The sequence below is a fragment of the Cricetulus griseus genome (assembly GCF_003668045.3).
Source record: "Cricetulus griseus strain 17A/GY chromosome 1 unlocalized genomic scaffold, alternate assembly CriGri-PICRH-1.0 chr1_1, whole genome shotgun sequence".
Lineage (NCBI taxonomy): Eukaryota > Metazoa > Chordata > Mammalia > Rodentia > Cricetidae > Cricetulus > Cricetulus griseus.
The window spans coordinates 128,521,578-128,593,666 of NW_023276807.1; the positions used below are offsets into that span (position 1 = coordinate 128,521,578).

Below are 72,089 nucleotides of genomic sequence, written 5' to 3' on the forward strand. Positions count from 1 at the left end.
TTCCCCACATTTAAATACACTTTGTGATACCTGCTTATATTCTGAGGCATATACTTCCTTGGCAAATACTAAAAGTAATTTTTAAAATTAAGCAAGAATGACCGTTTGAAATCTTTTTTCTAACTCTGTTCTGAAATATTCTCCATTTCATTTAAAAGTGGTAGCCCAGTGCCTCTGAGTCATCCTGTGATGTTTACCTTTTACAGCTATCTCCTGTAGTTCATTTTATGTGTTTAATTAAGGACTCTTACTCTTTTCTCATAGGTCATTACATATCAAATTTTCAGTAACAGTTTCTATTCAATCATTTCATAGAATACTCATTCATGTAAAAAGGAAGTTAAGTTAAATACATGGCAAATAAAAAAACACATAGATAGATACTGAATTTGGGTACTAATAAGGGGAATAGAATATCATGCTCCTAGCTGTCCATGCAATATGTCTTGTTCAGCCATACAATGATTCCATATTATAACTGATAACATAAAATTTTACTTCCTGCAGTTCAGTTTAATGAGACAGTCAATATTATTTATTATTATTTGTGAAATTTTGTAATACCATATGTTCACAATGTTGCATTACTTCTTTTAGGCAGACATATTCTAAAATGAAAGGTCTTGGAAAATTTTATTCACTTATATTTTTATTTTGATCTATTCCTTGAGTAAAAAAAGAAGGCTTATATTGGCTGGATAAAAGGCTCAGTGGGTAAAAGTTCATACTGCCAAGCTTCATGACATGGGAAACTTCCTACTGGCACACACTGAAGAAGAGAAACTTTTCTCAAAAGTTGCCCAGTGACATCCACATACTTCTCAATACTATCCTCATTCCGTATACTCAAAAGAACTCAAAATAACAATAAGTAAGATGCTAATATTTTTAAAAATAAAATCATACATTGTTAATTTGAATATCCTCTCTCTGTGTATTTTAGTTATTTTCTATTGGAGTTTGTCAATGTTGTTGAATTTCATAAAGAACCCCAGTTCTTTGTTTCTTTAATTCTTTGTTGTGTTCTCTTTATTTTACTGATTACAACCTGCAGTTTGATTATCAGGTGCTGTTTACATCTTTTCCTCTTTAGTATATTCCTCTATCCTGCATTCCCTATAGCTACATATGCAATGCATCTTCAGGACAACTGTTGTTTTTCATTACTTTCCTCATTGAAATAAACCACAAACCACAGATTTTTACAAAATAGACACACAGCCAACACAGTATCAGTGGATGATATGCATGAAATAAATGCATGCATATGTGGATGAGGATCCACATAACTGTAAAGTAGTTCGGCAGCTGGTTCACTGTGTCCTTGATATGTATAGAGTGCTTCAATTGAAATGAAAGTTTCTTATCTATTTCTTCTTCCCTAATATATTTGGTTTGAGAAAACAGAAATCAATTGCAAATAAAAGTTTGCTTGACAAGGTATGAAGAGCACAATTATCTGTGAGTATAAAGATAAGTATTTATGGATTGTTATGGATTATGATTATTTATTGAAGTGGTGATTGTAGATTCTCCTCCAATATCCATGATTTGATTAGCATTCGGTGGTCAGCTAGATTATCAGTACCAAGCAAGGTTTCTCTCTTGTTGAGGGGATAATAAATCTAATTAGAGTGTGGTTGGTTATTGTCAAGATATTATTGTCAGTACTAAATATTTTGGGTTATTGTGCCAGCTAGCCATTGATATGGTTCATATGCATTATAGCTGTGTAAGACTGTCGGTTTCATTCTTCATTTAAAAGCTTTGATGGTGCCTTTTGATACTTTGAAACCTAGTCCTCTGGGTGGTACAATTCAAATCAATTCAGCACAGAGTTTCTATTTCTAATAATAAAGCAGAGCTGTGGAGACCAGTCCTAATGGTTATATCTACAAAATTTTCCCTTGCCTATGGCTAGGAAGACACTGTGGAAGAGGAGCAAGAAAGGTTTTAAGATACAGCGCATCAGAAGTTTGATGTGTGTTTTAATTAATACTAATGACAGAAAATACACCCTTACATTCTCACCAACATGACTTCATAAACATGAGCTGAACAAGAATGACACCAATGATATACCAAAGTGGACACAGAAAATCAAATGGGGCCCCAATAATACACAAGAACTACAGGCATATGAGGAATGCCTGGGATAGAAGAGATTACTATTCTACTATTACTATTCTACTATTCTACAGTCTACTACCAAGTGTTCACTGCTATAAACAGATATACGTGTAATATTTATGGATGGAGCAGGTTATATTTAAGAATATATATGTATATACAAAGACATAGAAATAGACATGTGTTTGTAATATAAGGTAAGATAAAAATGAGTCCCTGATTTTGTATTGGAGTGAGGAGGGGTATATAGGCAGGTTTGGAATGAAGAAATATAATTGAAATTTCAAAAATTAAAAGCAAGAACACAAGAAGCAAAAGCAAAATAATATATTTTTATAATTTTCACATTCTTAGGGTTTGTTAAATAATCTTAGCCAAAGAAGTATCTTTAGTGTGAATTACTATTTATAGAATAAAAGAATATTTTTCAAGATTTTTTATGTTTTCTAAAATCATGACAACTGCTCCTGAAAAATTTCCCATAATTGCTGAAATGGTGAAAATTGTCATGTTTTTGAATTGATTAATCAGTAGTAACTTCTAAGTATCTTTTTTATATTAATCACCTCTGAAAAATATAATACAATATCCCTAGCACTTGTGTCAGCAAATCTCCAATTGTCAGTACAAATGACTTTCAAAATCAAAAACAAAATTTTTGAGAAGTGAAATAATATTCATTCTCTTGTGACCTTCATGTCATCCTCATTTACTTTCTTTCATACAGCTAGCCAGCCTATTAGCACCCTTTTACCAGTATTTTTAAAACTTGATTCAGAGTTCACAATCTCTAGTTTTCTAATCCAAATTGAGCCACCACAATTACAAGCAATGGCCTCAGAATCATATATTCTTGTACATCTCCTACTTCTGAATGTGCAAGAATTTTCTTTTCCAGAAACCATATGACACCTTTAAGAAAACTGTGATATTGATGTAACAGTAGCTTTCTTTTGCTTACAGGGCTTAGCTTCAAATTCATAATATAATCCTTAGTTTAGAAAAGCCCATGGAATCTTTCCACCCATATTATCTTTTCATGTCATATGTGATCACTTAAAATTTCATACCAATAACACAGGTCTAATTGCTATTGATAAAATCTTATACAATGTTTCAGATGATACCAAAGCATTTGTCCATTTTGTTTGAATTGTATAAAACACTAGGTAATTAAATATATTTGAACTGGAGACATGATTCAGTGGCTAATAGCACTGATACATATAAAAATACCTGTAAGGCCAAATCTTGGAGAATCAATGAACTCTTCTGGCCTCCATAGAAAAATTTAAACTAGATCTTCCCATAATGGAAAACTTGATCTGTCTGTCTGTCTGTCTGTCTGTCTGTCTGTCTGTCTGTCTGTCTCTCTCTCTCTCTCTCTCTCTCTCTCTCTCTCTCTCAATCTCTCTGTCTCTCTGTCTCTCTGTCTCTCTGTCTCTCTCTCTCTCTCTCTCTCTCTCTCTCTCTCTCTCTGTGTGTGTGTGTGTGTGTGTGTGTGTGTGTGTGTGTGTGTATGTATGTATGTAATACCTGGGTGCCATAGTGAGGAATACTATTTACCTCCTTTGAGATGTGAGCTCTCATTGGCCTATAGCTCAACAATAGGAAACACTAGCTAGCCATAGAACCCAAGGGTTTCCCTGTTTCTTCTTTGTCAACCTCCATGGTACAATATTTTTGGCATTTTAACTTGTGCTGTATGGAATGAACACAGTTCCTTTTTCCTGAGAAGCAAAAACTGTGCCAACTGAGTTATGTCTCTTGTCTTGTATCTATATTTAAATCGCATAATAAAAGAGAGGCAATTCTTGAGACATTATACAAAATGTCATTTTACTGTTTACACATTTTTTCTTGTTCAGCAGCATTCAAATACTGCCAATTGCCTAATATTTCCTGCTTACATTGAAGTGATTCTAGTTCAAAAGCTTTTATATAATTACAAGGATGGAATATTTACACAAAATTACTTAGATGTAATAGTTACTTTCTATTCTATCTTTTATTCACTGTAGCAAAATATGCTTATGATGTTGCATGAATTCATGCAAATAAAATATATGAAATGCATACAACTAATCCTAATGGTCAATGAAATAAATAGATTTCTTTTATAAAGTGATGGAGGAAAAGATAAAATTGCCTTAAACATTCTCTAATGTGCCAGGGACAGTGTTCAGTGGGTAAAAGCTTTGGATGGAAGCAAATGGACTTGAGTTCATGGCAAACACATATGTAAACAGTCATATGCAGTATACACACTTGTGACATCACACTTGAGGTAGGAGAAGGAAGATTGTGTTTTTTACTGGCCAGCAAGCTAGTTGAAACATTAACTTTCTGATTCAGTTGAGAGATCCTTCTGGAAAGATGAAGTAGAGATGAGACTGACAGGGAATTCTGATGTTAACTTGCACATTTGCCCAATTGAGTAAGTACAGCTTTACACACACACACACACACACACACACACACACACACACACACACACACACACACACACGAACAGATTCCATAGTTTTAAAGGGGAATAAATTGCTGGTTGAGATTGAGAAGTTTTTTTGCCATACTTTATAAGAGTAAAAGCAATTTATAATGATATATTTTTGTGATTTGAGATTCAATGTTACTTTCTATTATTAGATTTTAGAGTACACACATTCACAATTGAGAATTAAATTTTTATAATATCATGTTACAATAAACATGCTCCAAAGTTATTGCATTGGAAGGCAACACATCTATCCAATGCTCTCCTTTTTAAATATATCATATTATACTAAAAAATTGTTAGCCATTAGAAAAGTTAAGAATAAATTAGAATGAGATTTAATTTAATTTAATTTAATCTCTTTCCAGTCAGAGTAGTAGTAAGAAACAAAAGGAGGAAAATTTCTGGATGGTGAGTGAAGAACAGAGAATCCTTTATCCACTCTTAGTGGATGCTGTGGTTTGAAAGAAAAAAAGCCCCAAAAGGGAATGTCACTATTGGGATGTGTGACCTCGATGGAGTAGGTGTGATCTTGTTAGAGGAAGTGTGTCACTGTCTAGGTAGGCTTTGAGGTCTCATATATGCCCAAGCCACATTCAGTGAGTAAAATCACTTCCTGTTGCCTCCAAGTTAATATGTTGGACACTTAGATTTTCCTCCAGCACCTTGTCTACCTGCATGCCACTGTGTAACACCATGAAAATAATTGACTAAGCCTCTGTTAATGTAAGCCATCTGAATTGTGTGTTATCCTTTATAAGAGATGCTGTGGTCATGGTGTCTCTTCACAGGAATAGAAACACTAACTAACACATGTACAGTGGGCATGTATAATGGTACAGTTACCATTAACAGTGTTATGAAATTAATCAAAAAATTAGAACTACCCTGTGGCACACATGTGGGCATATATTCAAAGAAAGTTAAATACAAGCAAAGAGACACTTACATATTCATGTTCATTGCTGCTCATAATAATTAACAAATGGAATCAGCTTAGATGTCTATCAACAGATAAATGAATAAGGAAAAGATGATGTCATACATAATAACATTTAATTATTTATAGAAAATGTTAAATCTGTAAATTTAAAGGAAAAGGGATGGATGTAGGTATAAGTTAGGTGACCCAAACTTAGAAACTTATTCCATGATCTTTCTCATTTGGAGACCAGAGTTTCAAAATTACATCTTATGTAGTTATTGGGAGTGAATATTTATAAGTGTCATGAAATTACATTTGGGAATGAAGAGGGGAGAAAGTGATTTTAAGCAGAGCTGATGAGAGTAGTAAGATACACATGACATTAAAGTTGCAAGGAGAGCAGAAGACTATTGGATGTGAAAGGGTACAAGTGTGGAGAGGATGGGGAGAAGATGTGGCAGAGGTTCTACATAAATAATGTCAGAAAAAAACCACAGTGAGGTCCAGGATCCTTTATGCTGATTGAAACAAATAATGTGCTTCCATTATAAATACTTACTTTAAGGGATGCAGGTAAGAGGGAGGGCGGAGTGAGGGAAAGATTGATTTTAATATTCAAGGTAACAAAGTTACAGTGTACATAATATCTTAGGCAGAATTTACTGTTGTTATAATCCAGAATATGAGTATAGAACTTTTGGTAAGTGTAGCATAAAAACCAGTTTTATTCAAATTTTCACAGCTTCAGCATTTGCTCTCAGGTTCTTTATGACAGAAAATTTAGTTCTCATATTCCACAGTTTCCAACAACTTCCCTCACTTTTCAATGTTACAATCTTTCTTCATTACAAGCTTGCTAATTACTGTGTGATATGTTGTGGAATGCTAGTTAATCAAGTCGAGTAATACTACCTAGCTATTTATAAATACACATGAATCAAGAAAAATATATCTGTTTTGTTGTAAAATCTCTGAACTTGATTTTCAGTTATACCTTTAAATGCAATGCTAAAAATTAAAAATAACATGTAAAAGAAATCTCACCAAATAAGACAGTGAAAATATATTGTTCTATGTATTGTTTTTCAATCTATAGTATGTTGTGAATGTTCACTTTTTATGTGAATAACTGATTTAGAAAACCATATTTTCCTAATTCCTAAAAGTATTTTAATTTACTAAGTACATATGCTTCTGAATGACTGTAGGGGAAGCTGTAGCCACGCCTTCTTAGGCTACAGGAGTATGTGAGCAGGCTTGTGAGGGCGTGGTCAGAGTGAGTAGGGGGACTGTGTTTCATTTTCGGTTTCTCTTTGCTTCTTGCTGTACAGACTACCACCGGCTGGCTGGTTCGCTCAATAAGTAAGGCTTTTCCCTATTAAATACCCTTATATTTCTACCTGACTCCGTATTGCTAATTTCCTACTATAAATGACTGTCTTTCCTAGAATTTGCTTTTGTTTAAAATTGAGGAATATTATGACTTGAAGAAGCTGTTTCCTATTCTGTTAAAAAAATGAACTAGAAAACTAGGCTAGAGAAAATATGCATGAATTATTTTATAACAAATGAAAATTAAACGATTATTATCACCAAATGATTTCAAAATAATTATATCTTTACATTGTCTAATATTAATTAAAATCACCTTTACCATGTCTGATAGCAGTTTGTTTGGTTCGGTAACTGTGTTGATTAGAATTTGTATTTATTTATCTATCTATCTATCCATACATTTATTTATTTTTATTTATTATTTTGTTTTTTTCAAAGCAGTGTTACTCTGTGGCTTTGGATGCTGTCCTGGAACTTGCTCTTGAAGACCAGTCTGGTCTTGAACTCACAGAGATCTGCCTGTCTCAGCCTCCCAAGTTCTGGGATTAAAGGCTTGTGCCACTTATTTATGTATTTTAACTTGACCAAAGATGAATTCATTTGGGAAGAAATAAAACATTTTTAAAAAATCCTCTGTCAGACAGGGCTGTAGGGAATGACAGCTTTTTTTTTTTTTTTTTTTTTTTTTTTTTTTTTTTTTTTTTTTTTTTTTTTTATTGCTGCTAGTTATAAGGTGCTGGTGGTACTGGTTATACTGGGTGTGCTTTCTTATTTTTATTATTTGTCTGTTTGATTTCCTGTGTCATGTCTAATAACAGAGAGGAATAAAGCACATGCTACTGAGTGGTTTAGAGGGTTACAAAGATCTAGAAAGAGGTAGGGGAGGGACAATCATCATAGGAGCATATAGTATGAAAACAATTTTTTCAGTACAAAAATGTATAAGAAATGAAGAACAGAAATGAAAGCCCTTCAGAGATTCAGGGCATGTTGTAAGACCCTTAAATGAAAATCCAAATTTCTGCAACAAATTTGTTCCAAACAAGCAAACAAAAGATAAGTTCAGTAAGCAATGAACATTGTGGAGTGAATAATAAGCAGCTCCTTGCTTCCTGGTTCTACTCAAGATTCTGTTTCCAGATTCCTGCCTTGTTTTCCAGCAATGATGTACTTTGATGGGAATCTGAAGGCCAAATCAACACTTTCCTCCTAAAACTGTTTGCTGAGCCAGTTTATCACAGTAAAAGAAAGCAAACTATAACAAGAGTACTTAATTGATAATATTAACAAATAAATGGATGGAACTAGAAGAAACCACCCTGGGTAAGGTAACCCAGACACAGAAAGAAAAAATGTGATATGTACTCAACTCATAAGTGGATATCAAATATAGAGCAAAGGATAACCAGCCTATAATCCAAAACCCCAGAGACTCTAGGAAGTAAGGAGGACTCTAAGAGAGATATAGATGAACACCCTCCCACACACAAAGGGAAAGGAACAAGATATCCTGAGTAAATTGGGAGCATGGGGGAGGGGCAGGTAGGTAGGAGAAAGAGGAGGGGACATGGGGATGAGGGAGGAGAATATGAGGGTTCAGGAAGGTTGAGTTTGGGAAAGAACTGAGAAGGAAAGCAAGGAAAAAGATTCCTTAATAGAGGGAGCCATTATGGGCTTAATGAGAAATCTGACACTATGGAAATGTCCAGGGATCCACAAGGATGATCAAAGCTAACAATCTAAGCAATTAAATTCCTTCCCCCTATAATGAGATTGATGACTATCTTAAATGACATCATGAAGCCCTCATCCAGTAGCTGATGGAAGCACAAACACAGAATTCACAGCTAAGGACTGGGCTGAACTCCTGAAATGCAGTTGTAGAGAGGGAGGAGTGATGAACATAGGAGTCAAGACCATGCTGGGGAAACCCAGAGAAAAAGCTGACATGAATAAGTGGGAACTAATGGACACCAGTCTGACACCTGGGGATCTAGCATAAGATCAAACCAGGCCTCCTGAATATGGGTGTCAGTTGAGGTACCTGAGCACTCAAGGAGGCCTCTGGCAGTGGAACCCATATTTATCCCTATTGCACAAATGGACTTTGGGAGCTCATTTTCTGTGGAAGATTACTCTGGCAGCCTAGATACATGGGGGAAGGCCTAGGTCCTGCCTCAAATCATGTGACACACTTCGATGACCCCCTCATAGGGGACCTCACCCTCGATGAGGAATGTATAGGTGGTGGGATGGGGAGTTGGTGGGGGGAATGGGAGGACAGGAGAGAGTGGGTCAGGGGATTGGTATGTAAAATAAGGTTGTTTTTAATTTAAATATTTTGTTTTAAAAAATGGAAATAAATTTCGAACATTATAGCCAATAATAAAACATTTTCATATTCATATTATATGTACAAACATTCATAGATAATGCTTAATAATAAATAAAATATATTCATTAAAATTATTAAATAAGCCAGGTGGTGGTGGTGCTTGCATTTAATCCCAGCACTCAGGAGGCAGAGGCAGAGGTAGGCAGATCTCTATCACTTCAAGGCCAACCTAGTCTACAAGAGCTAGTTCCAGTACAGCCTACAAAGCCAAAGAGAAACCTTGTCTCTAGAATAAAAACAAAAAATTAAGAAGGGGAAGCATCAGACAAAAATATCAGAAAGAAACAACCAGAGATGATTTTATAATGTCAAATGAAACCTAGTAGCCAAATTTTATAATATATGTGCATATATATATATGATGTATCTATTAGAAACAATGTAGAAGAATTTAGAAAATTGAACACATATTAGAGTGTATAATTAATAATTATACATTAGGTCATGGATGGGGAATTATTTTAAATATAGTCAATGTTTCAGTTATATTTTATATCATATCACTACAAAATACTGATATAAATGAAGAATAATGATGAATCATGTGCACACCCCAGATTTTTTAATATATATCCCCATCTTTATATTAACATTATTCATTTGGGAAAATATTGTTTTTCATGGATTTTTTTAAACAAATGTCATAGTTCATAAAATATGGACTACTCTTTTAGAGAAAGAACTTATCTTTTCTTAAAAGACAGAACTGGTAAAAATGACTAAAGGCTTTGATTTGACACACCATATCGGCCATGACTGACAGCCTGCTTCAGGCCCCTGAGACAAATCTTGAGAAGAAGGGTAGTGTCTAAAAGCAGAGTTCAAGGAAAAGGTCTGGAACAGAGGAAAAGTAATACCTCAGAGAGTAACAAAAGCTGCCAAGGTCAAATTAAAATCAATCAATCAGTTTATAGGCAACTTGTGTGGCAAATACAAGGCCATAATCCTGTGATTCTGTTCCACACAGTCAAGTTGAGACATTTCTATAAATTCTACCCAGAAGATTGCAATCACTTACCAAAATAAGACACAAGTTGTCAATCTAGCTCATATCTGGAATGCTTTCTCTCTTCCTACTTCTTGCAGTATTTGTAGAATCACAAAGTAGGAACTGCACAAATATATAATTGACTTTAACAAAGGATTTCCTTGTCATTTCTCAGCCATGTGTACATTGAACATCCTCAGTGTTTGAGTGTGTATAGAGAATCATTTTAATATCTCTATGACAATGAAAATAAACAACTTGAGGTATTGCTAAGGGGGCTTCATTGGAAAGATTAAATAAACACATTAAAGGGTTCTAGAAAAGTGTTATGACAACTTTATTATATTCTATATCTCTTTGGCATGTTAGGTAAAGAAAAATGATCATTCTCTAGGACTCATACTGTTGGTTAAAATATACAGTTTAGAGCCAGGATCATACACCACTTATTTCTCCATATGTACCTAATCTCTTGTAATAATCTACATATACCAAGAAAAACTTTGGAGTTCACAAAAGAATATCCATGAATCTGTATATACTATTGATGGGAACACTGATGATAAAATACCTTATCCTTGTACATTATAGATATTTGATGAATTAAACAAATACAATTATTTAAGTAATTGCCTTGCATTTAGAATGATTATTCAATTTATTCCATCATATTTTAGGTAATCACATGAGCCCAAATGGAAAATAACTATAATAATTCATCCACCATCATTGTTTATGATATCTTTAGTAATTAAAATTTTCAGGTTTTTTAACAGTATATTATCAGCTTTTTCTCCAGATTTCTTTGTTTCTACATGTGCAGTGTGCCTGAATCCAATTCTAATAATCAGAATAAGGTAGTGCTCTAAGAATACTAAAAAGGTAACTAAGTAGGTCACCCTGACACAAAAGTAATATTGTTTCAAGATTTTCAGGCTCAACCTAATTATCTTACACCACAAAAGGTATAGACAAATGTGGGAAAGAATACTCTTTGACCTTTCTAATGGTTTCTTTCTTTAAATCATCATGTCCTGTTCAGGAAATACATAACTATATATGTTATACAGTTTTGTGTAACTGTATCAGGTATATACTTTTAAAATTAGAATTCATAAGAGCAATGCTATTTTCAAATATTTATTGCTATTATTTTATTCTTATGCACATGGGTATTTTGGCTTCATGTATAGTTGTGCCACATGCATGTCATGTACCAACTTAGGCAAAAGAAAGTATATCAGATCCATTGGAATTTCTTTTACAGACGCTGTGAGCTGCCATGTGAATACTAGGAATCAAAACAGGGTCCTCTAGGAAGAGTAGCCAGTCCTCTTCCCCATTAAGAATCTCTCTGCCTGACAATTCTATTCTAATGGTCATTTAATATTTTACATTTGGGGCTTATGGAGATAAAGTAGAAAGAAAAAGTAGAGATTTAAGTAATGCAAAAGAAATATGGGAAGGAAGAACAGTAATTAATTAGAACTTGAACACTTAAATTACAAAAGTGATATATGAGAAAATATTTGAATTCATACTAAACTGATAGTTATCATTATATATTTCACTCAGGATGGTTTCTTCTAGTTCCATCCATTTGCCTGTGAATTTCAATATTCCATTTTTTGTTGTTGTTGTTTGTTTGTTTTTTCTGCTGAGTAGTACTCGATTGTCTAACTGTACCACAATTTCTCTATCTATTTTTCAGTTAAGGGGCATCTAGGTTGCTTCCAGGTTATGGCTATTACAAATAATGCTGCTATGGACATAGTTGAACATATGTCCTTACTGTATGAATGTGCATTCTTTGGGTATATGCCCAAGAGAGGAATTGCTGGATCTTGAGGGGGACAAATTTCCATTTTCCTGAGAAACCACCACACTGATTTCCAAAGTAATCTTACAAGTTTGAACTCCCACCAGCAATGGAGGAGTTTTCCTTTTTCTCCACATCCTCTCCAGCAACAGGCTATCATTGGAGCTTTTGATTTTAGCCATTCTGTCCAGTGTAAGATGGTATCTCAGAGTTATTTTCAGTTGCATTTCCCGGATGGCTAAGGATTTGGAATATTTCTTAAGGGTCTTTCAGCCATTTTAGATTCCTCTGTTGAGAATTCTCTATTTAGTTCTGCACACCAACTTTTAATTTTATTGTTTGGTGTTTTGTTGGCTAGCTTCTTAAGTTCCTTGTATATTTTGGATATCAGCTCTCTGTCCGATATGGGGTTGTTGAAGAACTTTTCCCATTCTGTGGGCTGTCATTTTGTCTTACTTAGTGTGTCTTTTGCCTTACAGAAGATTCTGAGTTTCAGGAGGTCACATTTATTAACTGTGTTACATTCAGGAAGTGGTCTCCTGTACCAATTTGTTCAAGGGTTATCTCCCACTTTCTCTTCTAGGAGGTTCAGTGTGGCTGGATTTATGTTGACTCTTTGATCCATTTAGACTTAAGTTTTGTGTATGGTGGTAGATATGGATCTAGATGCAATAGTCTGTATGTATGAATCCAGTTGTGCCAGCAACATTTGTTGAAGATGGTTTTTTTTTCCATTTTATAAATTTAGGTTCTTTGTCAAAAATCAGGTGTTCATAGGTGTGTGGGTTAATATCAGGGTTTTTAATTCGTTCCATTAGTCAACCTGTCTACTTTTGTGCCAATACCAAGCTGTTTGCATAACTGTGGCTTTATAACAGAGCTTGAAGTCAGGGATGGTGATGCTTCCAGAAATTCTTTTATTGTATATGGTTGTTTTGGATTTCAATTAGGAGGCCCTAGGCACTCTATGGTGCCCTTGGTAGTGGATCAGTATTTATCCCTGGTGTAAGAAGAGACTTTGAGAGCCCATCCCACATGGATGGATGGATGCTCTCTCAGCCTGGACATATTGGGGAGGGCCTATGCCTGCCCATGATGATATGACAGACTTTGTGGAACCTCCATGGAGGGCCTCACCCTCCCTGGGGAGCAAAGGGGGTATGAGGTGTGGGGCTGGTGGGGAGTTGGGGGGAGGGGAGGGAAAGTGAGAAATGAAGCAAGCTTGTTTCCAACTTGAATTAATAAAAACAATTTCTTGGTAAAAAAAGAAAACAAAAAAAAAAAAAAAAGATACTTGCTGTGGAGCAATAAACAAGTTCCTGCTTGACTAGTAAAAAGAAAATATACATTTCTTTACGCAATACAGTGTATTATAGCTTAATAATTCCTAGTTTATTCTGCTTTTTTGAATAGTTGGAAATTTTAGTGCATGTTTAGTATTACTTATAATGCTTCATGTGTTAATGGTAAAACTTACTCTAAATATATTGCCTTATTCTACTCTGCCTGCGACATGGGGTGGAGGACATCTAAACAGTTTTTAATCACAGAAGCAAGCATGATGGACGATATTGTTTTTGTTTTACCTAACTTTATGTACTTAAAGACAAAAGAGCATTAAGTAATACTTTCAAAATTATCTTTTATTTTTAAGTTTATAATGTACTTACATCAATTTTCCATTTCTTTTGTACCTTCTCATCATATACTACTCCTTGATTTCTTTAAAATTTATGAACCCTTACTGATTTAGTATTTGTTCCATTCACATTTGTGTCTGTACATATATGCCTGTTCTTAAGTATAACCTGTTCAGTCTTTATTATTGATGACCTTTTTGCATTAGATTAGCAAGGGTTTTGGTCTTCCAGTAGAAAGATGATTTCTCTTAATTTCAACATCTCCCCACCATTTTAACTAGTCCATTTGCATTGTTCATTTTCTACATTCAAACAACCTGTCTTCTATTCCCTTGCCTTTTAAATTTCTAAGAAATCACTCTCCTGGATCATCCTTTGTCTGCTAATTTATATGGTTACTCAAATTTAACAGCAACTATCCAAAGTTTCAAATGCAACATCTGCATATGAAAAGGAATATGTACTTTTGTGTCATTGTTACACCATGTAAACAGTGAATTTTAAGGTGTTTTCTTAATTCTTATCAACATTTTTATGTATATTGTCAAATTATGCTTGTTACAACTAATTTTTAATATTGTTTCTTACTATATTCAAATAACAATAGAAATAGAGGTTCAAAATATATAATACAACTATAAATGCATAAATTTTATATGTTTATAACTTTTCACACATATAAATTGAGGAATTAATTTTAAATATTGTGAGTCCAGAAATCAACAGACTATATTTCACATAAAATAATAAAGCTTACTTAAAATCTATGGTTAAGTAAAATATAATCATTAATATAAAAACAAAAAAATATATAGAAGAAAATATAATCATGGTCATAGATTGACAACTTAAAAGATAATGATAAATAATTTTCAAAGTCTGAAATCATTATTATTATATACAATATGAGTTACTCACAAATATTGCTTAATTTGGCTGATTGTTCCACTTAATCTTCAAGAATGATCTTCCATGTGATCTACTGCATTTTTAAAGCTTTCCCATTAACTTTTTAATTGGCTTGAGTTTTTAAATTCTACTTCCCACTCAGGTTGAATTCTCATTGTTTCTATGTCCTTATTAAATATGATTTTCAAATTCTTATCTGCCCGTATCATTTCATTAAGCCTTATGTTTTTGATTTGTTTTTTCCCCTTTAACTTAATTTTCATTGAGTTCATCAAAATTTGGGAGGAGTTTTTTTTTTTCCGTCTATTGCTATGAAACCAATAGCAAATGCAATAGCCTAGAGGATGGTGGGCAGCTGAAATATTCTAAAAGTAAATATTAGTGTGCCATTATTGGGGAGTAAAAATGATCTACTTACTCTACTAAAATGCCATCCATTTCATTAATATTTATGAAAATTTAAAATGAACCACAAAGCACTCCACTGTGGTACTCTTCCCCTCCTTTTGGGCAGCTAAGTCCATGCTCTCCTTGTAGTGCTTGAGTTGATTCTTTTGACTTAAGTTATTTGTGTTTCTGAGTGGAATTCTTTCCTTCAGGAAGATAAGAACTGAAAAATACATATTATAAATACTTGCATTTTAGCAAAAGCAGACCTGACCTTTTTCTAGTGGTATCAGTCAGTAAGGAGGTGATTGTTTCCCATCAAATTTTATCAGTCTTCTGATATTTCCATACATCACTATATTTAGAGACCAAACCTTTAAGAAGTAGAAGACAACTACAGTCATATGAGTCAAGCTTAATTACACATATTAAGTAATATTATAGGAGCTTAGGATATGGAGACCAAATAATGACAGTATGATCACATCAGAAGACAGCCATCTACAAGGAAAGGAATGCAGAATAAACGAAACCCCGCTCATCAACTGCTTGTTCTCATGGATTGACAATAAATTTCTATTGTTGAAGCCAATGTCCCAGTGGTATGGAAGCACTAAATGAGCATGTATATTTATACATACATGTTTCAGTATGTACATATTGAAACCAGAAATCCTCCAGTGTGTAGTGCTATTTGGATTCATAGATCTGCCCTGGTGTATTAAATTTACAACCTGATGCATTCTACAGGATTACATCAAGATTCAAGAGTAAAGGAAAAGACTAAAAGATTGTTAAATACCTGTACCTGAACTTGATTTTGAAAATACTTTTTATACTTGAATATCAAAGATAAAACTAATAAAAAGTTAAAGATAGATCAGGAACAAGTTACCAGGATGAGAAAACTAGTAGAATAATTTGAATAGATCTTAGAAAGATGAATAATATTGTTGCCTGTGGAGATAAACAAGAAAATGAGAAACTCCATGACAAATATTCAGCACAGACCTTCCCAGAAATTTTTCTTCACACTTTCTCAAATCTGAGCAATGCTACTAATATTATTTCAGAAAGTCTCTTTTTGTGTCCCTTGCAATAGCTTTACTGCACTGCTGTAGTTCAATGAGCTGCTATTTTCTCATATTCTTTTGAATACCAGGAATGAAAAATGACAAATGTTTGGTTTGTGTAGGAGTGACTAGGGAACAATAACTCACTAAATAGAAAATTAACCAACATTTTTATTATAATTAAGAGAATTATATAGAAAGTCTTTGAGCAAATTAAAGTGTCCAAACTATATTTTAAACAGTGATTTTATGTAAAAACCATACTATGACAAGATTTCATATTTCATCATGAAAAAAATTTAAATTTGTTAGTGTTTCAAGAGCCCTTAATAAGCTAAAAACTCTAAAGTTAATTTCTAGAATAAAGCTAGGCAAGATATTTTCTATATTTTACCACAAAGGTGTTTTGTATCTAAACATCACTCTTCTATTAACATTTTTGTAGGTTCACATTACCTAACTTTATTTATTCATAAAATAAGGAATAGTTTCCACCTACTCACTTCACAGGATATTGAAAATTTAATGAAATCATATATATATATATATATATATATATATATCTGCAGAAGATTCTAAATAGTGCCATAAAATGAGTGTTTTATCTCAATAGGTGTCTCCATTTTTTTTCTGAATGACTTCTAACATAGAAATAGAAGAGATGATGGATAGATAAGTAGATAGTCAGGCAGACAAGGGAAATTAGTGGAAAGGGGAGGAAATAGAATAAATTATAATAGAAATAAATAGCTCCTAATTTTAGTGGAATTACTGTTTCAAAATTCTGAACATATATACCTTCAAGTATTTGCAAACTTTCAATATTGAGGCTTCCTACTTGCTCCTTGTCATTAGTAAATTGACTTAAAATTCAGGTTAATATTCACAAATCAAATAGTTCACTGTTCTCCTCTGCCATTTCATGACCAGGTTCTCATAATAACAAATTCCACCCAAACCTACAATTTTCAATATATATTATCAAAATTCTCTGTCTTAATTTTTCAACTTAATGATGTTTAAATTTTTGCATTACAGAATTTTTCCTCAGGTTATAAATGTGCAATTGCAAAATAACGTATTATAACTGAGTCATTTTCAAGCTTGTGTTCAGGGAATCCTAGAGTAGCAACAAAAAGCATAGATGGCAAATTATGTGAAAACTTCAAAAATGGAACAGAGTAACTACAAAAGTTCTTCAGATGTGCTGGGAGATTACCTAAGCTAACCACCTTCTAACCCAAATGCAGGTCCAGAAAAATGCTTCCACCACCATGATAAACCTTGGAAACTCAGAAGAAGTGTTAGCGAGATCCAAGTCTTAGCAAATCTCTTCAAAATGATCCTTATCCTCCAAGCAAGCCTGGTGACAACAGAGGAGATTTGCATATGTAGAATGAAGCTGAAAGCATGTGATATTTTACAACAATCTTACATTTTAAAATGACTAGAGATTACAGGTAGATGTCCCTCATTAATTTAATTGGCCTGAATTATCATCTACACAATATATATATATATATATATATATATATATATACATGTATATATATATATATATATCAGCAATCTTCCGGGTGACATATCAGACTGCATGATCAGTTGTATGTGACAGATCCCTCTAGAGGAAAAAAGCATTGTCTTAAAAGGGTGTTAAAGTGTACCATTCAGATGAGGTCAACTGTGTACCATGGCTGTCCTTCATAGAATGCCTGCACTCTAAGGTCTTAAAACAACTATATTTTAAGGAATATTGTCATAAGGTGTGTGACTTTTGCTCATGCTGTATTTATTTAACTCATTGAAGCTGTGTAACTGTGCCTGTCTAAAATACCTGGTGGTTCTAATAAGGAACAGAACAGCCAATAGTGAGATAGGAGCAAGGATAGGCAGGACTGGCAATTATAGTATAAGTAGAATGAGAAAAGAGGAAATAGAGTACAAAGAAAGGAGGACATCAGGGGCCAGCCACACAGACATCCAGTGACATGACAAACCATGGAGTAAGAGTAAGACATATAGAAAAAAATATATAAAAAAAAAGCCCAGAGGGAAAAGATAGAAAGGGTAATTCAAGTTGAGAAAAGCTGGGAAGACACAACCTAAGCTAAGGCTGGACATTCATAAATAAGAATAAGCCTCCCTGTCTGATTCATTTAGGAGCTGGGTGGCATGCCAGCAAAAAAGCAACAAATAATAATACAAAATTTCTACAAAGTAGCATAGCAATGTGACACTCCTATTTCCATAGGGTCTGAGGAAGCTTGAAAAAAAGACGGTGGGGTGGGGATATTATTCCCTTAAGACTTTCAGCTGGATTGTTTCTGTCCAGTAAGTGAGCTCTTGAGCACCTAGTTCATTATGCAGAAACAAAAATGAAGTTAAAATGTCTGCATAGTGCAAGCTTTGGCACTCTAGCAGTCTAGGAAGGTTGTATGCAGTTCCTGGTGAGAGGAAACTCTAAGGAGGACTCAAGCTTTAGCTTTCGCTCTCAAGAACCAAGAATCAGGCATCTCCAGCTGCTGTGATGTCTATCTAGGTGTAGCTTATCAGTCTAAAGTTTGCTCTTCAGGTCAGAAAAGGCTAAAAGAGACATAGTAAAAGAGGTTCAGACTGGAAAACCTCTAAATAGCTTCCAGTGTGTTTTACAATGTGCATAGGCTAAGTAAAGACAGAGAATGGGTATAGGGAGTCATAGAAAGAAATGGATTAAAAGCAATAAAGTCGTTGAAGATACATTAAGAGAAAATTTGTTTTAAAAGTCAGGTAAAGATGGGAAATACACAGCGACTATGGATCCTATATAGTATTGTATTGATTTTGAATTTTTTTGATTGCTGAAAAGCAAAGGACATCTGCTAAGACACCTGGAATGGAAAGCACTATTAAAATAAACCAACCTACATATTTTATGAATGCTTTAACTTTAAAAAGTAAAAAAAAAATGTATCTGTCAAAATGAAGTAAAAAAGCGTTAGGAGAAGCAATCTTACTTTGCTTTCCACAGGGAATAAGAGGCTGTGGATTCACTCCAGGATGATATGGATCTGTGGTCTGATCAAGAAATACTGCCTGAACTTTGACAAGTGACATCTATCAACAAAGATAATACTTGGCCTTCACCCACATTCAGTGTGACACACTGTAGAGAAAACTGTGCCCACATTCCCAAGAGAAAAAGGGAGTATATGGGTAGTATTTGATTATTTTGTGAGTCATGAATGTTTGTTTTAATTTAAGGGAATATAGGAATATAGGATAAAATAATGACTATTAATGTCAGATATTTTGCCTTGGAGTGGATTTTAGTAGGTGGATCCAAATTCAAAGTTAATTTTGTTACACTATATGTACAACTGTACTGTTGTTTTAAGGACTTTGGAATGTTGAGACAAATTTAAGGTAAGAGTTGTTACAACACACGGTATTTATGTTTCTACTCTTATTTAAATGATTTTCTTGTATATTGATAACAATTTAATGTTATTTTTGTTACAACATATTGTATATGTATTTCTTCTCTTGTTTAAGTATTGTATCCAGGCAGTTCATTTAAAAATGTAAGGTAAAATTCTAGTTTTTGAAAGCTATTATTAAAAACTATATAGGACAATAAAGAAACACCTGGAAGCACCAGTTTACTTTAGGGATTATGGGCTTTGAAGAAACTCTTTAGGAGTGTGCTTTTATTGCAGCATGATCAGCAGATGGGCAAAGAAACTATTCTTTCCTTTGACTCTTTAGAATGTGTTGTGCAGACTGGACATGCAGGGCCCACAGAAAAATGACTACTGAACTTTGCCAAAACAAGGTGGGATGGTCCTTCAGGGATCCTGATTCAGAGGAGAAATTGACAGACATTCTGCAAATAGAGGAAAGTGACTGACTAAATGCCAATATTGGCAGGCCAGTAAAATTTCCTCCTTCATTTTTTATTATTTTTTATTTAAATTCTTTAATTACTACTCATATTTACATGTCCATCCCCCATTCCCTCTCCCTCCCATCCTCCCATATTCCCCAGACCCCCCAACCCACCCCCCAATTCCTCCCCAGGGATAGTGAGGCCCTCCACCAGGGACCTTCAAAGTTCGCCAACTGCTATGGGCCTGTAGGCTGAAGAAGAATGCCCCAATGTTGCAGAGGAACTTTGGGTGACTGGCCAGGCAGTCAGATGTCTCTGTCATTTCTAAAGTTCTTGGAAGTTGTTTTTAATACATTTTTGTTTACTTAAATAATATTATATCCTTCTGGTGCCTTTGTTGGAGTTGAAGACTAGATAGTTAATGTTGCATTTTTCCTTTGATATGATAGAAAGAAAGTAGGTATTCAACTTTGGATTCACTAAAATAGAATAGATAATGCAATATTTTTCAGGAATATGCTAACTACAGATGGACAGAATATTGTAAATTAATTCTTGATAAATGTTTTGTTGTATATAGTATTATTATGTTAAAACTAAAACCTTTTCATTTAGTCAAAAATGGGGAAATATTGGAAAATATTATTTTAAGGTGTGAAACTTTTGTTTATGCTGGATATGTTTAAATTTATGAAGTTGAGATTCCTGTACAAAATACTTCATGGTCCTAATGAAGAGTTGAATGCTCAATAGCAAAAGTAAGAGCAAGGATAGCCATGTTGGCAGGTAGAAATAAATAGAAGGAAAAAAGAGGACAGGAGGATGCATGAGAAAACAAAGAGAAGAGAATATCATGGGTCAGCCAACCAACCATCTAGCTACACCTAAATCCAAAGAGTAAAGTAAGATTTACAGATGTAAGAGAACTGGAAAACCTGAGGCAAAATTAGGCAGGTTATTTTAAGAAAAGCTGGAAACAACCTAAGCTAAGGCTGGATATTCATAACTAAGAATAAGCCTCCATGTGAGATTCATTTGGGAGCTGTGTGGCAGCCCACCCACCCCCCCCAAAGGCAAAATGAATAAAAAAATATCTCTATATAGTGGCATACCAATGTATTTCCATAGGGTCTGAGAAAGCTTGAAAAATAAAGAGGGGTGGATATGACTCCTTTAAGAGTTTCAGCTGCACTGTTTCTTCCAGTCAATGAGGTCTTGACCACCTAGTTCATTATGCAGGAACTAAAATTGAACCAAGTCATTTTTTGTGTGCCCTAGTTTCTATGGACAATATTCATAATATTGTCCATATTATGGGCAGTATGAAATCTCCACAATATATCATATATTGAATGCAAATTAGTAAAGTGCTTAAGAGTAATGAAAACACTAAGAAAGTTTAATTGATGAGAAAAAATTAAGATGATCAGCATTAAAATATTTACTGACTTCAAAATTTATTCTCTTAATTATTGACATCATTCATGTGTTATATTTAATGTATTCAATAATTTGTAATCTTTGTGTATACAAATGAGTGAGCATGATTGTCTGTTTTGCTATTTGTTAATCCTTTAGTTTGAAAGATCAGTTATTGTTGGAAAACATTTGTGAGTTTATCTAAGAATATTTTTAAGTATTCCACAAATAGGAAAATATGATATAGTCTGATTATCCTTCCAATATCTCCCAGACAGTGCACCTCTCTTCATTCCCAAACCCACATCCTTTCTTGAACTCTTTTATTATAAAAAAATGACATATAAAAAAACAAAAAATATGATCCATAAAAGCAAACAAAGATGACTAGTACAAAACAAGCCAATAAACATATAAAAGGAGCCAAAGAAAACCCACAAGAAACTCATATGGGCATAGTAATACAGACAGAAATTCAATAAAAACACAAAACTGGAAACAGAAATATATAAGAAAAGACCTGTTAATTAATAACAAAAATATACAAAATGCCCAGATAGAACATTGTGACACATACCAAAAAAAAGGAAGAAGAAAAGGAAATAAAACACTTCGAAAATACTATAGAGCAGATTTTAGATTGGCCATGAGGACTGAACTGTAGTTGCTTGTATACCCACTGAAACTCCATTAAAGATAGGTAATTTTTCATCTGTTAGTGGTTACTGATTGGAGATTACTTCTGTATTGGGGATATAGATTTGTGTTCATGTTCACTCTCAGCACAGAGTGTGCTGCCACAGTCTCTGTGAGTTCATATTGCATGAGTTTTTGTGTGTTGAAAGACATTGTTTCCTTGGTATCCATTATTGAAGTCTCTGATATTCAGGCTCAAATCCATATAACCAAAGAGATTAGGTATAGATTGATGGACATGGTGGAGGATTAGATCACTATAGAAAGGGTAAATAAAACAATAACAAATGAAAGGATGGAGAGTTGCTGGAAGTGGAGGAACAAATGGAGAGAGAAATGGAGGATGGGAGGGAGAGAGGGAATATGAGGAAGGAGAGGTGAAACTATGCATATGGATGTGATATAAATGGAATCACCAAATAACAGGGTGGAAGGTGGCAGAGTACCAGTTATACATCTCTTCTCACTAAATGAAGCGTCTATTTCTGACAATGGATTACATCTAATCAGTTTGTTTCCCTAAGGAGTTCAATGGAAACCACCAAAGAACCTAGGATATGGCAAAGGATATTGGTTGATTGCTTTCCTTGAATTCAGAGTAAAGATGTATTGCTGAAGACAAAACATATAGAACTCATTGATCATGGGAAAGTCAAGATGGTACATTGCTACAGCACTTCTTTTGAATTCTATTTATGATACTAGAAAGAACTTTGGTGCTACAAAAGGAGAAAGGTAAAGGCCAACCAACTTAAAAAAGCCTTCGATCTACAATGGTGAATTCCCTGAAGATGTACCAGTATCATAGTGGAACAAAGCTTATAGAATAATCAACAAATCTAACTGGAGTTAAGGACCAAACACTCCATGAGCTGGAACCCACCTGGACCCTCCTTGAGTAGCTTAAAAACCAGAGACCAGAAAGACCAATAACCAAAGCAAAAAAATAAATACTACTATTGTACCAAAGAACATAACAAAAAATGACTCAATGACATTTTTCTTTTGCATAGATCATTGTCTTGCTCAGCTACCTTCAGAGAAGCTTCTTCCTGAAGTTCTGGGAATAAATACAGAGATGCAGAGATAGATAGATGCATATAAAGAAAGACCTATGAACACTAGGTTCTAAATGGAATTATTTCCATCAATACCCTTGTCTTTTGCCACAGGAAACCATGTGAAAGAGGAAATGGATTGATATACTCTTTGTAAAACCAAATTGAACAAGATGAATGGAAAGATAATGTTATTTAAATGTCAAGAGTATGGTTTTTATATGTATGTTCATAATTGAAGATATTTTATGCTATAATATTGTTAACAAGTATTAAAAGCCCTGGGGCCAGAGAAATGTAAGAAAACTTTACTGTTTGTAGCATAATTCTTTTTTAAAATTAGATGTTTTTTGGGGACATAGTGATGCCAACCTTTTAATTTCTATTATTATGTATATTCAACTAAACACAGAAAACAACACAACATTTTCTTTGAAAGCTAGGTTAAGTGAGCTGTTTCTTTGGAGAAGTTCCTTAAGTTATTTATTTTTTAGTTTTATAATATAAATATTGAAGATGGTAAAAATCACCTAACAATGTTATAAGTAAAAAGTGAATAAAAGTTTATGAAGTTCTTAATATATTTCACAGAATTAGAAGAGAAAAATACATGTAAAATAAAATGCTTTAATATAGAACTGATATATTTTTTCTATTGTTTAAAATTTATAATTTCCATTTAAAAACTAAGTTAATTTGTGTTGCCCTTATATGAACTTCCAGTGGCCAGCCCCTTAAAGAAACCCCACACTAACCCACCCCGTCAGAGACCAATAATTGTGAAGTTACATTTCCATATCTTTTTAAGGACTTTCTTCAATAGACTCTTGTATAGACCATTTCTTATTTTAGGGGCAGGGGGAAGGGAAGAGGTTGGCACAGAAACCTTCAATGTCTGCAGTCATCCATTCCACTGTAATACATACCATCCTGCCCATAGCAGCCAGTAGTAGCTTAGATTGTGGACATCAACATGGTTTCCTTGTAGCAGTATGGATCATGGGAGTCTTTCGAGGAAACTTAAGGTTCATTAAGTGTCACAGAACCAGGAAAGACAGTTTTGTATATAGTCTGTATTTCTCAGGGTGGAGTGTTGTTGCGAAGAACAGCCAATTGTGAATTGTATATCTGTTGTGTGAATGGAAGAACTGGATTCTCTTTGATAGGAATACAGGTAGTCATTTTCTTATGGTGAGTAAATGGGGGATTTTATTTACTGATCCAACACCTCTTTGCTCTAAAAGTAATCACTAAGTTTATAAGACAGTTATGGCTAGAACAATTTAGCAGTTTTCTCAGATGGAAGATGTTGTTAGTTGAAGGCTTGTTTTGCTTCCTTTAGCACTTACATTATCCATCACAGAAGAGATCCGTGTTTTACATGCAAGTTTGGAGTGGGAAAGTAAATCCAAATTTAAAGGTAGAGAAAATAAAAACATAAGATAAAAACATGTTACATAGACTTCCAGCTTAAAGAGAAGAATATTATGACAGTTGAAATTAGATGGTATATAAACTGTCATTATATATTTGGGCAGAGCATAGAATTCAGATAAGTGCACTACTGTGTGGTGATTGGGCAAGTTTTCATCTATGCATGAATTTGACTGTTATGTTGGTGATTGAGTGACAGCAATTTCCTTAGGATTCCAGATTCAGATTAGCCAACAGCTCTGTTCCAGGTTTTGACAAGTGAAAACCACATGAAAGATGAATTGTAATTTTATGTGAAGCTCAGGTTTCTCTTCTATACTCAAACAGACTTAAATGGAATCATGTCACTAGTGTTGGTGGCAATGACATACTTGTTTGCACATCAGCAAATAGAGGACACCCCAGTCCCTGACTACATTATTCTCTGAGAAGTTGGCAGCATAATATTTCAAAGACAAATTTGTCTCATGTGCAAGGGAGACATCTGAGAATTATAAAACTACAAATCAGTACTGTTAGAGATAATGGTTACTATAGAAACTATTGTTCTTCCCAATCTTCAGCAATTTTAACAGCCTGCCAAATGACTCCCTCTAGCACCATTTCTATAGATGGTAAGACTCAAAACATCTGAGTTTTGTATGGGTTGGGCCAATAACATTCCATCCAACCTACTCTTTCAAAGGAATATAAGATTAGAATTGTGCATGAAAGCTCCATGTGTGAAAATGTAAACCCAAAACTTGACAAGAATAAAATGGGATCCTGCTAATCTCACCCAATAGGTCAGATCCATTTTTATTTATATAGAATTGAAATAATTGAATCTGAAGAATAGTTCCTCACATGCATGTAAAACTCACATTCCTATATTCATTTATGAATTGTTACCCAAAGACTTCATTCAATCCCTGCCTCTCTCTCTCTCTCTCTCTCTCTCTCTCTCTCTCTCTCTCTCTCTCTCTCTCTCTGTGTGTGTGTGTGTGTGTGGTGTGTGTGTGTGTGTGTGTATGTGAGTGTGTGTGTGTGTAGGACAGAGGTCAGTATTTGATACTTTCATTGCTGTGGCTCATATAGGGTCTAGCACAGAACCTAAAGATCAGTAGTTGGCCAGAATGTTTTGTCAGCCTGTTCCAAAAATTCCCCTGTCTCTGTCTGGCCTCTTACCCATTTCCAAGACTAGCATTGCACACCATTTCTGGGTTTTTCAAAATATGTCCTAGTGAACTAAACTTAACTCTTAATGTCTGTCCGTATGGCAAGCCCAGAGTGATCCATCTCTGAAGTCACCAGTCTCATTTTTAATGTACCATCCATTCCTTTATTCAAATAAACTTCTCCAGAGATATTATAGAAATTGTATGGTATCTTTGAGTATTTATGTGCTCATTAGCAATGAATGTTGGCTGATTAGTCTCCTGGACAATGTTGTTGGAACAGAGGGTTCAGTGTCAGTACTGCACACACAATATTTAAGCTCAGGAGTGATTATTAGTTCTTGGTACTTCAGGTAATATTAACACCTTATTTGATGCATAGCATATATATTTGAATATATATTTGAATGTAAGTCAGGAAGTTCTAAGCCTATCTTCTGCCCAAATGACAACAAACTACTTTTTGCCTACCAGTGTGTATATCACTTGTCTCTGTAACAGCAATTAACAGTGATATCCTAGTCATAGTTGATGTATGACAATACATCTTACTATTAGAATTTCCACAGATCATATCTCACACACTCTTAATCTCAGCAACTGCAGTCACTTTATATTGGACATAATAGATACAACAAATGGGATATTAAGATGAGTATTCTACCAAGCAAATTTTAAGTTAAATTTTGAGACTGTTTTAAAAACCTGAGAAGACATTTGTGGCTGTCACATATCTATAATGATCAATATATAAATGCTAGTGATCAAAACTTCCATCTTCCTTCTACTCAGGATCAAGAATTACATATATGCTTTCATCAATGGGTTTCATGAAGCAGTGACAAAACAGAATATGGGGGCCACTGATACAGATATGGTCAATGGCCAACATTCAGAATAGCATGTTATAATTCTAGTAGAACATGCACACTGATATTGCTGTTCTCAAGTTGAACACAATACCAGGAAAGATAATAATTATTCTTCCTTTAACAGTTTGACTAATATTTGATTGCATATAATTTTAGCTATTGTTACATAGCTAGATTAAATGTTCACTACTGTGCCTTTGAGAATCAAAGATTGTATATCATAATTTATAAACTATTATTTTCATCAGCTTCTGTCACTGGCATCCAAAAAATCATTCTTCAGCCCAGTATCTTTGACACGAATTGCACCTGTACCACATTCATTCTATCCAATGGACATTCCATGTCTAATCTTCATCTTCTATGGCTTCCGTTGAACTTAATATATGCATTGTTTCTTCTTTTTTATTGTTGCTGTTCATTTGCCTGTTTGTTTGGAAAGCAGGGAAAGATCTATTCAGTGTGGCTACAATTTGCTAGGATTGAGATTCATTACTTGTACTCACAGCAAAGCTCCTATCTATTCAACCAAGTGTAAGAATGCTGGGGTGATTCTATTACCTCTGGTTCTGTTCTACACTCAGCATTGTGGACCTAGAATGTTCATCACTAACTAAAAGGCTGACCCTCTGCAACAGGTGAAGATTTAACATTCCATGGGATCAAGTGCATTCACTGAGGAGCAAGGGATGAAAAATTTCTCATATTCATTTATTTCTCTTCCTATCTCCAAAAGTTCTTCCAGAAGGAATTAGAATGCAGTGCTATCATAGATATATCCTGCCAGACATGACACCTACACTGCTTTTTTTTTTTTAACAAAAAGCCACCTTATAAAGAAAGTTCATTTTTTTCATTGTTATTTTCATGAAACATGATGCAATAAACTTATTAATCACATTTACTATGTCTCAGACTGTGTTTTCTACTAAATCTTGACTGAGACATTCAGTCCAAACAAACTCAAAATCTTTGAGGTCATATTTTATTCTAATGCTGTGAATAAATTGATAAATGTTTTGTTATAACGGAGATTTTTAATGTAATTAATTATATTTATATACAAGTAGTGAAAAGATCAAAGTGATAGTCAGAGGGTAACTCAACATATCTTTCCAAATTCTTTTGGGGGCAGAAACTATATATATCAGGTGACAGTAGGCATAGCAGACTTGAAAGATCTTATGTATGTATATTCTGTTTACTTAGGAAGAAGTGCAAGCTTTTATATCCATGTTAGTTTAGCAATAACATCATCTTCTATCAAAATTAAATAATATTATATACATTATTATTTGCCTGTCAAAGTATCCATTTTCAAGGTGGCATATGATAAAGTGGTTTCCAAAATGATTAAGATTGCTAACAAAATATCTTTGAAGCTAAGTTTAGATATCAGCATGAAAATGGCAAGGTAAACCTGGTCACAAGCATATGACTCTGATAAATAATAATAATAAGATAATTTTATTCTTAAAGTAGCAGGGAATTGAGAAAATGTGCTGTGTAGTATATTATGTGTTTGCTCAAGACATTCACTTTGCACATATGAGACTCATTTATTTTTAATAGTCACTAGGTGGTGATTTGGGGGCCAAAAGTCATAGTGTTTATCTACTAGTATAGTTTTATGATCTATTAAATTTGTTCTTCATAATTTAATGCAGAATTATCTGGGGAAATTAGCAACATGGGCCTTAAAAAATCTGCATTTGTAAGGTTGACTGACTATACAATCCTAATGCAGATAATGCTGTATTCATTAAATGCCATTTGACTAACACTCATAATTATTAAACTCTTTCTACATTTTTCCTTAAATTCTCCCCTTAATAGCATTTGAGCATTTCCTTTTGATCAGTAAGAACACTGTAGCATAGCTATAAAAATGTTTGTCTCATTAAAATTTAGCCTACTGCAAGTTTTGAGGATTCAAAGAGTATGTATAATTTTATTTCCACTGGGTGATTTTTGTAATGTGTATGAGCTATTCTCTCTAATGGAAAGTGCAATAGTAAGATACTTTAAATAGGCATTAATCCTCAGAATACATCTGCAAGATAGGTAAGCAACATGAAGCGTGGAGCCATAACAAGCATTATCCATATTAATCCACCTTCACAGCTGCAAAACCAGAAATTGCACATCACAAACAAAGGACATTTTCAGAAGGAATAGCAGATGCATTTGGCATATTTCCTTTTGGATTATGATTGGAATATTAAGTGAAAAAGAGCATAACCCAAAATGTATTCTTGCAAATGAATCAGTAAGTTAAAATAAAAGATCATAAAGCCATATAAAATGATTATTATATAAGAAAATTACCCGGATAACATGAGGTTCTTTAGCTCAATGATGGCTTTCACACACTGATAGTTAAAGTTATTTACCATCTTCAAATATTTATTCCTGAAATGTGTCTTATTTTTCCTTAAACAATTGATGTGTTATCTGCTTTTTACTTAATGAGCCAATTGACATGTCTCAGAAATTCACTTGCATGGACATATAGAAAGAAATAAAAATAGAAATCTAAATAAGAATGGTCTTATTCTATCATTTTGGCAAAAAGGGAAATCTTGTGCAAGCACAGATCACAGGCCAGCACATTACTAATTCACTGGGATGTCTAAGATGATGTTCAGTTAGTGAGTAACTGGGAAATAGTTGTTTCAGCTTGTCTTTATCATTTTCTGAAGCACTGTTCATGTTAATACATGTAATTTCACTAATGGAATATTAAGTACAATTATCTATCATGTATGTCAAAGAAAATTTAGAATGCTGAAATTACTTTCTTTTTCAATGAAAACTTTAAATTTACTAATGCCAATTAAAAAGAATTAAATATTATAATACAAATATCCATAGACTAAAATCCCGTGAAAAAGTAAATTTATTATTTTTTTTTTAAAAAAAGAAAGACCTGTATTTCTGGTAAATTGTGTGTATTTACAAATACCAACTTTGTTCATCCTTTCTACTCTTTTTTAAAACTTTCTTTCATTATAGAAGAATTAAAAGATAACTTCATCACATATAACTAATGTGCTTGGTTTCAGCATACAGAATGGACTCCTATTCCAAGATCGTATGATTGAAATATGACACATGTTAGAAGACAGTTAATATAAATAACAAGGTCAGGCATATGCTGCAGGTGTACAATTTGCCAATTGCTTATATCATTTTATACCACTGTTTTGTTTTCTTCTTCTCTTAAAAAGCTAATGAAGACATTAATTAAAATGTGTTTGGTTCCTATTCACTTTTGAGATAATAACTTGTGTCATACAGAGCATGGTTCTTATTTATATAAACTAAATAAAATGCATACATTGCTTCTTGGGTGGATTAAAAATGATTGATTATGGCAAAAATTCGTCAAGCTTGAAGTGTATCACTACATTCTCATTTAAAGTGTGAAATGTTAATAACCTACCTGGATCTGGATTTCAGAGATTGAATCAAGTCGAGATATTGCTAAGTGGCCACTGGAGGCTGCACTGCCTTTTCCAAGATTATAAAATGAGTAATAAAGCCACAAGTCATTTATAGTCTTTTGTGACAAAGGAACTTTCTTGAATCTGTGTGGAGTACTTCTGATTTTATATTTACAAAAGGGGACTCATCAAAAAGACATGATTGAACCATTGCTTTATTAAGGATTGAACAAGCCCAGAATCTACATCCTGAAGAGGGAGAAAGTTAGGATGGAGCAAACTGCTAATGGGAGAGTCATCTTGGTGATACATTAGAGTTATTTTTGTAACTCTTGTTTTTAGCCATGAGTTCATAAAAAGTAAAAATATCTAGTAAAGGAAGAAGAGATTTAAAACTAAAGTGAGTAGACACAAGATGGGAAGTAATAACATTGAAGAAAACCTTTTCAGAAGACTGTCAAGAGGCAGAATTTTATGAGATCTGGCTAGACACATTGAGTACAGAAATGAAAAAGACACATTTTTCCAACATTCCTATGAAAATTAGGAAGAATCGTGTTCCAAATATTGGAACATTACAAATACTAATTTGCCAAGACCATGTGATATGTTATTTATTTTAAATAAATATTTAGGATCTTGGCTTTTCCTTAGCATTCATTGCTCTCCTATGTTAGTAAACACCATTAGTCTTAAGGTTCACTTCAGAACTCTGTATATGTGAAGTTGACTCCAGCCATTCCAAATCAGCATAATTCCATCTCATTGTAAAAATTGCATTTCTTACTCTGCAAACTTTACCTGGAATAATTACCCCTTAGTCTTTGAATTTCATATGATCAAATAATGTGTGAGGTCCCTTATTAAATACTTAGCAGTGTCATTCCAAAGACTATGCCATCTGACAAAGTGTGTCAATCATTAGTTGTTTTATGGTCAGAATGAAAATCTCTTATCCACAGCCAAATGACTGATGGAAACTGTGTGAATAGCAGGACTATATGAAAACGAATTCAGAAAGCAGCAAACTTCTTCCCCCAAACAAAGCTTTAAGTGTGGTGATAGCATAGTGATTGAAAGAAATCTGTACCAGAGAGTACATAGGAAAAATATTAGAAAATCATCTTGCCTGGGTATCTAGAGTTCTGAGCTGTTAACCATATCAAAATCCTACTTTCTAATTGGGGAAAGTCTACATTAATATTTATACCTAGTACACACATGGAATTAGGGAACCCATTCCATATAGAGGGATACTCTCTCAGTCTATGTTCTGAGAGAGTACCTAATGATGTGAAAGACTTTGATGATACCAATGAAAGGCCTTAAAATCCATGGGGATCAGAAGAGGGATGGGATAGGGGGTCAGTTGGGTGATGGGGAAGAGGGGAGGGAGAGTGAACTGGGATTGACATGTAAAACAAGCTTGTTTCTAATTTAAAATTTTAAAAATTCCTAGTAAAACCTAACAAAAGGAGGTTTATTTACATTTCAGCAAGGAAATCAGCTATCTTTTAACATAGTTATGTGAGAGTTTGAATATTTGTAATTTAGAAATATATCTGATACAGGATCAAGAAAAGCACCCCCAGGCTTCCATTGAGAAAAAATACACAGCAGCAAGTTGGCATCTATGAATGTTCTTTTTTTGTTTTGTTTTGTTTTGTTTTGTTTTTGGAGTTGCCGAATTTTTTTAAATTTTTTATTTAATTTTTACAAATTATGATTTCACATGTCAATCCCTTCTCCCTCTCCCCCCATCCCCCACCATCGCCTTCTTCCCTCCACTCCCCATAGAGGGTAGAGCCCTCCATGGGGGCTCCCCACATTCCACTTATAAAGGTTAATTTTACTTTTTACTTTTTTTTTTACACTTTTTTTTTACTTTTTACTTTTCTTAACATTTCATCCTCAAATTATGCTAGAGGTAGGATGACATTTTTACCTATAGTTTGGAAATAATTTAAAGGAAAGACAAAGAGCTAATAAAAGCTGGAGAAGTTGATTAATATATTTGTTACATAATGTTATAAACTAGGATGTAGCAAGCGTTTATATTAATGATTCTGATATTTTTTAGTCTTAATGTTTTAGTTTTTGCTGATTCTCTATAAAATTCATATGTTAAGGAAATTTAATGTCTGAGCAAATGTTCTGCTGACCATATTTTCATCTATATAGAGAGATTTCATACAAGTTACTGTAATTCATTATGAATGAAGGCAAATGGAGGATGGGTGAGGTTTTGAAAATAGTAACAATTCTTTTCATTTTCTAAATGGTATTTTCCTTGTGTTTTATTTCTACAACATATTAAGCTCATAACTATCAGTAAGATAGGTAGCATCATGATTTTATGGTTTCAAAACCACAACAGTGGAGGTTAATTAAATGGTTAGAGGTCACATCACACAATGAGTAATTAGTGGGACTTGAATTAAAACCCAAGAAAAACAAACTCTCAGACATATTCAAATATGTGTGATTGAACTATTGAGAATGCTGACTAGGGAACCTCATATTAATCTGATTCTGCCATAAAGGAAATTTTCATGAATCTGCTTATGAATTCTTTATCATTGATGAAAGGGAGACCAAGCAAATGCTTACTCGGTCATGTCTAGAATAGGAAATGAGAATTTGGAGGTGGATGATCAGAGACAGAGCAGGATTGTACCATTCAGTACATGGGGGTATCATGTTAACATTTATCACTCTCTGTTGCTTACCACACACATGAGGTGACTAGCCATATCATGCTTCTGCTATCATGATCTGACCATAAGGAGGACAGTATCCCCAATTTCTACAACAAAACAGATGTTTTCTTCTATTTTTTTGTGTTAGAGTAAAGTCAAGTAGCTAACACATTACCTTTCAGATAGTGGCAATAGGAATTATGGATGTGCAACTATAACAAAAAGAATAATATTTAGCTAAAGATATGCACTCCTTACAGAAAAAGTGAATGAAATTAATTTGGTAATTTTTTCACCCCATAATCCTATGATACCTGCCTCTGTCTCTCGAGCTGCTGTCCTCATTAGGCACTAGTTTAAATTAAGAAAACCTAACAACACAAGTCTCAAAAAAATGTATGAACTTTTTAAAACAAGAAAATTGTTTCACTAATTTTAACATTTGCAATAATAAATGTAAAAGAATGTATCTAAATTTTTCTGACTGTATATCCTTCAATCTATACTCATGTTTTCAATTATTTGTTTAGATTTTTATTAATAAAGTTAAAATAAGTATTGTCAGCAATTATATGCAATCAAATATTACTATAACCTATTTTAGAATATACAATTTAAAATTGGGAAGTATATTACATTTTCCCCAAGGATTAATTTATATAAATCAGAAAAATAAATCCATATATATATATATAACATTTTAGTTCCAAAATACATGTTTTCTGGAGGCCAGCAAAGTGACTAGAGGTTAAATACATCAGTTTCAAGCATAAGAAAGACACTCAGAATCACTAATTAACAGAGAAACAGTAATAAGAACAAATATGCATAAATACAGTATTGTGGTTACTATCAAAAACAACAAAATAACATGTGTTTGTAAGGATAAGGAAGAACTCTAATCTCTTAGGGTTTCACAACAGTGTGATGGCTTTAAGGAACTATGAAGTTTGATCATAATATTAAAGGAACAATTGCCATATATTTCTGCTGATATAAAAGTTCAAAGTGGACTTTTAAAGAGTTGCTTGTACAAAGCCAAGAGATGGAAGCAATAATATTGTGTGCAAAATTTATGATGAAAATGCAGTGTATGCTTATTATACAGATGATTAAATCATAAAAATGCAAGAAATCTGAGTTACATAGCAAAGGTAGATCTTCAGTCTTTTATCATACATGATGCAGTATTTATCTGTTTGTTAATATTTTACATCATTTTAATAGTAAATGTCATGCTAAAGCTGGGTGTTTGTGGCACACACCTTTAATCCCAGCACTTGGGAGACAGAGGCAGGGAGATCTCTGTGAGTTTGAGGCCAGCCGGGTCCACAGAGTGAGTTCCAGAACTGGCTCCAAAACAATATATAGAAACTTTGTCTCCGTCATTCTGGGAAATGCCATCCTGGAGACTGAAAGCAGATAGACTCGCCCCCAGCAGAACAAGCAAACACAAGTCTGCTGACAGGGATGTGCTAGTCCCTCTCCCACCGACCTGGAGAGGGAATGTCTCAGACTCAACTGCACCCAATGTGTGACTCATCAGGTTATTAGGCATTCTTGCACACACCAAAAGAGAGCCTTGAAACCATACTCACCAGGAGAGGAAGAGATGTCACTTGAACCCACTGGAAGAAGGCATGGGAAGCAAACAACATAAGACCACATTCAAAAACAGAAAATTCAATAAGATACCACTGGAGTCTAGGGATTCTACATCAGCAAGACCTGAGCATCCCAACATAGATGAAACAGAAGAGAATGACATTAAAAACAACCTCATGAAGATAATACACACCCTAACAGAAGAAATGAGAGAATGCTTCAAAGAAATGGAAGAAATGACAAGCCAAAAATTGCAACAAACAATTCAAACACTGCAAGGCATGAAGTTGAAATGGGGACAAAAAACAAAAAACAAAAAACAAAAGACAGAAAAAAACCAAAACAGGAACTACATATGCAAACATAACCAACAGAATACAAGAGATATAAGAAAGAATATCAGGCTTTGAAGGTACACTAAGAGGAATATATTCATGGACCAAAGAAAACCTTAAGTCCAACAAATCCCTAACACAAAATATCCAGGAAATATGGAACACCATGCCAAAAAAAAACAAACCTAAGAATAATAGGTATAGAAGAAGGTGAAGAAACCCAACTCAAAGGCACAAAAAACTTATTCAACAAAATCATAGAGGAAGATTTTCCCAACCCAAAGAAAGACATACCAATGAAAGAACAAGAAGCGTACAGAATACCAAATAGAGTAGCTCATAAAAAGTCTCTTCTTCACATAATATTTAAAACACCAATATACAGAACAAAGAAAGAGCATTAAGAGCAACAAAGGAAAAAGGCCACGTAACATATAAAGGCAAACTTTTCGGAATTACACCTGAATTTTCCATGGAAACACTGAAAGCCAGAAGATCCTAGATAGACATTCTACAAACACCAAGAGACCACAGATGCCAGCCCAGACTACTAAAAACAGCAAAGCTTTCAATCACTATAGATGGAGAAAACAAGATATTAAACTCAAAACTGGATTTAAATAATACATATCCATTATTCCAGCCCTACTGAAAGTACTGAAAGGAAAACTCCAACCTAAGGAAGTTAACTACACTGACAAAAACATAGGCAGTAGACAATCCCACTTTACCAAAACCCAAAAGAAAAAGCAGGGTAAATCGACACACAATCCCAACAACAACAACAACAAATCAAAAACAAAAAAGAATTAACACTCAATGGCACTTAATAGCCCTCTATATTAATGCTCTTAATTTTCCTATAAAAAGACACATGCTAACAGAATGTATACCTAGACATAATCCATCCTTCTGTTGAATACAAGAAACACATCTCAACTTCAAAGACAGTTATTACCTCACAGTAAGGGTTTGGGATAAGAATTTCCAATCAAATGGTCCCAAGAAATAAGATGGTATAGAATCTAAGAAATTAAACTTCAAACTAAAATCAATTAAAAGAGATGAAGGAGGTCATTTCATATTCATCAGAGGAAAAATCCATCAGGAAGAAATCTAAATTCTGAACATTTATACCTCACATACAAAGGCACCCTTGTTTGTAACATTACTAAAACTCAAATCAAACATAAGTCCTCACATAGTTATAGTGGGAGACTTCAACACCCCATTCTCACCACAAAAAAGGACAGACAGACAGAAATTTAAAAAAGAGACAAAAGAACTAACAGAAACTATTACACAATTGGGATTAACAGACATCTATAGAACATTCGATTCCAATCAAACACAAAAAAATATACCTTCTTTTCAGCACCACAAGGAATCTTATCTAAAATCAACCACATTCTTAGCAACATAGCAAACCTCAATATATATTAAAAATTGAAATAATCCCCTGTATCTTATCAGACCAACATGCTTTGAAGTTAGAATTCAACAACACTAACTGAAGAACACCTACAAACTCATGGGATTTGAACAATGACAATTGCACCATTTCTGGGTCAAGGCAGAAATAAAGAAATTAAAGACTTCCTAGAATTCAAGGAAAATAAAGACACAACATAACCAAACTTATGGAAATCTTTGAAAGCGGTAATAAGAGAAAAGTTCATGGCACTAAGTGCTCAAATGAAGAAATTGGAGAATAGTCACACTAGAGAATTAACAGCACAATTGATAGCTCTAGAATAGATACAAGCAAACTCACCCTGGAGGATTAGATGCCAGAAAGTAATCAAACTGAGGGAAGAAATCAATAAAATCAAAATAAAGAAAACAATACAAAGAATGTAACAACTAGTTGGTTGTTTTGGAAGATAAACAAGATAGACAAAACTCTATCCAAACTAACCAAAAGGCAGAGAAGAACATGCAAAGTAAAAGAAAAAAAATCAGAAATGAAAAGGGGGACAAAACAACAGAGACTGAGGAAATCCAAATAATCTTCAGGTCATATTTTGAAAAACCATACTCCATAAAATTCAAAAATTTAAAGGAAATGGAAAATTTTCTGCATAGACATCACTTACCAAAATTGAATCACAAAGAGATAAGCAATGTAAACATATATAAACAATAATGAAAGGAGCAGTCATCAAATTTCTCTGAACCAAAGAAAGCTCATGGCCAGATGGCTTCAGTGCAGAATTCTACCAGAAATTCAAAGAAAAGCTAACACCAATACACCTCAAATTGTTCCACACACAATAAGCAGAAGGTTCATTGCCAAACTATTTTTATGAGATTATAATTACATTGGTACCCAAACCACATGAAGACATAACTAAGAAACAGAACTATAGACCAATATCCCTCATGAATTTTGATGCAAAAATACTCAATAAAATACTGGCAATCAGAATCCAACAACACATCAGAAAAATCAACGGCCACGATTAAGTAGGCTTCATCCCAGGGATGCAGGTTTGTTTCAACTTATAAAAATCCATCAATGTAATCCAGCATATAAACAAACTGAAAAATAAAAACCACATGATCATTTCACTAGATGCTAAAAAAAAACCTTTGAAAAGTCCAACACCCCTTCATCATAAAGGTCTTAGAGAAATTAGGGAAAACAGGAACATACTGAATTTTAAAAAAAAAACAAAAACAAAACACAATACAGTAAGCCAACAGCCAACATCAAACAAAATGGAGAGAAACTCAAGGTGATTCCTCTAAAATCAGGAACAAGGCAATGCTGTCCACTGTCTCCATATCTCATCAATATTACACTTGAAGTTCTAGCTAGAGCAGTAAGATAACAAATGGCAAAAAGGGTATACAAATTGGAAAGGAAGAAGTCAAACTTTCACTATTTGCAGATGATATGATAGTTTACATGAGAGACCCAAAGAACTCTACCAGGGAAAGCCTATGGCTGAAAAACACCTTCAGCAAAGTGGGAGGATACGAGAATAACTCAAAAAATCATTAGCCCAACTATATACAGACAATAAGAGGGCAGAGAAAAAAAATTAGAGAAACATCAACCTTTACAATAGCCAAAAACAACATAAAATATCTTGGGGTAACACTAACCAAACAAGTGAAAGACATGTCTAGCAAGAACTTTGAGCATTTAAAGAAAAATTAAAGAAAACACCAGGAAATGGAAAAATCTCCCATGCTCTTGGATAGTTACAATGAACATATTAAAATAGCAATCTTGCCAAAAGCAATCTATAGATCCAATGCAATTCCCATCACAATCCTGGCACAATTCTTCACAGACCTTGAAAGAACAATACTCAACTTTATATGGAGAAAAAAAAGACCCAGGTTAGCCAAAATGCTCCTGTAAAGTAAAGGAAATTCTGGAGGCATGAGCATCCTTGATTTCTAGCTCTTCTTAAAATCACCTTGGTATTGACACAAAATTAGACAGGTAGACAAATGAAATCGAATTGAAAGCCCTGATATTAACCCACACACCTACTGACACCTGATTTTTGACAAAGAATCTAAAGTTCAACAGTGGAAAAAAGAAAGCATCTTCAACAAATGATGCTGGAATAACTGAATGTTTACATGTAGGAGACTACAGATAGATCCATATCTGTCACCATGTACAAAACTTAAGTCAAAATGGATCAGCGACATCAAAATATATCTAGGCACATTGAACCTCTCAGAAGAGAATTTGGGAGGTACCCTTGAATGAATTTGTACAAGAGATAATTTCCTAATCTTAACACCAGAAGCACAGACACTGAGATCCACAATTAATACAGGGGAATTCCCGAAACTGAGATACTTATGTAAGGCAAAGAAACAGTCAACAAGACAAAACAGCCCCCAGACTGGGAAAAGATATTCACCAACCCCACATCTGATAGAGGGCTTATCTCAAAAATTTATAAAGAACTTAAGAAGCTAGTTTCTAAAACAACAAATAATTCAATAAAAAAGCAGGATACAGAACTAAATAGAGAATTTTCAATGGAAGAATTTAAAATGGCTGGTAGACATTTAAGACAGTGTTCAACATTCTTAGCCATCAGGGAAATGCAAATCAAAACAACTCTGAGATATCATCTTACTCTTTTCAGAATGGCTAAAATAAAATATGCCAATGACATTTTTATGCTGGAGAGGAGGTGGAGAAAGGGAAAACTCCTCCACTGTTGGTTGGGGTGCCAACTCATATAGCCTCTTTGGAAATCAGTATGGAGATTCATCAGGAAAATGAGAATTAGTCTACCTCAAGATAAAGTCAATTCTACTCTTAGGAATATAGCCAAAGGAAGCACATTCATACAATAATGACGTCTGTTCAAACATTTTCATCACAGCATTATTTGTAATAGCCAGAAAGTAGAAACAACCTAGATGCACCTCAACTGAAGAATGAATGGAGAAAATGTCATACATTTGCAGAATGGAGTACTACTCATTGGGAAAAAAGCAACAGAATCTTGAAATTTGCAGGAAAATGGATGGAACTAGAAGAAACCATTCTCAATGATGTAACCTAATCACAAAAAGACAAACATGGTATGGATTCCCTCATATATGGACTTTAGAAATAGAGGAAATGATTGCTAGCATTAATGAACTTTAGAAATAGAGGAAATGATTGCTAGCATTAAATCCACACAATCAGAGAATCTAGGAAACAAGGAGGACTCTAAGAAACACATAGATGGTCCCCCAGAGAAGGGGATAGGGATAAGATCTCCTGAGCTAATTGGGAGCATGGAATAAGGGGAGAGGGAGCTAGGAAAATGAGGACAAGAGAAGAGGGGAGAAAGGAGGATAAATGCCTTTAAGGTAGGGTAGGTGAGGAGGGGATGGAGAGTGAACTGGGATTGACCTATAAAATAATCTTGTTCTAAATCAAATAAAATATTTAAAAATGATTAGCATAACTATTTTTGTGATTTTTTGAGACAAGGTTTCTTTTTTTTATTTCCTCTTCCACTTTTTTATTTAAATTAAAAAACCTTGTTTTATATGTTACTCCCAATTCCCTGTCCCTCCTCTTCTCCCCTGCCCACCGACACCCTACCCTATACTATTTCTGATCCACAGGGATCCTGAGGCCTTCCACAGGGGGGGCCTCAGAGTCTGTCAACCTTTGGGATCGGGCCTAGGCCCATCCTCATGTGTCTAGGATCAAGGAGTATCCCTCATTGTGGGATAGTCTGCCAAATCCCATTCCTATGTTAGGGATAATTACTGATCTACCACAGGGAACATAGATTTCTGAGGTCTCCTAACAGGCACCACGTTAATGGAGTCTGGGGAACAAGAGATCTCCCTTGTTCAGGTCAGCTGTTTCTGTGGGTTTCTCCAGCCTGGACTGGACCCATTTGCTCATCACTTCTCTGCAAATGGATTTCGTTTCAGTTCAGTGTTTAGCTGTGGGTATCTGCTTCTGCTTCCCTCAGGTACTAGATGAATGCTCTAGGATTGCCTATAAGACATAAATCTCATTATCAGCATGGACATTAAAGGTAGCCTCTCCTCTGTTGCTTACATTGTTAGTTCGTGTCATCATGGTAGAGCACCAGACATTTATCTAGTGCCTGATTTCTTTCCAAACCTAAAATGCCTCCCTCTATTACAGTATCTCTCATCTTGATCTCCTCTATTCTTCCACCAACTAAACCTTCCTGCTTCCTCATGTCCTCCTCTCCCCTTCTCATTCTCCTAGCTATCTCTCCCCTACCTTCATGCTCCCAAATTGCTCAGGGTATCATGTCCCTTTCCCCTTTACTGGGAGACCATGTATGTCTTGCTTAGGCTCCTCCTTGTGTCCTAGCTTCTCTGGCAGTATGATTGAATGCGCTCCTTTTGTGTATAGGCCTAAGAATAGAATTACTGGATCTTGTGGTAGACTGTTTCCCATTTTCCTGAGGAACCACCATACTGATTTCCAAAGTGGCTGTCCTAGTTGGCACTCCCACCAAGAGTGGAGGAGTCTTCCCCTTTCTCCACATGCTTGCCAGCTTAAACTCTCATTGGTGTTTTTTATTTTAACCATTCTGAAAAAAGTAAGATGATTTCTCAGAGTTGTTTTGATTTGCATTTCCCTGATGGCTAAGGATGTTGAGCGCCTTCTTATGGGTCTTTCAGCCATTTTAGTTTCCTGTATTAGAATTCTGTATTTATTCTCTATACCATTTTTTAAATTGTATTATTTGGGGTTTTGGAAACTAGCTTCTTGTGTTCTTTGTAAATTTTGGAGATCAGCCCTCTGTCGGATGTGGGGTTGGTGAATATCTTTTCCCAAGATGTGGGCCTCTGTTTTGTATTGTTCACTGTGTTCTTTGCATTACAGAAATTTCTCAGTTTTATTAATTTTCTATCTCAGTGTCTGTACTACTAGTGTAATGTTCATGAAATGGTCTCCTGAATCAATTCATTCAAATTCATTCAAATTCATTCATATCTCCTGTATCAATTCATTCAAATTCATTTCTCTTCTAATAAGTTCAGTGTGGCTAGTTTTATGTTGACGTTTTTGATCCATTTGGACTTAAGTTTTGAACATGGTAATAGACATGGATCTATCTGTAATCTTCTACATGCCACCAGTCACTTATGCCAGAACCATTTGCAGAAGATACTTCTTTATTCCATTGTAGAACTTTAGATTCTTTGTCAAAACTCAGGTGTTCGTAGGTGTGTGGGTTAATATCAGGGATTTGAATTTGATTTTCTTTGTCTTTCTGTAAATTTTTGTGCCAATACCAAGGAGTTTTCAGGACTACAGCTCTATAATAGAGCTGGAAGGAAGGGATGTTGTTACCTCCAGAAGATCCTTTATTGTACAGGGTTGTTTTGGCTATCTTGGGTCTTTTCTTTTGCAATCAGAAGTTGAAAATTGTTCTTTCAAGGTCTGTGAAGAATTGTTCTGGCATTTAGATTGGGATTGCATTGAATCTGTAGATTGCTTTTGGCAAGATTGCCATTTTTACTATGTTGATTATACCTATCCAAAAATATGGGAGATCCTTCCATTTTCTGGTATCTTCATTAATTTTCTTCTGTAAAGACTCAAAATTCTTACCCTACAGTTCTTTTTTTGGTTCATGTTACTCCAAGGTATTTTATGTTTGTGGCAATTTTATAGAGTGATGTTTCCCTGATTTATTTCTCAGTGTATTTATCATCAGTATATAATGAGGCTATTGAATTTTTGAGTTAATCTTATATTCTGCCACTTTGCTAAAGGTGTTTATCAACTGTAGGAGTTCCCTGGTAGAGTTTTTCTGGTCACTTATGTAGACTATCATATCATCAGCAAATACTGAAAGCTTGAGTTCTTCCTTTCAAATATGTGTCCCTTTGATCTTCATTCATTTTCTTATTGCTCAAGGTAGAACTTAAAGGACAATATTGAAGAGCTAAGGAGAGAGTGGACAGCCTTGCCTTGTCCCTAATTTTAGAGGAATTGCATTTAGTTTCTCTCCATTTAATTTGAGGTTGACTGTTGGCTTGCTGAATATTGCTTTTATTATGTTGAGGTGGTTCCTGTTATCCGTGATTTCTCCAAGACCTATATCATGAAGGGGTGTTGAATTTTGTCAAAGTATTTTTAACATCAAGAGAGATAATCATGTATTTTTTTCTTTCTCATTCTGTTTATATGGTGGATTACATTGATGGATTTTTGTATGTTGAAACCATCCTTACATCGATGGGATGAAGCCTACTTGATGATGGTGGATTATTTCTCTGATGTCTACTTTGATTCAATTTGCCACCATTTTATTGAAGATTTTTCATCAATGTTCATGAGGGATATTGATCTATAGTTCTCTTTCTTAGTTGTGTGTTTGTGTAGCTTGTGTACCAATGACATTGAAGCCTTGTAGAAAGAGCTTGGCAATGACACCTCTGCTTCTACTGTGTAGAATACTTTGAGGAGAATTGGTATTATCTATTCCTTAAATTTCTGGTACAATTCTACACTGAAGCCATCTGGCCCTGGCCTTTTTTTTTTCATTGGGAGACTTTTGATGACTACTTTTATCTCATTAGGGGTTATAGCTTTATTTAAGTTGCTTATCTGTTCTTGATTCAATTTTGGTAATTGATATCTATCCAGAAAATTGTCCATATCCTCTAGATTTTTGAATTTTAGAAATACAGGAATTAGGTCAAAGTATGACCTAATGATTCTCTGGAATTCCTCAGTATGTGTAGTTATGTCCCCTTTTCATTTCTGATTTTTTTTAGTTTGCATGTTCACTCATTGCTGTTTGGTAAGATTGGATAAATGTTTGTTTATCTTGTTGATTTTCTTGAAGAACCAACTCTTCATTATATTGATTCTTTGTATTGTCTTCCTATTTTCCACTTTAGTGGTTTCAGCCATCAATTTGATTATTTCTTGGTGTCTACTCCTCTGGGGTGTGTTGGCTTCCTTGTGATCTAGACCTTTCAGTTGTGCTGTTAACTTTCTACTACGACTAATCTCCAGTTTCTTCATGTGGGCACTTAGTTGTGTAAAGTTTCCTCTTAGCATTGCTTTCAAAGTGTCTCATGAATTTGGCTATTTTGTGTCCACATATCTATTGAATTCTAGAAAATATTTAATTTCTTTTTTTATGTATTGCTTGACCCAGGGATGGTGCTATTGAGCATTATCAGTTTCTATGAGTTTGTAGGTTTTCTGCTATTGTGTTGTAGTTGAATTCTAATTTTAAAGCATGGTGGTCAGATATAATACAGGGGGTTGTTTTATTTATTTTGTTTCTGTTGAGGTTTGCTATATTTCCCAGTCTGTGGATTTTAGAGAATGTCCCATGTGGTGCTGAGAAGTAGTTATATTCATTTGTGTTTGGATGAAATGTTCTGTAGATGTCTGTTAAAACCAATTGTGCTATAACTTCTGTTTGTTCCTTTGTTTCTTTGTTAAGTTTCTGTCTGGTGTTCCTGTCTAGTGGTTAGAGTGGGGTGTTGAAGTCTCCCACTATAAGTGTGTGAGGTTTTATGTGTAATTTGAGTTTTAGTAATGTTTCTCTTATGAATGTGGATGCCTTTAATTTGGGGCATAGATGTTCAGAATTGAGACTGGATCAAGATGTTTTTTCTTGTGATGAGTAAGAACTGCCACCTTCATCTCTTTTTGTTGATTTTAGTTTAAATTCTAATTTATTACATATTAGGATTGCTACCCCTGCTTGTTTCTAGGGTCCATTTGATTGGAAAATCTGTTCCCACCCCTTTATTCTAAGGTACCATCTGTGTTTGTAGTTGAGGAATATTTCTTCTATGCAACAGAAGGAGGGATTGTCTTTTTATAGGTGAGTTAAGACTATTAATGCTGAAGGATATTAATGACCACTGATTGTTTATTCTTGTTTGTTTTGGATTTGGTGGTGGTGGAGGATTTGTGTATGGATTTCCACCCCATTTGTTTTCTGGCTGTTGGTAAAGTGGGATTATCTATTGCCTATGTTTATTTCTGGTTGTAGTTAACTTCCTTGGGTTGGAATTTTTCTTCCAGAACTTTATCTAGGGCTGGATTGGTGGATATGTATTGTTTGAATCTGGTTTTGTCAGGGAATATCGTGTTTTCTTCATCTATAGGGATTAAAAGCTTTGCTGGTATAGTAGTCCGGGCTGACATCGTGCTCTCTTAGTGTAGGAGCATTATCTATCCAGGACCTTCTGGCTTTCAGAGTTTCCATGGAAAAGTCAGGTGTAATTCTGATAGGTTTGCCTTTATATGTTACTTGGACTTTTCCCTTCCTTGCTCTTAATATTTTCTCTTTATTCGGTATGTTTGGGGTTTCAATTATTATTTGGTGAGGAAACATTGTGGTCCACTCTATTTGTTATTCTGTAGGCTTCTAGTACATTAATTGTCATGTCTTTCTTTAGGTTGGGAAAGTTTTCTTCTATGATTTTATTGAATATGTTTTCTGCACCTTTGTGTTGGGTTTCTTTACCTTCTTCTATACCTATTATTCTTAGGTTGTTCTTTTCATACTGTTCCATATTTCCTGGATATTTTGTGTTAGGGATTTGTTTGATTTAAGATTTTCTTTGGTCGATGAGTCTATTTCTCTTAGCGTATCTTAAACTCCAGAGATTCTCTTTTCCATCTCTTGTACTCTGTTGGTTATGCGTGCATCTGTAGTTTCTGATCATTTACCCAGTCTTTCTATTTCCAGCATTCCGTCAGTTTGTGTTTTCTTTCTTGTCTCTATTTCAGTTTTCAGGTCTTGAACTGTCTGAATTGTTTCCTTCAGCTGTTTGGTGGTATTTTCTTGGCTTTCTTTAAGAGATTTGTTGATTTCTAGTTTTTTTTCTTATGTTTCATATCCTCTTTGAGTTCTATAATTTCCACGTAGATAGTTTTAAGGTCATTCTCTTCTGCATCATCAGCATTTTGATGTTCAGGTCTTGCTGGTGTAGGGTCCCTAGACTCCACTGGTATATTGATTTTTCTGTTGTTGAATAGGTTTTCATATTGTCCTGTGCCCATCCTTTCTTCTGGTGCGGGTGCATATAGACAGAGTCTTTTCTTCTCCTGGTGGACAGGACCAAGGTTCCCTTCTGGTAGATGCAAACATATCCAATACTCTGATGTCTCTCCTTTTCCCATGGATGGAGGCAGGAGTGGTACCAAGGTCTTGGCAGTCTCCAAGTGTGTTTGATCCTGCCTAATTGGCATCCACTATGAGGAGCTCCCCAGCCTCGGGAGTCCTTGGGAAAGGCAGTGGAAGAAGGGCCAGAAACAGCCCCAAGCCTACCTAATCCAGTGGATGGAAAATGTACTGGCACCTGGGATCTGGTAGATTCTGGATGTCCAGGATCCCACTGAACTGGGATCTGCCATGAGCAGCAACATGGCTCAGGTTACCCTGAGCAAGGCTGAAGGGCTGGAAACCTATGCTAATAATTTTAACACATATGTATATAACACATTTATTCATATATTTGAGTACAGATATGTGTTAATAATGTAACATCTAACTTTAATACATTAGGTCTCACAAACTCTGTCTTTCCACAGTTGTAAAACTGAGCCTTTAATCAATAGCTAAGACATTTCTTTCTAAGTTCTGTTATATAGATGACATATGAAACATAATTTTCATGATTCCTATGAAATAATTAAAAAAAAAAAACAGAGAGCAACCTGGCCATTAGGACCTTAATATATAAGTAGTTAGATGGATTAGAGTGGTAATCAAGAATTAAATGAGAAAAATGCATTCAACATGTTACTTTGTGATCCTGTGTATTGTATCAATACATGTAGAAAATTAGTATGTCAGAAAATTCAGTGTAATACCTATTTATTAATCAAATTATACTGCAGAACTGAAATATGGAATTCTACCATGAATCCTGACTCAAGATACTTTGACTAACATCAGCTTTCTGTTTTCACTTTACTAAAACACCACTGAAATTAACAGTTTTCCAGCATTTGTTGAAATAATAAGAAAACTGCCATTGCTTTTTATGATAGCCTCTTATTTAATCAATTATGGTAATTGCCTAATTAAAACAAGCATGATATTAAAATCAGGATGTGTTAGTGAGTTGAAGGTGCAATTAGCTATATGGAAAAAAAAGACAAACAATTTAAAAACACAAAATTTTTACTTACATAATTTGTTCATCTTCTTACCTGCTGTTTTTATCTTTAATTTTTTTATTTCCCTCATTATAACCCCATCAGGAAGCATAGAATGCTTGAGTGCATTATTCTATTAAAATTTAAGGTAACACATTGTCAAGGCTTTCTGTATGTGTTGTTCTCCCTCATTTCACATCCAGGATCGAGGGGAAGAGACAGTTACTGTTTGTTTGTGTCTCTGTGTGTCTGGGTATGTGTCTTTGTCTCTCTCTCTCTCAGTCTCTCTCTCTCTCTCTCTCTCTCTCTCTCTCTCTCTCTCCTGTGTGTGTGTGTGTTTCATGGGGTATTGTTTGTCTCTGGGTGAATTTGTGTGTATGTGTATATATAATGCATTTGTGTATGCATATGAGAAAGTGTGTGGGTGACTCAAATTATTCACTATCTATGGTCTTAATTATTATACAATTGATTTGAAAGAAATAAGTTGTGAATTAATTTATATTTGCTTAAATATTCGGAATTGATTAGGAAGGCCATTTAGTGGTGTGCCCAGGTCCTTTGGGAGTCATTCTCATTTACATGTTCCCTTCATTTTTCAGACCATTTGAGATGATAATTACAAATTGCTTTTGATTGTGCTGATGACCCAGGTAGTGACATTGTTGAAAAAACTCACCAATTGAATAATCTTTCCTGGAATATAATGAGCATTTCTTACTAAGGAAGTTTGAGGAGGCATTCTGAATAGAGTAATGCACAACTGGGCTATGTAATTTGAGTTAGTGTTCATACTGGAGAATGCTTTTAAAGCATTTTGAAGATACAAAAGACAATTATTGCTGTCATTCACAATTTTATATATTCTGAGAAAATCAGACAAAGTAGTAAATTGAAAATATATGAATTATAGCATATAAAACAACAGTTTGAGGATTTTGTGATTAATTTGATAATTAATATTTCAGTTAGCTTAGGCTTAGTTTGCTCACAAAATTACAGTTTATATATTTTCTGAAATAGAACTGCATTTGGTAGCCCTACCCATATATGACTTCCTGATATGAAATGGCAATTCAAATTGGAAAAAATATTATTCATTAAGCAAAAATTCCTCACTGAAATATGCTTTTGGTGTGATTGCCTTACTGCCTCACTGGTCACTAGCTATCTTTTACCCACAGAAGATACTGGCTTACCATCTAACTTTCCTTTTACTGATGTGATAGTTTACTGAGGTTCTGCTTTCCAACATGAGAAGGAACCTTTCAAATCCAACAATAGGTGAACAGATGTCCAATAATTCCTTCAGAACATGGGACATGGGAAAAAGAACCCACTTCTCTCCGTCCCTTCCACCAATTTAATATAAAGAACAAAGAGACATAGCAAGCAGCTCATGGTGCTGTCATCTCTCTCCAGCTCAGTGAAGGCACACATTTTCCAGGTTTCCTGGCTGTGCATTAATGAGGGAATTGTCAAAGGGAAAGAAAAAGTGAGTTCATGGTTCTCAGTTCCATATGTCAATTCTTCAGCTACCAACCCACTTCATTAAAGCTTCTGGGAAATATGTGCCAGTCATTAGTTAATGGTAATTCAGAAAGTATTTATGACTTTACTGCCTAATACTACTGACCCTCCCCAGCAGTACTCATTAATATTTTGGGCAAGGACTTGGCTGTCTAATATTTTCCCACAGCTTTTCCTCTCCACAAGTAGACTTACATTGGCGACAAGCCATCTCTAATTATTTCTCATTATTTTCCCTCTTCTTTCAGAATGTTCGTACTGTGTGCAACTTTGCCAATTGCTGACAAAAGGCAAATGGAAAAAAAAGAGGAAGCCACTTTGATGAATAATCTGTTTCAGCAGCACAGTGGAACCACTTATTGCCAAAGATTGTACCTGCTACTTGAGATGTTCAAAATTTGAAACCAGTGATGCAGCCATTTTGGTTTGCTAACCCCCATGCTTTGGATGCTCCACAAGGAGACAGCAACAAGAAAGAGATACACCAGTTTTCTATAGTGTATTTATCAAGAAAATCTTCTTCTTTAAGTTCTGATCTGTGAGAACTGTTGTGTTATAAAAATAAAACTAATTCATCATTTATTCAGTAATTTCATTTCATTTTCCAATTTTGTTCCTCTCTCCAGCCCCTTTCATTTACCCCACAACTCTTTCTCACTCTTTCTCAAAAGCCTATTTTTGAATTATTTTAATTTATGTATATTATATAATATCTGTATCACATAACACATGCACACACGCACACACATATACTATAATATATATATATATATATATATATATATATATATTGTTCCTAAATATATAAATGCAACCTGCTCAGTCCATGTAATGTTACTTGAATACATGTGATTTCAGGAATTGAATAACTTTTTGGAGGATTCTTTCCTAATGAGGACTGCTTTGTAGGGAGCCGTTCCTGCAGGCACCATCATTGTAATGGAGAATGCAGGAACGGCTCCCTACATATCCCCCTTTTTTTATTAATTAATGATAAGGCTTTATATTTTTACAAGCAAATAGGTCACCCATATGTTGAGGGATAGAGGCAGAGGTTGTACCTTCCCAAATCATACAATAAGACTGTGTACAAGAGTCGCGACTAGGCTGTTAGCTTGACCCGAAGCGCTCTCGACCTGTCCTCTGCCATTTTTCTGGGAAAGGGAGGCTCAGGCAGGCAACCCTTATGCAGGACAACATGCCTCCCGGAGTAGCCTGCATACTGGGCAACTTCTCTGTGCGATGCCTTGCTCAACATCCCTCATGGGCTGCTCAAACCAGACACTCTACCCTGTGCAATGAGCCTAGGCTCCGGGTGTGCAAGAGCTGTCTGGCCGGTGGCCTATTGCTTAAGCATAGTTAGCCAAATATCAGTGGAAGCCCCTTGTTTTAAAATTAAAGCGCTTGGGCGATAACCATCTTGTCTCTCTTTAGTTTGAGCCTTGAGCTTACAGACCAGCCAGAGAAGTAACACCAATCCGCAGCAAACGGCTGCACCAAACAATCCCACCCCCACCCCTTAAGCGATGACAATCTCTCCGTCAAGGACAGGAGTTAATCTGGATAACAATAGCGGCTCTCAACTCCCGGGGAGAGGGTGGAGTTCCGACTTTTGAAGGTCCGAAGGGGCTCTTCGGGTGAGTCTTTCTGGGATCCACAGGGGATTCTCTTCATCCTGTGAAAAAAACACAATAGCTCCCCTGGATCTTATGAGAATAGGATCCGGGCCTCTCCAAAGATCAGTTAAGATATCTTTTACCATTTTACCATTTCCTTTGGCCTTTTAGGTTTTGAGGTGAGATGCTTGGCCACAGTATGGCCCCGAGCGTCAATGTTTATGAGGCTTTAAAGCCATAGGCATTTCAGGCCTCCAAGAAGTGTTGAATAACATGTAAGGCCTTTTCCCCTATCAAAGACTGGGAAAGCCATCTGTAATTTCCTCCGCTCCTCTAATGGTAAGAAGGAGTCGGTACCAAATAATGGGGGTGTTGATGGAAGTACACCCGCTGGATTAACAGGTCTCTTAAATTTACCGGGGTGTGATCGGTTATCCCCTATTTTCTCTCCCTCCTTTTTTGTTTCCTTTTTACCTAGTTGAGCTGTTTCCTCTAAAACTTTATCTCTTGAGCTTTTAGAGTCATCAGAGCTATCAAGATTTAAAGCTTTAAATTTATTTACAGAATCATCTAACAAATTATTCACTCCCTTGTCATTAGACATCCCGGGAGGTCCTTTTTCCTTATTTGTTGCTGTTTCTCTTCTTATACACACTCCCTTGTCAGTAGACATCCCGGGAGGTCCTTTTTCCTTATATTTTATTGTTGGGCGCGCCCCATCTCTCACTACATTAGGTTTCTGACATGTAATTCTGGACTTCTTTAAGATTGCTACAACAGTGAGAAAGGTCAAAATAGCTCCTAGTAAAAGCACAGAAGCCTCTACACTAACCTCCCAAAATAGCAACATTCCCAAGCCAAAGTCCAGAAAAGACATACCTCTCCGAATTTACCACCCTGCAGTTCTGAATCCGCCCCGTTAGAGGGGTCTCCGCAGTGCCGGTCATGTTAACAAATTAAGCTTCCCGGGTTTCGGCACCAGATGTCCCGCGCGCTATGTTCTCGCCGGCAAGAATCACACAGGACACTCGGATCCTTCTGCAGGAAAGCTTTAATGCATCTTGAGGGGAGAGCATAAGCTTACCAGAGCGGAGACCCCAAGCCAAGAATCCCATCCCTTAATAAAGGCTGGCAGCCCCGCCTGGGATGTGTTACCCTATGATTGGCTTCAGCTCCTCAGGCCAAATGAGCCATGGGATAGGCAGAGATCAAAGGAATGGAAATTACCCAGCGCCTGCGAAATAATTTACATTCGGTGCCTGCAGGCACCATCATTGTAATGGAGAATGCAGGAACGGCTCCCTACACTGCTTCTCCTTCACTCCTTAATTGATTGCAGGTTTTTGTCTAGGGTGAATCCCTTTGAGATTTACCTCTTCTATGTCAACATGTATGTTGGTGTCATCCTGGTTTGGGTTTCCTTTAGGCAGCTGTGTTGTTGAGACATCACATGTATAGCTTCACTGAAATTTCCAGGAGACACAACTAACTTCAGAGAAGACTTCCTGTTTTTTTGGCTCCTCTGCTGTAAGCACTCAGCCTTATTTGAAGGAGTTGTGTAATAGATGTAAATGGTGGGGCTAGAAATAAGGGTACAATAACAGCAAGAATAACTTAGTGGTGACTAAAAGCTCTCTATTTTGACTTGACACTTCTTTGACAAGTGGGAATCATGCTTGGTACAGGAAATCTAGCCAACTCCCTGGGGCTAGTATGGTCATGGATTTTTGATCTCAAAACTTTCAGTTTACTAAGTCAGCATATTTCAATGAATATTTATATTTATTCATCCAGTGAAATATATTGAATTGTTTCTATGTCAAAATACTAGGACAGGAAACTATAAATGAACCACCAAAAAAATAAAATGACTTTGTGAAGTATCTGCTAAGAAACACTCTTATTTCTTAGGTAAGGTAAAGTATAATAATAATGTAGCTAGTTATGATGAGGTCAACAAATCTGAAAAAGAAATAACATCATTATACTAATGATTTCAAAGAATAGTAAAACAGTTCCTATAACCTCTTGAAGTAAACATGGTAAGGAGTTGAGTCTATTCTAGGCTTTAATGATTACAGAATGAAAAGGACAATAATCCAGAAAAAAGAAAGATGATAAAATGCCTTTTTGAAAGGTTGGTATAAACCACCATATGATTTTGTTGCTGTAACTTAGAAGTAAATTCTAAAGTGTTCATTGCATAGATGTTGAGCAAGCAACAATCTGCAACAAGCTTGGGGAACAAGATAGATCAAGGAGGGAAGAGATAATTTGCATCTTCAGTGTTCTGTACCATGCATATATGATTAATTGTTTATATAATACTTATCAAAAAATAGGAAAAACAAATTTCAATGACTTCCCACTTAAGAACTGTGAAAATTTTAAGGTATTGAGCATATTTCATCTGTTGATTAACCTGCGTGAATCTCTATCAAATAATTCAGTTCTTCTGATAATTCTCCCATTTCTCACCACTGTCTCTACTTCAAGAACCTAATATTGTGCAACAGTAAACAATAGAGTAGGCAACAGAACTCTCACAGCAAAATATATAATGTAGTAGATATGTTGGGAAATAAGAAACTATAGCAGATCATTATTAAATATTTATGAACACATAAGTATTTTGTTATTTTCTCAATGTCTACAGCATGAACAATTTTAAGAAGCAGTATTTCAATATTTTAATTTGATAACAAAACACAAAACAATTTGATCTGACAAGCTCAATGTTAATTATCAAAGAAAACAAATTTAATTCAGATGCCAACTCAAATTATATTTTTGATTTATTCAAGAACGACAACAATATAGGTATTTGCTGATGGATGACAATTTGCCGAAATTTCCCACTTCTATGTTAATATGCTCACTGATATTGCCTTTATCCCAGTCATGCTTGTGTACCCAGTTTTAGAATGAAAGTATTTCCTGGGAATCTTGCTCTAACAATGTTTCCATCTGTTTTGACTCAATGATTTCTGAACCAAAATTGAAGGAGCCTGGATACATATACATATATCCATTAGGGAAGCTATCCATGATCTTCTGATGTTTCTGTTGTGTACAGGTGAGACTTTCTATGATGGTCTTCCTTTGCTGTAAAGAGAGGCATCTTTGATGAAGGGTGGTAGTAATTTTATGAATGATGAAGGATTTATATATCCTGGTCCAGCAAAGTGGTAGTGTATACTCTGAAATTATATGAATACATATATCTATACATACATATAGGTATGCAGATATCATCAAAAGATCTGTTATGACTGAGAAATAATATACATGGTGACATAATTTAAAATACCTGCTTTACTCTTACAAATATTTCCCTTTGAAAGAGAGAAATAAAATATGTTAGTATTTTCCTGAACTGCATTTTTAAGCAGTTTATTTTAATTGGATTATGCTTTCAACTACTAAAGTTATGTTATTGATTTATCAAAATGAATGAGGAAAAATAACTTTAGAAGTTATCATTTTATCACATTTCCAAAACTCATTTAAGAAGTATGCCATATTTACAAAACATGTAAGAAATTTGCTTGTAATATTGTGATTGTCTATTTGCTTTTGCAAAATGAAATCTCTTGAAATATATTAAACACATAATAATTTATACATAAAGTTTGGAATCTGCAATAAGTAAAACTCCATTGAAACTTTGAGACTATCTTTCTAATAATACCAAACTCTAAATCATTTTAATTGAAGAATGAAGAGAAGAGATATTATAAACATTTGATCTTACTTGAAAACTACGAGTATATTATGTTTCATGTACTACATCAACAACAATTTAGAATTTATATCTCTTATCTCCTGTACATTGAAATAGATTTACCATACTGTATGTACTTTATTGCATTTGATAGCAATCATTTCATCATCTCAGATGAATTCCAGTTATTCTTCTTTTTTTTTTTTTTGGAATTCCAGTTTCTTAACATTTTAAATTGAAAGTATTTTTTTTTTAACAGAATGAACATTTCTCATTAACTTTTATAATCCTTCAGGTCACGGAGAAAAAAATATAATCAACATATCAAAATACTGGAACAATTATTTTACAAATACCCCAAAAGGTTCTTTTCAAAAGTTATGAGGAAGAACTATGCTGTCAGATATTTCTCACTGGACCCCTATACAGGGTCAGGGTAGTATGTGAGACCATTAACTTATACACCAGCACATTAAAATCACAGTTACACACACTCAATCAAAATCTGAAATTCAGAGGATATGATTCTCTAAAATTTGAGAAGGGTAAAAGCTGAAGAAAGCAGGACTGAGTTTTAGGATGATGTCTTGATGGCAGCACATGCTCCTGTGGTAACCATTAGCCATGTGCCATCTTCCCCTGAGGAGTGAAATCTTTCACCATGTAATTATTTATATGTGTTTAATAAAAGATGTTCTATTCAGTTGCTATGGGTAAAATTTCCCTTAGTCTTTTCAAAGGGAAATTTAGGAATTATATTTGAACATTAACACATAGTTTATCATGAAATAAGTTAAAAATTGTTCTTTAATTTATAAATCGGGGCTGTAATTTAAATCTTTAAATCCCATAATGTAAAGTTGCCACTATCCTTGGGCTATCGGGAATGTACACTCAGTGACATTTCCAAGCCAGGAAATTACCACAATCAGAAATAAAAAAAAAAACTATTTCAAAATAAATTTAAAATATTTGCACTAATCAAAGAAATACAATTTCTTTATAATTTTCTGGTTTGTGTTGTCAAAATTGCCTTACCAAACATAAAAATGAAACAGCATAAATGAATTTGTAGGGGAAGTAATATATCCCATGCCCTTAAAAAGCTATGAGAAAAATATTATGGATTCATTATATGTAGGAAATTGTTGTTCATATTTAAGGTGAGTCAAGAATAACTAAAATATTATAATTCAAATTATTGACTAATGATTCTTTTACATCATTTAATAAAGGTATCATTTATATAGTCATAACTACAAATCCATACCCTCATTGCAAGTGTAGTCCTAAATGTCATAATTTTTACTTCCAGAGGCTCAAATTATGTGTCAGACTTTGATGGTCCCTCTTGGGAGGCTTCATACTTCCTGGGGATTGGATGGGGGTTTGGTTCATGACATAGGAAGATGGGAGGGAGAGGGAACTAGGATTTGTATGTAAAATAAGATTGTTTTTAATATAAATGAAAATTTATTTTAAGAAGTTACGATTTCCAAAGCTAATCTTAAAAAGCTATAAACTGTTGAAAAGTAAACAAAGATCTCAGAATTAAAATGGGCAATGGAACATTAGAACTTCAAATTTCTGGCTTGAAGGCAAATTGGTTGAACTAGAAAAGAAAAATCACGCTGAGTGAGGTAACCCAGACCAAGAAAGACAAATATGTTATGTACACACTTAGAAGTGGGTATTAGCTGTAAGGTAAATGATAACCATGCTACTACAGTCCACAGATCCAGAGAAGCTAGGTAACAGGGAGGGCTCAATGAGGACATTGGGATCTCCCTGGGAAGGAGAAATAGAAGAGATTTTGTGAGTGGACTTGGGAGGGAAAGGAAGAGAATTTGAGGGCTCAGTTGGGAGTGGGGTGGTACTGAAAGAGACAATTGGAAAGGTAGTCATTTCAGGGTCAGATAGGAACTGGATACAACAGAAAACTCTCAGGAATCTACAAGGCTAACCCCCACTAAGATTTCTAGTAATTGTGACTATGAAGTCTGAAATTGCCACCAACTATGTCCAGGAAAGACTACCACTTGAGGGTTTGGGACACCAACCTGTCACATAACTACATGCCTACAGTCTGTGCAGCCTATGGGATGTGCTGAGAAAAGGGTGACATAGAGATTATGTGAGTGACCAATCTAGCCTGAGACCCATGCCCTGTGAAGGAGCTCACCCCTTACATTGCCTGGAGTACCAGGACCCAAAGGCTGGATAGTCCAGACATTCAGGAAAGAATATGTATGATGCAGAAAACATACCAATGTGATGATGCCTTGCTGTATTCTGTTATACTCACAGATTGGTGCATAGCCTAATAGTCATTAGAGAGGATTCACCCAGCAACTAAAGGAAATAGATGCAAAGAACCACAGTCAAATATTAGGCCAACCTTAGGGAATCTGGATTAAACAAGGAAGAAAATATTGTAGAAACAGAGGCGTCAAGGACATCACAAGAAAGCCCACAGATCAGCTAACCTCAGCTCACATACATGTGACACTTGTATAGCTTGGAATTCTTGTGGGACTCCAGTCAGTGAAAGGAGAGACGGTCTGTGAATCTTTGATAGGTTTTGGGACACTATTGTTTATACAGTTTACCTTGCCCAGCCTTAATACAAGGCAAGGTGCTTATTCTTACTAAAACTTGATATGCTAGGTTTTTTCGATATCCTAGGGAGGACTGTCCATTTCTAAATAGAAACAGAGGAAGATTGGATGCAGAGAAGAGGTGGCAGGTCTTGGATGAGAGGAGTGAAGGAAAATTTTCACAGGGCTTTAAAATAAATAATAAACAAATATTCAAATATACTCTCAAACCTATTTCTTCAGTATTATTCAACACACTATATGTATTAGAGTACAATTCATTGTCTAAATCAATAGTTCTTATAATAGTTTTATTTTCTTCTCCCCATTTATACTTCTTATACTACATTTATTATAAACAACCTTAAAGATAATACAAATTTAATCATATATTATAGAATTAAAGAAATTATATAATTAAAGAAATTCTTTACATTACAATTCTATAAAGAAATTATAGAATTAAAGAATTATAATAAGTCAGCTAACTGAAAAGGTCTTGTTCTAGACCTCAAGGATAAAGGGGCACTCATTTTAGTGCATACCAGAAAAGGTTCAGATGACTAGGCTCTTTTTCGTAGCTAATTTTGTTTGGCTGTTGTACATGATATAATATTTTTTATTATTGGTTATTGTTGTTAAACTCTTATTGCCCTTGATTTTTAAATAAACATCTCAACTATGGTTAGATAGAAAAATGCCACACAGGAATTCTTTTTTTTCATGAAATATTTGTTTTATTTTAATTAGAAAGAAAATTATTTTACATGTCAATCCCATGTCTCTTTCCATCCCCACCTCCCTGCCCTGAAACTAACACCTTACCTATCCCATACACTTTCTGTTCCCAAGGGAGATGGAGGCCATCCACAGGAGGGCTTCAAAATCTGTCTTATTCTTTGGGATAAGGCCTAGGTCACTACCCTTTTGTCTAGGCTCAGCAAGTATCCCTCCATGTGGGATGGGCTGCCAAATTCCATGCTTATGCTCGAAATGTACTGATCCACTATAAGAGCTCCCATAGATTTCCAAGGTCTCCTCACTGAAACCCACATTCAGGGGGTCTGGATCAGTCCCATGCTGGTTTACCAGTTATCATTCTGGGGACCAAAATCTCTCCCTTGTTCAGGTCAGATGTATCCGTGGGTTTCACCAGCCTGGTATGGACACCTTTGCTCATCACTCCTCCTTCTCTCCAACTGGATTCCAGTTCAGTTCAAGGTTTAGCTGTCAGTATTTGCTTCTATTTCCACCAGCAGTTGGATAAGGGCTTTACAATGTAATATGAATTCCACATCAATCTCATCAGGAGAGGGCTTTTAAGGTAGCCTCTCCTTTGTTGCTTAGATTGTTAGTTGCTGTCATTTTGTAGCCCTCCAGACATTTCCTTAGTGCCTGATTTCTCATTATTTTTCAGTCTCCCTCTATTATATTATCTCTTATCGTGCTATCATCTGTTATTACCTCAACTCAACCTCCCTGCCCCATCATGTCTTCCTCACCCCTCCTCTTCTCCCCTTCCCATTTTCCTAGTTCCTTCTCCCCTCCACCCCTATGCTCCAAACTTGCTCAGAAGGTCTTGTATATTTCTGCTTCTCCAGGGGACCATGTATGTCTCTCTAAGGTTTATCAGCTTCTCTGGTGGTGTGGATTGTAGGCTGGTAACCCTTTACTTTATGTCTAAAATCCACATATGAGTGAGTACATATCATGTTTGTCTTTTTTGTGACTGGATTACTCTCAGAAAGATTTCTTCAAGTTCAATCAATTTGCCAGCGAATTTCAAGATTCCATTGTTTTCTGGGGGTTTGTTGTTGTTGTTATTGAGTAGTACTCCATTGTGTAAATGTACCACATTTTCTCTATCCATTCTTTAGTTGAGGGGTATCTACGTTGTTTCCAGGTTCTGGCTATTACAAATAATGCTGCAATGAACATCTAATGGGGAAAAATACCAATATGGAGTCAGGTAGAAATATAAGGGATTTTAATAGGGAAAAAGCCTTATTTACAGAATGACCTAGACAGCTGGCAGGCAGCAGTCTGTACAGAGAGCAGAAAGGTGAACCCGAAATCAAAACCTGCCACCTGAATGCCCCTCACTCTATGTCAACCTTACCATGCCCTCACAGGCATGGTCAGGCACATCTGTAGTGAACCCCTAAGCAGGCATGGCTATAGCATCCCCTACAAACATCATTGAATGGATGTCCTTGTATGAATTTGCTTCTTTTGGTTATATGATTAAGAGTAGAATTGCTGGATCTTATGGTAGAATGATTCCCACTTTCCTGAGGAATTGGCATACAGATTAAAAAGGGGATGTATGAGTTGACACTCCCACCTTCAGTGGATTAGTGTTCCCTTTCTCCACATCATCTCCAGCAAAAACTGTCATTGGTATTTTTGATTTTAGCCTTCTGACAGGTGTGATGTGATATCTTAGAGTTGTTTTGATTTGCATTTCCTTGATGGCTAAGGATGTTGATCCCTTTCTTTCAGCCATTTTAGATTCCTCTATTGAGAATTGTCTATTAAGTTCTGTACCACACTTTTCATTGGATTATTTGGTGTTTTGGAGAGTAGCTTCTTGAGTTCTTTGTAAATTTTAGAGATCAGCTCTCTGTTGGATGTGGGGTTGCTGAATATCTTTTCCCAATCTGTGGGCTCTTGTTTCGTCTTGTTGAAAGTGTCCTTTGCCTTGCAGAAGCTTCTCAGTTTAAGGAGGTCCCATTTATTAATTGTTGATGATCTCAGTGATTGCTACTGGTATTATGTTCAGGAAGCAGTTTCCTGTACCAATTCATTCAATGGTATTTCCTACCTTTTCTTCTAATATGTTCAGTATGGTTGGGTTTGTGTTGAAGTCTTTCATCCATTTGGACTTAAGTTTTGTGCAAGGTGATAGACATGGATATATCTGAAGTATTCTACATGCCAGCATCCAGTTATGCCAGCACCGTTTGTTGAAGATGCTTTCTTTAACCATTGTATAGGTTTAGCTTCTTTATCAAACATCAGGTGTGTGGGTCAATATCAGGGTTTTCAACTCTATTCCATTGATCTACCTGTCTAATTTTGTGCCAATACCAAGATTTTTTTAGGACTATAGTTCTGTAATAGATCTTGAACTCAGGCAAGGTGATGCCTCCAGAAGTTCCTTTATTGTACAGGGTTGTTTTGTTGTCTTATTGCTCTAGGTAGAACTTCAAGGACAATATTGAAGAGCTAAGGAGAGAGTGTACAACCTTAACTTGTCCCTAATTTTAGAGCAATTGCATTCAGTTTCTCTCCATTTAATTTGATGTTGGCTGTTGGCTTGGTGTATATTGCTTTTATTATGTTGAGATGGTTGATGTTATCCATGATTTCTCCAAGACCTTTATCATGAAGGGGTGTTGGATTTTGTCAAAGGCTTTTTCAGCATCTAGTGAGATGATCATGTTGCTTTTTTTTCCTCAATCTGTTTATATGGTCCATTACATTGATGGATTTTCTTATGTGGAACCATCATTGCATTCCTGGGATGAAGCCTGCTTTATCATGGTAGATGATTTCTCTGATGTGTTCTTGGGTTGATTGTTCAATTTCCATGAGTTGGTAAGGTTTAAGCAATTTGTGCTGTTTTTGAATTCTAAATTTAAAGCATGGTGGTATGATAAGACACAGGATTATCCCAATGTTTTTGTATCTGTTGAGGTTTGCTATGTTGCCGAGTATGTGGTCGATTCTTAAGAAGGTTCCATGTGATGCTGAAAAGGTATATTCTTTGTGTTTGGATGGAAAGTTCTATAGATGTCTGTAAATCCCCATTGTGTTATTACTTCTGTTAGTTCCTATTTCTCTTTGTTAACTTTCTGTCCAGTGTTCCTATCCAGTGGTGAGAGTGGGGTGTTGAAGTCTCCCATTATAACTGTGGGAGGGCTTATTTGTGATTTGAGTTTTAATGTTTCTTTTACGAATATTGGTGCCTTGGAATTTGGTGCATAGATGTTTAGAATTGAGACTTCTTCCTGATGGATTTTTCCTGTGATGAATATGAAATTACCTGCTTCATCTCTTTTGATTGAATTTTAGTTTGAAGTCTAATTTGTTAGATACTAGGATAACTACCCAAACTTGTTTCTTGGGCCCATTTGATTGGAATATGTTATCCCAACCCTTTACTCTGAGGTAATATCTCTCTTTGAATTCTAGGTGAGTTTCTTGTATGCATGAGAAGGACAAATTCTGTCTTTGTAGCCAATCTGTTAGGATATGTCTTTTTATACACATTAAGACCATTAATATTGAGGGCAATTAAGGACCATTAAGTGCTTATTCTTTTTTTTTTCATTTGTTGTTGGCAGTGGTGTTGTATGTGGATTTTCCCTGCTTTTTCTTTTGGGTTTTCGTAAAGTGGGATTATCTATTGTGCATGTTTTTGTGAGTGTAGTTAATTTCCTTAGGTTGGAGTATTCATTTCATTACTTTCTGTAGGGCAGGATTAGTGGTTACATATTGTTTCAATCTGGTTTTGCATGGAAAACCTTGTTTTCTTCATTTATAGTGATTGAATGCTTTGCTGGGTATAGTAATCTGGGCTGGCATCTGTGATCTCTTAGATTTGGTAGAATATCTATCCAGGTCCTTCTGCCTTTCAGAGTTTCTATGGAGAAGTCCAGTGTAATTCTGATAGGTTTGCCTTATATGTTACTTGACCTTTTTCCTTTGCTGCTCTTAATATTCTTTCTTTATTCTGTATGTCTGGTGTTTGGATTATTATGTGACTTGGGGACTTTCTCTTGCTGCCCACTCTATTTGGTGTTCTGTACTTTCATTGGCATGGTTTTCCTTAATTTGGGAAAGTTTTCTTCTACAATTTTGTTGAATATGTTTTCTGCACCTTTGAATTGGGTTTCTTCACCTTCTCCTATACCTATTATCCTAGGTTTGGTCTTTTCACGGTGTCCCATATTTCCTGGATATTTTGTGTTAAGGGTTTTTTGGACTTAAAATTTTCTTTGCTTAATGAATTTATTTCCTCTAGTTTATCTTCAGCATCTCAGTTTCTGTCTTGCATCTCTTTTATTCTGTTGGTTATGCCTGCATCTGTGGTTCCTGATTGTTTGTTCAGCTTTTCCATTTCCAGCAATCCCTCAATTTGTGTTTTCTTTATTGTCTCTATTTCAGATTTCAGGTCCTGAACTGTTTTCTTCAGTTGTTTAATTGTATTTCTTTGGCTTACCTTGATTTCTTGCAATTTTTTTCCAGCTCTTTTTATTTGAATTAGAAAAAGGATTGATTTACATGACGATCCCAGTTCCCTTCTCCCACCTGTCCTCCCCTACCACCCCAATTAAAACCCTATCACACATGCTTTCTGCTCCCCATGAATGGTGACTCCTTCCATAGGGTGTCATCTAAGTCTATTGTATCTTTTTGGGATAGGGCCTAGGCCCATCGCCATGTGTGTTGGCTCAGGGAGTATTCCTCTATATGGAATGGGCTCCCAAAGTCCACACCTATGCTAGGGATAAGTAATGAACTTCTACAGGAGGTCAGGTAGATTCCCAAGGTTCCCTCTAAGAAAACCATGTTCCTAGGAGAAAGAGAAGGGGAGAAGAGTAGAAATGCAGAGTACATGAGGGAGCAGGAAGTTTGACTCAGGTGAAGAATAGAGATATTATAATAGAGGGAGACATTTTTGGTTTACAGAGAAATCAGGCACTAGGGAAATGTCTGGAGATCTACAAAGATAACACCAGCTAACAATCTAAGCAACAGAGGAGAGGATACATTAAATGCCCTCCCCTGATAATGAGATTGATGACTAACTTATATGCCATCCTATAGGCTTCATCCAGCAGCTGGTGGAAGTAGAAGCAGACACCCACAACTAATCCCTGAACTGAACTGGATCCCAGATTCAGAGAATGATGAGTGAAGAGCACAGGGGTCCAGGCCAGGTTGGTGAAACCCACAGTAACAGCTGACCTGAACATCGGGGAACTCTTGCTCCCCAGACTGATAGTTGGAATACCAGCATGGGTCTGATTTCTTGCATCTTTTGGTTTGTTTTTTCTTGCATTTCTATGAAGGATTTTCTGATTTCCTCTCTTAGGGTCTCTATCATCTGCATGAAGTTGTTTTTAAGGTTGTTCTCTTCTGCTTTATCTGTGTTGGGTTGTTCAGGGCTTGCTGGTAAAAGTCCCTAGATTCTGGTGTTTGTCATATTGGTTTTCCTATTTTTATATGTGTTCTTATATTGTCGTTTTCCCATCTCTTCTTCCAGTGGATGCAGGTGGTGTCTCTTCCTTTCCTTGTTTGTATAGGTCCTAGGTTCTCTTCAGTTGGGTGCAATTGGCTCCAATATTCTGATGGGTCTCAAGTTGGGTGCAGGCAGTTCAGGCAGGTTTGAGACACTCAGTCTCCAGTTGGGTGAGAGCAGGACTAGTGCAGAGATGACTGGAGACTCTGGGTTTCTTGGTCCTTAGGTGCCTAGTCATTCTGCCAGCAGCAACAAGGGCAGGATTTCCCAGAGAGGGCAGTCAGAATTTGGGCCCAAGTCTGGGGCCAAAGCAGCTCACCTCTGCCGTCTGCACTCTGCACTGTGAGGGGGCAGGGATAGCCCAGAGATCTCATCAGTGTCAGGGTAGCTTGGTCCTCAGGGGCCGAGTCCACCTGCCTGCAGACCCCAGGGCAAGAGTTCCCAGAATGGGCAGGCACCTTACCTAATTTTTTACTACACGATCTCTTCTTATCCTCATGCAGAGAGGATGGAGGTATTATCTTGCATTTCTTCAAGTTTAAGTTTCAAAAAGATAGCTCTCAGCACCTTTGGAAAAACTTTTCTAGGTTATGGATAATGTACATCTCAAAGAGGCAAAAGAAATAATTAGAATTAGAGGCAAGCTCTCTAAATCATTAAAAGTACATGGAAATTGTTGTTTATGATTAGAAAGCAACCGGTCTAAGGTTTTGTCAAGTTCAGAGAAAATTAAAAGTTCTTGTTCAAAGGTGTGACTATCTTTGACTAAAGAACAATCACTCAATGCCAGAAACAATCCTGTAAACATTTGTGTTACTTCCTCTTTTTCTTCCTCTGCTGTATAAGTGAATGAAGTGCTAGATATCTTTCTCCTCAGGCTGTATCTTTAAGAATACAGTGGTTTATTCATAATAAATAGCTACTCTTTTTTTATTAAATTTTTGACCAATTAAAGTCATAAGAAGAGAAATAAATTTGTAAAAATATCATACTAACACATCTCAAACGGCTTATGATAAACCTCAAATTCTTCAAACACATTGCCTAAGGCCAAAGTTTGTTTCTTTGTGTGTGCTATTTTTTTTATTTCTTTTATGTTTTCATTGAGAATTTCATCCCAGTGTCTATGATACAAAAAACGAAAAGCTTGAGGATCTAGGATTTCCCTTAGACTACTCATTCTTGATGTTTCAAATATGTCATTCTATTCTCTCTCTCAAAGTTTCTACCATTTCCAAATTATACCAAAGCATATGGGCCAAGCTTTTGTGAAGTATTCCATATCCAAGATATAGTATTGAACTGCTGGGCTCTTATAATGTCATGGTCACCTCATAATTCTAATTTCATCCACTTGTTTCTCAAGTGTCCATAAGTGTTATCTGTGGCAGTATTGCTCAAAAGTTGAAGTTCAATGATTTCTCCAAGTTTCAAGTTCAATTAAATTATGAACCATTATAATATTATCCAGATATTTTCACATTTTACTCTTAACTTTCCTGTCAAATTTGCCTAAAATCTTGGGGTGTTATGACTTTGAAATTTATATCAGATAAAAAATTAGGTATTTTTAATTTCAACTTCTTATAAATTTTCTGACTGTGGATAAAAATATTCTTTTCACATGGTGAACAAAAATGACCTCTAGTCCTCCAATGGTCAATAAAGTTCTAGTTTTCATACTAAAAGCATCAACATATTCTTTAATGTCTCATGTCTACCAGTATTACAGAGTTTTGAATATTAACTTTCCCCATCTTCTCCAAATATTCCCAAAAAGTCCCTTGAACCAATGTCAAAGGCATTTTAAAAAATACCAAGAAAATACACAGAATCAACTTTACTTCTTGGTTCAAATTTTCTATGGTACATTGTCACTGTAATGGATACTCAAGATTAAATGATTATACAGATAAAGCTCAAGTTAGCTCACAATTTTTGGTTTTAGTCAGTGAGAAATTGGCTCCTTTTCTCTGATTCCTTCAGCAAATGGGATAATGAGTTATAATATGAAGCACAGGGTATAAAAAATTATTCAACCATGAAAACTTTGTCAGTGAAACAGGAACCTCAAACTAGGATCCACTTCTCAGAGTTTCAATGAATTCCCAATTTTACTGCACTAATAATTAGGTCTTTAAATGTGACATTTAAGTTTCATTCAAATTCAAATTAGTACAACAAATGTGTATTATATTTTTGACAACATCAATTACTGTTTGCTTACCACAATTCTATAAGGTAATTACTTTTTCTTACTATTTGATACTAATGGTGTCAGCTATGGATTCAGGATTGCCTTAAAGCAGTGTCCTAGTAGAATCTGGTTCAAGAATGTTCTTCCTACAAGTTTTAAGTTATTTAATACCCCAAACTCCAATTATATATCAACCTAGTCTAGGCAAACTGGTCAGAAATTGGCCCTTTTTGTATTTCAAATTGTGTACCCTTCCAAAAGATATTCAGTTGTCTAAATTCCCGTGAAATGTACAAAGCATCTGTACTATTCTACGTCAATTTTTTTGATACAAAAACATCTGAAGAGTTAACCTACAAAGTAAAAATTATTTGGATAACATTTCTGGAGTTTTTATAGTGAGATTAAACAATCACTGATCTTGTACCATTGCGGAGTGTATCATATCATAGAAAACTGATTTTTATTGTCAAAACAAACTGATTTATACTTTTATGGAAGCAGACAGCAAAAGAAAGACTGAGAAGACCATTGGGAGGTCCAATGTAACACTTCCAAAACACACTTCTATTGATCTAAATTATTTCTATAATAATGCATTTTATAAAGATTCCAGTACATCTTAATAGTAACACTACTAGCTAATGCGGTTAGCACATATAATATTGGGGGGACACTCAACCTACTGTAATACTCAACTCAAGCACATAGTCTTTGTGTATAACTATGGTGAAAGCTAAAACAAGTTTATCATGAAGTTTTGGAAGAGAACAATACAATTTAATTGGTATCTGTATAAGAGAAAATACATGGGGAAATCTTCTGATCATATGGGACTCAGGTTACAGTAAAATTCATTTAAAAATTATTTTAGTCAAATTTACTCTTAGGTAATTAGTTACATAGTATGTTCATTGGAAACTTAGAACACATTTTAAATAATATTTTAAAATTTTTGCACAATGTACATTTTCAGTCAAGTATCAGTTAAAAGAAAAACCTACCTATCTAAAAGCATGGGGGATCTTTCTATTTTCTGATATCTTCTTCAATTTCTCTCTTCAAAGACTTGAAGTTCTTGTCATATGGGCCTTTCAGTTGTTTGGTTAAATTTATCCAAAAATACTTTGTAGTATCTGTGGCTATTGTAAAGGGTGTTGTTTCTCTGATTTTTCTCAGCACAATTATCATCTGTATATAGGAGGGCTACTGAATGTTTTGATTTAATCTGTATCCTGCCACATTGGTGAAGGTGTTTATCAGCTGTGAGAGTTCCCTGGTAGAATTTTTAGGTTGCTTATGTATACTACCATATCATCTGCAAACAGGGAAATTTCTAATGTTTCCTTTCTGATTTGTATCCCCTTGATCTCCTTTTGTTGTGTTATTGCTCTAGATTGAACTTTGAATACCATATTGAATAGATATGGAGATGTTTTAAATTTTCCTGATTCTAGTGAAATCACTTTGAGTTTTTCTCATTTAATTTGATATTGACTGTCAGCTTGCTGTAATATGCTATTATTTATTATGTTTAGGTATATTCCTTCTATACCTGATCTCTTCAACAGGTTTACCATGAAGGGTTGTTGAATTTTGTCAGACTTTTTTCAGCATTTCATGAGATTATCTTGTGGTTTTTTTTTTTTCATTTTCACATTGTTTATATAATGGATTACATTAACAAATTTTCATATACTGACCCATCCCTGCATTTCTGGGAAAAAGCCGACTTGACAAAACCCTGACATAAATCTATTCATCTATGAACACCTCATTTTTTTACAAAGAAACCAAAATGGCACAATGGAAAAATAGTAACCATTTTTTAACAATTGGTGCTGGAATAACTGAATGTCCACATGTAAATGAATGAAAATATACACATATCTTTCTTCTTGATCAAAACTCAGGCCCTAGTGGATCAAGACATCAACATAAAGCTAGTTACACTGAAGCTGACAGAAGAGAAAGTGGGAAGTACCTTTGAACACATTGGCATAGGAGACTACTTCCTGAATATAACACCCGTAGCACAGACACTGAAATAGAAAATTAATAAATGGGACCCCCTGAAAATGAAAAGCTTCCGTAAGGCAAAGGACACAGTAAGCAAAACAATATAGCAGCAAACAGAATGGGAACGTATCTTCAGTCTTCAACCAACACCATATCTTACGTAGTGCTGAACTCATATATATATATATATATATATATATATATATATATATAATGTTCAAGAAAATAGATATCAAAATACCAAAAATGGAGTACAGATCTAAACAGAGATTTCTCAATAAAAAAATTTCAAAAGGCTGAAAGACTATTAAGGAAATGTTAAACATCCTTAGTCACCATATAAATGCAAATAAAAACAACTCTGAGATACAATCTTACACCTGTAGAAATGGCTAATATAAAAACACTGATAACAGCTTCTGTTTGTGAGGATGTAGAGGATGGGAACACTTATCCACTGCTAAATGGAGTGCATCCTTTTATAGCCACTTTGGAAATCAGGGTTCAGGAAATCTAGACTGACAGCTAGGGAGACTGCATAGGAGTGACCTCAGCCCTCTGCATGTGGGGGACTCCTGTGTATCTTGATCTGTTTATTGGGCTGCTAGCAGCAGTACCAGACTCTGTCTCCACTGCATGAGCTGGCTTTTAATAACCTATTCCCTATGGTGGGATGCCTATCTCAGCCTTGATCCTTCTTCAACTTATTATCCATTGCTTTGTTGACTCCCATGGGAGCCCTTACCCTTTCTGAGGAGTTGATGAGGGAGTAGAAAGGAAGTGGAGTGAGGGAATCATGATTAGTGGAGGCAGGGCAAACTGTGGTAGATATGTAAAATAAATTTTAAAAATTAATGAAAGTAGAAAAACCAACGCCAAATAACAATGTTTACTTTTTTTAAAAAAAAAGTATCTAGAATCAGGCAACCTAACACAAGAATGGTGTACTAGAAGTGATATTTAAATACTTGTATAATTCATACTCATAAAGAAACAAAAGAAACTGACACACAGAATAAATGTTTTCTGTTATATTTGCAGTGTGACATGTATGAACTTGGTCATATCAGTAGGCAGAATTAAACTGCCTGAAGCTTGACAAATGTGGCTGCTCGGGTATCAGTGGCTGAGTGCACATACAATCAATATAAACTATAGTATTCTTACACATTGTGTTGCTTCCTATGTATTGAAGAAACTTTGAGTATAATATAATGATATCTTCCTATTTTGTATATGTACAGTTAACATTGGTTGGCAGAGCATGTCATAGTGTATACCATAGGTAACCTACATACTTTTGTCTATTTTTCTGTTTATTCTCATATGCAAGAAAATGTAGCAACTCTTGAAATCTTCCATGAATTAGATAACCATCTAGAAAGGACTTGTTTTTACTAAAGACTCAGTACATAATTTTAAAATGATAGTCCTACCAAAGGTGGATGATTTTCTTATTTAATCTAATAAACTTATAATTATAAACAGCATCTTGCACTGAGTCCCCCTTAAATGGTTGTCATGAAATCACCACTAAATTATATTATTCCAATTGGCTGCTTCATGAGTCTCCTTTGACCATGAATGAGTTTACACAAAATGACAATTCGTAGTATGCTGCAACTTCTCTTATTGCCAAACATTGAAGTGTAGCAGAGACAATAAATATATTTTGGAGTTTGATTGTATTATTATCTAAAAGTCCAAATAAAACATTTCCATCTAGAATATCTACATAATTATTTTAGACTTAAATTTTTTCCAGACTTTTTTATTTGAATTAGAAACAAGATCGTTTTACATGTGAATCCCAGTTCCCTCTCCCTTCCCTAATCCCTTATACACCCCAACTAAAACCCTACCTATCTCATATCCTTTCTGCTCCCCAGGAAGGTAAGGCCATCCATAGGGTGTCATCAGTGTCTATTGTATCCTTTGGGATAGGGCCTAGGCCCACCCCTGTGGCCTTGGCTCAGGGAGTATCCTTCTATGTGGAATGGGCTCCCAAAGTCCAAACCTATGCTAAGGATAAACACTGAACTACTACAGGAGGTCCAGGAGATTTCTGGGGTCTACTCACTGAAATCCAAGTTCCTGGGGTCTGTATCAGTCCCACGCTGGCATCCCAGCTATCAGTCTGGGGACCAAGAGCTCCCCATTGTTCAGGTCAGCTGTTTCTGTGGGTTTCATCAGGCTGGTCTGGACCCCTTTGCTCATCTCACATCCTTCTCTGTGACTGGATTCCAATTCAGTTAAGTGATTAGTTGTGACTGTCTGCTTCTACTTCCACCATCTGCTGAAGGCTATAGGATGGCATGTAAGTTAGTCATCACTCTTATTATCATGGCAGGGCATTTAGTCTAGTGTCTCCTCTGTTAGTTGGTGTTATCTTTGTAGATCTCCAGAAATTTCCCTAGTGCCTGATTTCTTTGTAAATCTAAAATGTCTCCCTCTATTTTTGTATCTCCTTTCTTGTTTTCTCCTATTCTCCTGACTCAACCTTTCTGCTCCCTCATGTCCTCCTTACCAACTTCTTCTCCCCTTCTCATTCTCCTAGCTCACTGCCCCCTCCTTCCATGCTCCATATTTGTTCAGGGGATGTTGTCCCTTTCCCCTTCTCCAAGGGACCATTATGTCTCTCTTAGTGGCTTGTGCATACATTACAATATCACTAAATGCATTTCTCATCACTTTTTTCCCTGACTCAGTGATGGAGAGTTTACATATGAACTATTAATAATTAAATTATAGTTCCAGTCTAGGGCTGATCATACTCAGCCCTTTTCCTTGCAGACTGGCATGAGGCCAATTTGAGTGCTTAATAAGTCAAGAGAGAATAAGGGAAGTGACTCATAAAAGAATGTCAAATCCTCCACTCAGCTTTTCAAAGCCTAATGATTTATGAATGAGCTCCATTCTTCCTGTGTAGAAATATATTAAACCAGCAGCCTTTTAATAAATGCAAACTCACAATCAGATAGTAAAAGCATATAGTAAAAACCATGAAATGATCTTTTAATTAGCTATTTAAATATTACCTCATGGATTAAAAAATAAGTGTAGCCTTTTAAAGTACTTGCTTAAATGGAAAAAATAAGAAAATTACAAGTGGCATATTTGTTTTTTTCCACTCATTTATTTAGCTCATATATATAGTCATGCACAATTATGATACACAATACAGTATATTCACAAAGGCAAGGCTAAATTAAACCAAGTAACAGGTTATATCACACATATTCATCAATTTTGTTTTGAGAACACTTAAAGTATACTATCTCACAACTTTTAAAATATAGCATATTGTTATCAACCATATTTATCATGCTTTCAGTAGACCTCAAGACTACACAGAGTCCATGCATCTTGTCCAACTGCAGTTTTATATCCTTAAACCAATCATTTTCCCATTGTTAAAAGACCCAAATTGAAGCCTAATAACCAAAATTCTGCTCTCTGTTCCCATAAGTTCATCATTTCTAGGTTACACATAAAATTGAAATTGTGTGACATTTGTCTTCCAGTGTGAAACTTTTTCTTTTTTTTTTTTTGGTAAGCATATAACTTTATTACTTACTAAAGATGAAATCAAATTTGCATGCACAGGTGAGCACTCACTGAAACACCTTGGATTCATCACATTTGAGTTTCAATTAGCAATATATAAAAAGAGCAATAATGGCAATATGCTATACATCAATAACAGCAACACATTTTCCAGGTTCTGCAGTCATTTGAACAAAATTATAGAGACATCCAGCACACTACACTTAAAAAAGAAACAAAAAACAAAACAAACAAACAAACAAACAAAAACAACTACAACAAAGTAAATCACAAAATCCCAGAAAACAGCACAGTTCTGTTACTCTTGTGGTACTTGGCACCATTTTTTTTAAATTAGCTTCTCAGTCATCATCTGGGAGGAAACCATTCTGAGCAACATTAAAAACATTAAAAACAGCTCAGATAAAGCATGGTCATTACTATGTATCATAAAGCATGTCCACATGTGAGTGAGTACATATCATGTTTGTCTTTTTGTGATTGAGTTACCTCGCTCAGAAGTTTTGTGCAGGGTAAAAGGCTTGGGTCTATCTGTCGTCTTCTACATGTTTGCATCAAGTTATGCCAGCACCATTTGTTGAAGATGTTCTCATTGTTCCAGTGTATATATTTGGATTGTTTGTCAAAAATCAGGCATTCATTGGTGTGTGGGTTAATATCAGGGTTTTCAATTCTATTCCATTTGTCTACATGTCTACTTTTGTGCCAATACCAAGTTGTTTTCAGGACTAAAGCTCTGTAATAGAGCTTAAAGTTAGGGATGGTGATGCCTCTAGCAGTTCCCCTATTGTACAGGGTTGTTTTGGCTATCCTGGGTCTTTTGGTTTTCCAAATAAAGTTGAGAATTATTTTTTCAAAGTCAGTGAAGAATTGTGTTGGGATTTTCATGGGGATTGCATTCAATCTGTAGATTGCTTTTGGTAAGATTGCCATTTTTATTATGTTGATCCTGCCTATCCAAGATGGGATATCTTTCCATTTTCTGGTATCTTCTTTAATTTCTTTCTTTACAGACTCAAAATTCTTATGATACAGGTCTTTCACTTTTTTGGTTAGTGTTACTCTAAGGAATTTTATGTTGTTTGTGGCAATTGTAAAGTGTGATGCTTCTCTGATTTCTTTCTCCACCAATGTGTCATTTGTATATACTATGGCTACAGATTTTTTTAGTTAATCTTGTATCCTGCCACTTTGCTGAAGGTGTTTATCAGCAGTAGGAGTTCCCTTGTTGAGTTTTTTGGGTCACTTATGTAGACTATCATATCATCTGCAACTAGTGAGAGTTTGACTTCTTCCTTTCTGATTTGTATTCTCTTAATCTCCTTTTGTTGTCTTATTGCTCTAGCTAGAAGTTCAAGGACAATATTGAAGAGGTATGGAGAGAGTGGACAGCCCTGACTTGTTCCTGGATTTAGAGGAATTGCATTGAGTTTCTCAGCATTTAATTTGATGTTGGTTGTTGGCTTGCTGTATATTTCTTTTATTATGTTGAGGTGTGTTCCTGTTATCCCTGATTTCTCCAGGACCTTTATCATGAAGGGGTGTTGGATTTTGTCAAAGGTTTTTTCAGCATCTAATTATATGATCATGTGATTTTTTTCCTCAGTCTGTTAATATGGTTGATTACATTGATGGATTTTCATATGTTGAACCATCCTTGCATCCCTGGGATGAAGCCTACTTGATCTGGATGGATGATTTCTCTGATGTATTCTTGGATTCTATTTGCCAATATTTTTTTGAGAATTTTTGCATCAATGTTAACGAGGGATATTGTTATGTAGTTCTCTTTCTTAGTTGTGTCTTTGTGTGGCTTGGATATCAAAGTTATTGTGGCCTCATAAAGAGAGTTTGGTAATGACCCTTCTGCATCTATTGTGTGGAATACTTTGAGTAGAATTGGTGTTAGCTGTACTTTGAATTTCTGGTAGAATTCTGCACTGAAGCCATCTGGCCCTGGGCTTTTTTTTTTCTTTTTTTTTTCTTGGTAGCCTTCTGCTGACTGCTTCAATTTCATTAGAGATTATAGGTCTATTTAAATTGCTTATCCATTCTTGATTTAATTTTGGTAAGTGAAATCTGTCCAGAAAATTGTGCCTTTCCTTTAGATTTTCAAATTTTGAGGAATATAGGTTTTCAAAGTATGATCTTTTGATTCTCGGGATTTCCTCTGTGTCTGTTGTTATGTCCCCCTTTTCATTCCTAATTTTATTGATTTGAATGTTCAGTCTTTGTTGTTTGGTAAGTTTGGATAAAGTTTTGTCTATCTGCTTGATTTTCTGGAAGAA

At 35.1% G+C, this 72,089-nt stretch overlaps 1 long non-coding RNA gene across 1 annotated transcript; it reads left to right on the forward strand.

The window, feature by feature from the left end:
* The first annotated feature begins 6,873 nt into the window (after positions 1-6,873).
* Positions 6,874-20,131, forward strand: LOC113832262. The gene is made up of 3 exons (XR_003479461.2): positions 6,874-6,914; positions 17,349-17,558; positions 19,106-20,131. It is a non-coding gene; the product is annotated as an uncharacterized LOC113832262 (long non-coding RNA).
* The last annotated feature ends 51,958 nt before the right edge of the window (positions 20,132-72,089 follow it).